The sequence below is a fragment of the Sinocyclocheilus grahami genome, unplaced genomic scaffold (genome assembly GCF_001515645.1).
Source record: "Sinocyclocheilus grahami isolate Dianchi unplaced genomic scaffold, SAMN03320097.WGS_v1.1 scaffold9.1, whole genome shotgun sequence".
NCBI lineage: Eukaryota > Metazoa > Chordata > Actinopteri > Cypriniformes > Cyprinidae > Sinocyclocheilus > Sinocyclocheilus grahami.
In genome coordinates, this window is record NW_015505188.1 from 3,166,176 (window position 1) to 3,231,251 (window position 65,076).

General features: G+C 38.1%; 2 protein-coding genes across 2 annotated transcripts in view; both read right to left on the bottom strand.

Moving 5' to 3' along the window:
- cspg5a (chondroitin sulfate proteoglycan 5a) overlaps window positions 1-9,936 on the bottom strand; it is an 11,156-nt gene extending 1,220 nt beyond the window's left edge. Inside the window, exon 1 of the mRNA XM_016281656.1 lies at window positions 9,422-9,936. Coding sequence (XP_016137142.1) covers window positions 9,422-9,518 — 97 coding nt within the window. The 5' untranslated portion in view covers window positions 9,519-9,936. The remainder of the gene's footprint in view (window positions 1-9,421) is intronic.
- Window positions 9,937-31,364: 21,428 nt separating this feature from the next.
- On the bottom strand, window positions 31,365-59,376 carry LOC107592245 (SWI/SNF complex subunit SMARCC1-like). The gene is given in 27 exon segments (XM_016281665.1): window positions 31,365-32,857; window positions 32,981-33,124; window positions 34,399-34,657; window positions 37,201-37,335; window positions 37,520-37,842; window positions 37,954-37,977; window positions 39,040-39,201; window positions 44,092-44,350; window positions 44,466-44,525; window positions 44,625-44,735; window positions 44,829-44,982; window positions 45,112-45,225; window positions 45,367-45,438; window positions 49,162-49,280; window positions 49,506-49,543; window positions 49,638-49,697; window positions 50,128-50,255; window positions 52,262-52,377; window positions 52,669-52,794; window positions 52,954-53,029; window positions 54,695-54,764; window positions 54,909-54,978; window positions 55,074-55,166; window positions 55,364-55,445; window positions 55,575-55,660; window positions 56,447-56,566; window positions 59,164-59,376. Coding segments are annotated over 27 exon segments (3,285 nt in total). The 5' UTR covers window positions 59,350-59,376; the 3' UTR covers window positions 31,365-32,759.
- Window positions 59,377-65,076: the final 5,700 nt, after the last annotated feature.

A 65,076-nucleotide genomic window follows, 5' to 3' on the forward strand; every position in this document is an offset into this window, starting at 1 on the left:
GTTCAACCAAAATTAAAAAATTCTGTCATTAATTACTCGCACGCATGTCGTTTCAAACCCGTTAGACCTTCGTTCATCTTCGGAACACAAATTAAGATATTTTTGATGCAATCTGAGAGCTGTCTGACCCTGCATGGACAGCAATACAACTGAAATGTTCCCAAGGGATTCAACCGTCATTTTACGAAGCTACAAGAATACTTTTTGTGCGTAAAAGAAAAAAACAATGACTTTATTCAACAATTTGAGAGCATACGCTCTTTACGTCCAGCTAAATATTCTCCAAAATGACGCTACAGGGTGATGCGGAGGAGACGCGCACAAAAAGTATTCTTGTAGCTTCGTAAAATTACGGTTGAACCCCTGATGTCACATGGATTATTTTACAGATCTCCTTGCTATGTTTCTGGACTTGGGAACATTTCAGTTGTATTGCTGTCTATGCAGGGTCAGACAGCTCTCAGATTCCATCAAAAATACCTTAATTTGTGTTCCGAAGATGAACGAAGGTCTTACGGGTTTGAAACGACATGAGGGTGAGTAATTAATGACAGAATTTTCATTTTTGGGTGAACTATCCCTTTAAAAGACACACACCATATCTGACCACCAGAAAAGCCCATAAATTCTTTTGTCATCTTATCAGGTCTAATCCAACAACATTGTAATTTCATTAAAGTAATTATAGTGTTCATTATTTTACAGCCATAATGTGAACAGAATATTCAATGAGGGAAAAAAAAGTAAGGAGTTACTTGATTTTATCCATCGAGTTGACTGTGAAAAACACTATATGGCAGGTGGTTGAAAAATAACAGGGCTTGCATGCTGACAATAAAAAAAAGTATGTTCAGAGATGAGAATAAAATGACATTTTGAAATGACATCACTGCACTTGTGTTCAAAATACAACCTATGCTTCTGAAGCAAATGTATCATATTTGAAAGATTTGTACATGTTGTTATTGGAAACAAGTAAAAAACTGTTTTCTAACAACTAAAGTAATTTTTGCAGTGGATAGTTTACAAAGGAAGTTTCTTTTTCCTTTGGAATAACATAAACGAATGAATCATTCACAATAGGTCCAAAAATACTGCTAAAAGCATGGATACTGCCAATGAAGTAATGGTCAGCTAAAAAGATCTTCTCTTTCCGAACTAATACAGTATGGAAGCAGGTCTTTTTCTCAATGACTAACAGTCCCATAGCTTCAAGTGCAATTCATTATTATTATTACGTTCATTTTCATGAATTCAGTACATGACATTTAGCCACTGGGAAATATTTCTATGAACAGAGATTCCATAGTTGTGGACTAAAAGCTCAAAAATATTTTGTGGCTTCCACTACACAGGAAATTGTGTGCATTTCTGGAATGGCAATAGCACATTTTGTGAACAAGTATATGGGTTCAGATAACAGTGTATTTTAAAACACAGTGGATCTGTGATCCTGCTGTTCTATTGCACAGAGTAACAATCCAAACAAACTTACATGATAGTTTATCTTTCTTGAAGACCCTTGTTTCCAAAGATGGCGGATTTGCATTGATTCTCCTTTGCCATTATCCGCTCTAACAATGAAAAGTTTATTTACTTCTGTATTGCCAGGACATTTTTGTTCCAAGAGCATCTGTGTTTTTTACTTAAATCCAGTGACTAATAAAGAAATACATTTAGTATAGTCGGAGATATAACATGTGACAGTATAGACTAAGGTCTTTGGCACAGAGATGCTCCCCAGAAAAAAATGTTCCCAAAAATGGCCAGATGTGCATGGTCTGGATTTTATTAGTTGAGCGTGAATCACTAATGCAGTATTTATGTGACAAATCTGACGGAGATTAATTTGATATAACTCCTTTGTGGTAGCATTTGTCTTTGCATTCGTACAAGATTAACACGCCTTTCAAACACAGATGTCAAATCAATACTGAGGCAAAAACACCAAACACAAAACAACAAAGAGGAAACATATTCAAGCTTTGTACGTTTAGAACAGAAAAGAAAGCACATGAAATTGGATATTTAGAAACCTTAGGTTGTAATTGTAAAAAAAATAGTAATTGCCAAATATTTTTACAATTTAAAAGAACTGTTTTCTACTTTATTGTATGTATTTTAAAATGTAATTTACTACTGTGATGGCAAGGCTGAATTTTTAGCTGCCATTACTCTGGTCTTCAGTGTCACATGATCCTTCAGAAATTTGATTTGAAAAATGATTTTGAAAAAATTGATTTGAAAAACTAAAGGTACAACCATGTAAACACTATGTAGACAAATATCTTTAGCTTAAGTGCACAGAGTAAAAAAAAGAATCCTATGTTCATTTTAATACAAAATATAATGACTAATACAGGAAGACATGATCAATCTAAATAGAAATCAGATGTGTAATTAAAATTCATGATCTCTGTACGTTTAAAGAAAGTGTTTTACACCATTAACACAGCCAATGCAAAGTAATACATCTCTCACTTGAGTAGCAAAATCATATTTGCAGTTTAGTGTATCTGCTAAATTGTATAATGGTGTTTTAGTGTGACTAATATAGAGCAGCCAGTGATTAAATTTGGGATAAAAGCAAACAAACTGTGGTGTGGAAGATCTGAATTTGATAAGCGAGAACAGTTAATGCACAGCATCCTTCAATCATTTGCAAATGTGTGTCATGGATACTTGACGGTAACCTAATCAGAAACAGGATTTTCACAAACGCTTTTAGGTATCTCCTTTTCCTCTAACAGAATATGCCGAGCTGGTCAAACAGTTAAGAATATTTGTTTTGTAGAAGTAAGAACATTTGACACCAGCTGGAATGCTGGTTTTGCAGATTTTGTGGGTTAAATAGCCAGATCTGGGTCAGATCTTTACAGCCACGGCTTTATCAAAGATCTCCTGCCGTACTATTTAATGCTGTATCTGCTAAATTGTATAATGGTGTTTTAATGTGACTCATGTATAGAGCAGCAAGTGATTAAATTCGGGATAAAAACCAAACTGTGGTGTGGAAGGTCTGAATTTGATAAGTGAGAACAGTTAATGCACAGTGTCCTTCAATCATTTGCAAACATATGTCATGGATACCTGACGGTAACCTAATTAGGAGCAGGATTTTCACATATGCTGTCACATACGCCGAGTTGGTCAGACAGACAAGACTATTTGTTTTGTAAGAATAAAAACATTTGACACCAGCTGGAATGCTGGTTTTGCAGATTTTGTGGGTTAAATAGCCAGATCTGGGTCAGATCTTTACAGCCACGGCTTTATCAAAGATCTCCTGCCGTACTATTTAATGCTTCTCCCAGACGGGACGCAGTACAGAAGCAAGGAAACAGTGGCCCCAGGCAAAGCGGACACAACAGGCCCTTGTGTTTCCCCTTTTCTCTTAGATGGTCAAATCTTGTTACATAATACTCAGTTACCCCTTTTCTCTCAGGCACCCCAATGCAGCCCAGAGGGGAGGAGGTAATTTGGGGTTTGCCGCTTGTTTGGTGGCCAGGCTGGGAGGAATGATGGCCACGGGATCTTAGTTGCATGACTTTGGGGAGACGCCAAGCTCTTTGTTTGTGCAGCTCTGCAGACACTGAAGGGTGGAAAGTGAGCTTGTCTGTACCTCAGATGGTTTTCTGATGGCAGGCTGCCCGAGCAAAAACTGTGGGAGGTACAACTCAGAAAAACCCAACAGTTAAATTAAGCTGTTGGACCCAACAGCTTCATTTAACCTTTTTCTGTAATCTTCTATCATAATCGTAACTTATAATAGGTCTGTTGTAACATTGCAGTTTCTTTAAAGTCAACTTATTTCTAATTTACAATTAATGTGAAAAAAACTAGTGCTGGACCATCAAGATCCATTTTATCCACTGATTAACTGGATCATGGAAAGTGGTGGTTAGCAGAGATGGAAACTCGAGTCTGTCACTTGGACTCGAGTTGCACTTAAAGGGGTCATATGATGCTATTTTAAAGATCATTATTTTGTGTATTTGGTGTAACAGAATATGTTGACATGCTTTAATGTTAAAAAAACACATTATTTTTCAAATACTGTACATTATTGTAGGTCCTCTATGCCCCGCCTCTCTCAAACACGTCGTTTTCAACAAAGCCCCCTCCTTTGACAAGCGCAGTCTGCTCTGATTGGCCAGCTGAACCAGTGCATTGTGATTGGCCGAACACCACAAGCATGCGTCGGAAATGTAATGCCCCTTACCATAATCGTGAGCTTCAAGCTTTCAAAGTAAATATCAAGACAGTTAATAATGTCATTAGTTTTACCATCAGTTCAAGCCCGAAAGGGCAACAGAGTCGCGTGACAGACACCGGGATGATACAGTACACAAGCCGCGATTAAGACAGCTGATGTGCTATGATTTCTGACAGGCAGTTCACTCTCCTGTTCCCCTCACACACACACACACACACACAACGCGTTACTCTGCACTGCGCAAAACTCCGCATTTGAACAGTCAATAGCAAATACTTAAACTAGTAACAAAACATACTTACAGTCGCTGATTCAGAAGTGCCAGATTGTCATAGCAAAGTCGGAATTGACCCTTTTTTTTTTTTTAGAAATAGCCTTTGTGCACAGCCAGCCTTGTACTCTTCTAGGTTCAAAAAACTGTCGTCCATAAAATGCGTTGCACAAATTCGAACATCTGGGTTCATAAATAAAGACTTGGGACTTGACTTGGACTCATAAACAGCTGACTCGAGACTTGACTTGGACTTTTGACTCATGAGACTCGTAAAAAACGCAAGTCATTTGGTATGGGACTGGGAGTTTATATGAATGCATCTCTGAGGGGAACTGGCAGTCTTTAGAAAATTTTACATGGTATTTTCTTTTTATCTTGCCTCTGTATAATGCATATTAAAGTAGTGTTCACAACCGCAGCGCTGCTTTGTTTACAGCGGAAACCAAGGAAATTATGTTTAATTGCTGTTCAAGCACCACCTGCTGGCAGAGAGTGAATCTGCATTCTAATTCAGCCTGTCTGCTGTTTTGTTTCATGCAGATGTTTTATATAGAATATTTTCACAAAATTAAAGTCAGAACATTTAGTTTTTGCTTTAAATTTTGAAATTATACAATCCAATGTAGATTAAAAACTGCTCATGCTGCATGTATGGCAGCCTCTTTGTTAGGATTGTGTTGTGTTTAAAATACTGTGGTTGCCTCTAATTTTAAATTGAAAAAGAGCACAGACATTAGTTTGATTATATGAGATTTATTTAATTTGTGTTAGTCATTTGATTGATTGGGGTTTGTTTTAAAATTTCAATTTAGTTTTGTTGTTTGACATATTTCAATTTTACAAAGAAATGTGCAGCATTTTGTCTGAAAATTAATAAATGGACACCTTTTGATTTCTAATTTGTTTTACATTTTGTTAAAAGTATTTTTTTGAGAAAATCATATCGTGAAATCAGTATTTCAAAACCAATTTAGCCTCAATAACTAGCTGAAAGGACTGTTGCTAATAAATAGAACAAAGACTTGAGACTTGACTTGGACTTGGACCTCAGAGACTTGTGAACATGTCTGGTGGTTAGGCATAAATATGATTTTTTTTTTCCGGAATAAAATGGAATTAACAATAACATTTGGTTATTAAGTTTATTAAAAACAAATATAATAGTATAAATATACATTACTGTTTAAAAGTTTGGAGGCGGTAGAATTTTTTTAATGATCTTGAAAGTAGGTTCTTATGCCAAAGCAAGTCTTCCATGTCACATGATCCTTCAGAAATCATTCTGATATTCAGATTTTGTGCTCAAGAGACATTTATTATTATAATCAATGTTTAAAACAGTTGTGCTGATTAATATTTTTGTCAAAACAAAAATATAAAATTTTCAGAATTATTTCATGAATAGAAAGTTCAAAAGAGCAGCATTTATTTGAAGTAGAAATCTTTTGTAACATTATAAATGTTATTACTGTAATTTTTGATTAATTTAATGCATCCTTTTTGAATAAAAGTATTAATTTCTTTTTTTTTTAAATTATGTTACTGACCCTAAACTTTTAAACGGAAGTGTATATGTGTGAAATGCATTATGTGTTAATGAGGAATACTGGCCTTAACCTCTATGTCTAGCAGTACATCCAGGAGCTGATGCCAAATGTGCTTTATTTTTTATATCACTGAATGAAGCGCCTTAATCACGGCATCCCTCCAGAACTTTGCAATGACAAAAAACTTATATATGCAAAAAATAAAGATGGATAGGGAGCAAATTCAAAAAAAGCAACTCATCAGTGTTGTCAACACAAAAATGCCTCTATTCAACAGGCTTTTAAGAAATTCCATAGTTTGTAAAAACACAGGATTCCATCCCTCCATGGAATATTTTACCTTGACTAATTATGCAGAGGTATTAACAGTAAGATCTTTTGACCTTGAGACATAATCAGACAGCTGCCACGTCTCTTCACCTCCCGTTGCATAAATCTTTTCATTTCTATACTCAACAGGTGGTTGGATGGAGGAGGGATGTGTTGCCATGGGAACCAGCTTGCCCTCACTGTGCAGAGTGAATGCAATGATTGAGCTCAAATGTGCTGTGTGAAAAACCATCATCAAATTTATAAGTCCACATCATACAAATTCAAGTAAAAAATCAAATAAACCTGTGCCAAGCCTTCGACAAAAAATGAAAAAAAAATATATACAGCTGCTTAATTTTCTAGTATTTCTATACTCAACAGGTGGTTGGATGGAGGAGGGATGTGTTGCCATGGGAACCAGCTTGCCCTCACTGTGCAGAGTGAATGCAATGATTGAGCTCAAATGTGCTGTGTGAAAAACCATCATCAAATTTATAAGTCCACATCATACAAATTCAAGTAAAAAATCAAATAAACCTGTGCCAAGCCTTCGACAAAAAATGGAAAAAAAAATATACAGCTGCTTAATTTTCTAGCATCAACACAATCACTGATTTTTATTTTATAGCCTGTCATTTTTCTACTTTGAAAGGTTAATTAAATATTTATTAAATTAGATAAATTAGGGGTGGGGTGATCAGTTTCTGATGAAACCAAATGGCAGCAGCCCACATCAACACAGCACATCTTTATAATTCACTCCCTTTCCTCTGGTTGCATTAAATTCATTAATTAAAAGGCAATGAAGACCCAGTAAACTCCTGCCTTCAAAATATTGCTAAAACAAACGAATCTGATCACCAATAATGCCATTTTTCCTCCCCTTGTTCTTACTCTGAAAACAGACGGCAGTGACTTTCTTTGGCAGCAAAAGATTGTGAATGAATGCAAATCTGATTAAGCTCACCTAAAACCATCCAAAACATGCACGTTGTTGTTTTCAACTAGATTGCTACAGATCCAGCTGAAAAGACACGGCCCCTTTGCCTACAAATCCACCCAATTCATAATACACAAATGTATCCACAAAACAACCATATCTCGTGACAAAAAATGCACTATTTGTCACAACAAGACTTAATACTAAACTGCAACCTGTAATTTAAGAAGCTATATAAATGACATCATATTCCTGGAACAAAGAACGGAGAGGTTTAATTGCTGGTACTCAGGACTGCATTGAAATTTTAACTAAAACTGCACATCTTGCTCATTTGGGAATTATAGCCTAGATTCAGAATGGTGGATTCCATTTGTAGGGACTGACAGCAAACATTACCTCGATCGAGTGAGGGTTTCAGTGTTAGAGGATAAAGCATCTGGATATCCTCCTCTAAATCTCAAGGGAATTGAGATCAGAATTCAGTGTTCAATGCTTTGGATTGATGCACAGTAACAGCTGGCACATACATATTGATAAAACTACTATATTAATCATGCATGGATCATTGAATAAATAAAAATTATTGAAATCAAATTTTCATTTGTTGACATCAAAGCAGTTACTTTACATAATAAAAGAACATGATACATACATGATACAGCCTAAGCATTATGGTTTGATTGGAAAGACGTGGCAGGCAACACCTTTTTTCTCTACCAGCAGCAGAATCTCTCTGCACAGAAAATGGCAAGTGTGTCCATTGGACTCTTGAGACAATAAAAAGGCGATTCAGCAAATACAGATCAGAGCATTGAAAGCGAATACATTATCAAACCAGTTACTGGGACAAATCTAATTTTCCTGCAGGCTACACCTTGCCAGTAATGACCTAATGGATCGGAAAAGGCCGTCTATGATGACCAGTGGCACACTTCATCTACTCAAATTACCATTTAGTCAACAAAGCAATATAACAATTTCTTTATAAATTCTAAAAACAAACAAAAAAAAAAACATACATTGCATTGAGAGGGAGGAAGTGAACCGATCTAAAATCAAAAGCAAGTTCATGCATGAAGCTAACAAAGCGCATGGCCACCGGTGACATCATTTTTACCTGAATGAGACCAAGATCACACTGGCCACCATAACAGCAGCTGGTGTATAGCTGATGTAGTGCCGCTTTGGGAATCAAGTAAAATATTTCATAAACCCTAATTGTCATCCATTTTCATATTCCTATTAGCAGATTCAAGAAGACACCATATTTTCCCAATCCTGTTGCTAGGCGAAACTGAGCATCCAACTAGGTGGACAATGGACCTTCTAACCACCCATGTAGAATTATACAATAGATTTGAAGTGATGTCAAATCTAATCTGAATAAACAATTTACATAACGACAAGGCGCGTCAATGAGATAATCTCTAATGCTCAGTGATCTATAGGAATTTTAAACACACCCCTGGTCAAGGAAACCGTTGCTCCCATTGGGTTGGTCCTCCATCCTTTGGCAGTCTTTTAGAAGGAGGAGAACGACACAATCTCTGGAATAACCCAAGTGGCTAACCGTTACAACTATAAAGACATTCTTAATGCGTGCGTAAAATCAAACTACACACATAAACTGTGTAATTTGCCGCGCGATAATGTCTGAGCATAAATTATTTCGCGTTTTAATCCTGTCTTTGTGAGCCTCCATCATTGCCATAGTGACAACAGCTGCTCTGTAGAGTAATCACCGCACAGTAACTCTACACTACCACTACTACTACTGCATAAAACAGCCATATGGAATGAGGAATTTGTACATTATTTAAGGTCATTAATATAAAAAAAATGGTTGCAAATTGCTTGCAGATGTTTTCTGTGGTGTCCCTTCCTTTTAATTAATGATGTGCATTTTGGACAAAGCCCCAAATTTCCCAGTTCGACATTTAACCTACATTTCCACGGCGCTGGTCCAGGCACATCATCAGCAGCAGCAGCAGCAGCAGCAGCCGGCGCGCAGTCATGACTTACGCACAGCAAAACCCAGCAGCGGCTGCACTACTGACCGACATTCTCATTTTGTAATGCTGTTCTGTCTTAACTATCAGCTGATTTAATATGCATGTGAAAAATCTTACCATGTGCAAACAGCGGTGTCAAGAAGACAAGCAGAAGGACAGAGAGCATCGGCACGCTCCAGCATCTCAAACACGACCTCATCTCTTTTCGGTTCATGCTTGCGTGTAACTAAGAAATCTAGCAGAAGAAAAATTCTATAACCCTTTGGGAAACAAAAAGTGTTCAAGTCGAGAAGTAAATCCTAGATGTGTTTTGTCCGATCTGTTATATCGTATCTCCTCTGCGCGTCTCCATGTCCACTTCTTTTGTGAGGTGTCTTCACTGGTTGTATTTGTTTGCTTCTATTTTTTTCAATGCGATGGAATTTGTTCCTTTATGGTCCCATTGCCACAGACAAAATGCAAGTCGGTGCTCTTGCTAAGAAGCGGGAGGACGGACACAGAGGCGCTGCGCGGACACGGCCGAATCAATCGGGTTCTGAAACCAAACCGACGCGCGTCCACTTGGAGAGAAGCGATTCTAAGCGTTCTCACAGTATGAGAGGGGAAATGATTTCGGCTCCCACTGTCTCCCCACCCCCTCTTCTCCCCAACCCCTCCCCAAGTTCTTACTCCTTTCAATAATGTTCAACTACTGACAGACACAAACACAGCCCTCCATTGTACAAGCGCGATTTAGCTTTGCTCATCCAATGGGTTTTAACTTGGATAGATGGAAACGATGTGGATTTTGCTGCTTGTCTTTCATATTCAAGGCTTATTCAAAGCTCAGTTTTTAATATTCAAATATTAGCATACAGTTTGAAAAAAAAATACACAATTGTATATTGTTATTATTATTATTTGTGTAATTTAGAAAATTATCCAAAATATATAATTATATATCCTTATTTTTATTATTATTACAGTTATTATTTAACTGTTTGAATTTGAAAAACTAATCCACTATAAAAAAAAATAGTTGGCAATTATGTGGATTTTGCTGCTTGTGATTTAGTCTTTCATATTCAAATATGAGCATATATGTTGAATATGAAAGAAGAAAATATAACTATATTTTGTATTATTTTGTAAAACTACATATAATAATAATAATAATGGGAGTAGTGTTTATTTGAATATGAAAGAAGAAAATAAAATGACATAGTTTGTATTATATTTTAATGACATTATTATAATAATAACAATAATAATAATAGCAGTATTTTCTGTTTTAAGCAAATGTTCAGATAAGAAAGACTAAGCCACTCAGCCACATATGATAGATAGATAGATAGATAGATAGATAGATAGATAGATAGATAGATAGATAGATAGATAGATAGATAGATAGATAGATAGATAGATAGATAGATAGATAGATAGATAGAATTAGATAGGTAGTAGGTAGGTAGGTGCAGATTTCAATAATGAATTGAATCCAATTAAAAGTAGATAAAAGGCCAGAGGAGATGCATGTGTTATCTAGGGCTGTGATTGTTTACGGGTTGATGGTTTAAGGCGAGGAGAATGGGACAATAAAGCAGAGGAGGGGCAGGAGGCATGAGATACACTCCTCTGGCTGTGGTGATGAATGCATGAGGGCTGGAGGTGTCGGTGGGGGTCGGCAGCATTCTTCCACTAGCACCATTGAGAAAAACAAGAGACCAGCAACAGTCGGCTTACCAGTGCCTTGGGTTTGAGGTTTATGTGTGTGTGTTAATAGAGCTCATTTTGCCCAAGGTTGAAATTTCTCTCTTCTGTTTGGAAAAATAACTAATGCTATCAGCAAAAAAGGAAGAAGAACACAAAATTCATTGTATCATCAAGAAGTGACTGTCCCTCAGTAACATAATGGAAAAAATTAACCATAATGCCATCACTTTACACTGAAAGTTTAATCCAAACAATTCAGCTATCGCAAGTTTGATAAAGCAGTAGTTGTTCGATATGTTTATGAAAAAATAGCTCCTCTGTATGTTTCTTCTTATTGTATAGTGAAAAATAGTTCTGTCGTTTTCATTAAAATGGACATAAACGCAATGCATTTCAGCATGCAACAATGCCAGATCGCATTTTTTGGTCAGTTATGTCACTCTTTTCAAGAAAAGTACTTTAAAATCAACAGAAAGTTTCACCGGGTGGCTTTTCTTTTTTCTTTTTGCACTTCCTGAATCTACAGGGGTCATATACTGTATTACTGCATTAATATTTCAAACAGGATATATGATTTTCCTCTGGTCACTGAACAGTTAGTACGGCATTATTGTAGTGAGTTTTTGCAATAGTAATATAGAGACAGCAACAAAAAAACATTATAAATATATCTAAAATAAATGCAAATACACAAAACACTGCATTATATGATAAATTATTTTTAACACAATCCTAAATGATAACAGTCCATAAAAAGTCTCAAAAAACTGATATTCTCCCACTACGGACTCATTAACCCTGTCCTTACGCCTCCTTCTCCCCCCTACTGGTTCCCACACTGCTCTCTGAGCGCAAGATTTGGGTTTAGTGCCAAAAGGCTCAGCTTCAAAGGGGCTGTGGAAGTGAAGAGCTGGTGTACTGTGGCCTCCAACCAGCACTCTGACAATAATACAAATATAGAAGAGTATACATTTCTCCTATAGGTGCTGGGAGAGAATGCACTTGTTTGAATGCACTTGACTGAATTTATGCTTAGATCTTAAAATCCTTTTGATATATAAGGCTTATGCTTAAAGGGACAAAAAAGAAAATTCTTCATCATCATTTCAACATTTACTCACTCTCATGTCGTTCCAGACCCATATGACTTTCTTCTGTGGAAGAAAAAAGGAGAAATTCTGATGAATGTTCTGGTCACACTCTTCCATACACCTGAAGTAGATATTGACTTACTTTTGAGCTTTAATAAACATGAGTACTTTTTTCTCTGTTGTAAATAGCACTACACTTCTGAAGTTAAATATATAAATTAATTTTAGATTATATAAACACATATGTGACCCTGGACCACAAAACCAGTCATAAGGGTCAATTTCTCGAAATTGAGGTTTATACATCACCTGAAAGCTGAATAAATAAGCTTTCCATTGATGTATGGTTTGTTAGGATAGGACAATATTTGGCCGAGATACAACTATTTGAATATCTGGAATCTGAGGGTGCATAAAAATCTAAATACTGAGAAAATCGCCTTTAAAGTTGTTCAAATTAAGTTCTTAGCAATGCATATTACAAATCCAAAATTAAGTTTTGATATATTTACGGTAGGAAATTTACAAAATATATTTATGGAACATGATCTTTACTTAATATCCTAATGATTTTTTGGCATAAAAGAAAATCGATAATTTTGACCCATACAATGTTTTTTTGGCTGTTGCTAAAAATATACCCAAGCGACTTAAAGGGGTCATATGATGCGATTTAAATTTTTCCTTCTCTTTGGAGTGTTACAAGCTCTTGGTGCATAAAGAAGATCTGTAAAGTTGCAAAGACTAAAGTCTCAAATCCAAAGAGATATTCTTTATAAAAGTTGAGTCAACCACGCCTACCTAAACGGCTCGTTCTAACACACCTCCACATGTCTACGTCACTGTGTGGGAAGATTTGCATAAGGCCGCCCAAATGTTCATGCAAAGAAAGAAGGCGTAACTTTTATTCTCGCTGTAGTATTGTTGCCGCCGCCGCCATGTCGTGAAGGCGCTGTGTGTGTTTGTGTTCTGTTTATGGAGGACTGTTTCCTGATCCTGGTAGAGTATACTACAATGCCGGCTGTTCTGACTTACAGTTTGTAAGTACGCTTTTTATATTTAAAGAGTTTGCCACTGATGATTCAAACACAAGTTTTTTGGGCAGTGTAGAGTAACACTTGTTGTTTGTAATTTCTCCGATCACAAATGCAGACATGGTTTTATGTTTACGCGACGCGATGTAACGCAACGCGTAAAAAGACAGTATAAGTCATTATAATCAATAATTATGTCCCCACTGGATTCAACAAATGCCTCGTTTATAATGGGTTTTCATGTTTTTGTCTCTTCGCTCCGGCCGGACAGGGCATCACAATATGGTAAGGGGTGTAACATTTCCGTCACACGCTTGAGGTATTCGGCCAATCACAATGCACTGGATAGCTGGCCAATCAGAGTACACCTCACTTTTCAGACCGATGAGCTTTGTAAAAATCGACACGTTTCAGAAAGGCGGGCATAGAGGAGAAGCAATAATGTGCAGTATGTGGAAAATAATGTGTTTTTTGAACCTTAAACCGCATAAACACATTTCATTACACCAAATACACCAAATAATGTTCTTTTTAGCAGCATCATATGACCCCTTTAAGACTGGTTTTGTGGTCCAGGGTCACATATACAGTACATACATACATTCACACATGCACACAGATATGATTATAGAATGTTTAGATTTTAAATGTATAAAAAATTTAAAAAAATTATATATAACAGTAAAAATACACAGTTAAGTAGGAGTTTTAATTGTTTTTGAAAGAAGTCTCAGTAACACTTTAGTATAGGGACCAATTCTCACTATTAACTAGTTGCTTGTAATCATATCTATTATTAACATATTGGCTGTGGCATATACTGCCATATATTCTGCATAACCATATCCTACATGCCTAATCCTACCCAATACCCTAAACTTAAAAACTACCTTACTAACTATTAATAAGCAGCAAATTAGGAGTTTGAAGCAAAAGTCATATGTTTTGTTAATAGCGTGAATTGGACCTTAAAATAAAGTGTGACTGAAGTCTCTTGTACTCATAAAGGATGCATTTATTTGGAATAAAAAAATACAGTAAAACCAGTAATATTGTGAAATATTATTACAATTTAAAATGTTTTCTATTTCAATATATTTTAAACTATAATTTATTCCTGTGTTGGCATCCCATGATACTTCAGAAATGTATATTTTAATATGAATTCATTTTAAATTAATATTTTGGTGGAAACATGCATACATTTTCCAGGATTCACTGATAATTCTAAAGATCAAAAGAAAAGCATTTATTTAAAACAGAAATCTTTTTTAACATTCTAAATGTCTTTCCTTTCTCTTTTGAACAATTTAAAACATTTTGAAAAGTATTAATTTCATCCCAGGAAAAAAAAAAAATCATAAAACAGCATCTGTTTTCCTGCTGAATATACACAGTTTTTTTTTTTTTTGACTTATGAGAAATTACAATTATTAATAAGGTTAGGTTTAAAAATAGAGTCACAGAGGGATTGCCTATTAAAAATGAATAATAGTGATTATACATCCGTGTGAAAGGTTAAAGTCAGTGCACTGATTAAGCTGAACACATGGTGAGATTTTCCTGTTAAACCTTATTCAATTCTAAAAAATGCTTTTTTTCAAGCATAGTGTTTGGAAAAATGGTAGGACTGTGTTCAGTTTTAATGTATAGGTGTAGATGTTTAATTTAGGATGACATTCTGAAAGCCTCCAACAGCCTATTTGTAATTGATGATCCATTATTGATTGGGCGAAGTGTAAAATCAGTAAAGAACAAGGCCCCTTGATGAGCACCGCTGGCACTACACCTTCAATCCCTTTTCTTCTTTCAAAGCTAAAACACCCCACTGGGAAAACACAACAAGACACAAACATATCAGATGGTTCACTTTGTCCTTGGACTTGTTGAAAGCTCTACAACTGCTAACCGCTACGCAAACAAGCTCAAAAAAATAGTAACCAGGTTTTTTTTACTATGCTTAACCCATAATGCATTTTAAAATTGCAGGTTAAAGCCACCTTTAACCCTGAGTTATGAAGCCCTGCTCTGTTATTGTGGTACCAAAGGTATACTTTGAAACAATGTGGTACTATGTGTATAAACCTAGTAACCTACAAAAATAACAACAACACAATAACGACTTGGGCAGACAACGAAAAATATTTAGGTTAAATATCTATCATAATCCTCTCATCTCTTCAGCTTGATAGTGTTGTTTTAATAGATGTAGCTCCGATTGGAACAAGACATGGAATATATTTCATCATAAAAATAACAGAAACAGTCACCCCAAGTACAATAATGTGCCCAGAACTGACGGGTTCACTTTAAAAAATTGTTCATATTAAAAAAACAAATGAATGATATAATGAAAGTTCACAGATAGAACACATTATTACTTCTCTCCTGGAAATGATCTTTTCAAGCTTCCTAAAAAAATAAAAATAAATTTACAATGACAATCAATCAATCAATCAATCAATCAATCAATTAATCAATCAATCAATCAATCAATCAATCAATCAATTAATCAATCAATCAATCAATCAATCAATCAATCAATCAATCAATCAATCAATCAATCAATCAACTTCAACTTCAACTCTGTGTGGGGGTATTTCCAATCACAAAAACTTAGCAAATGCATAACAACACTCTGGTTACCACCTAGCAATACCCTAGGAACCACCCATATATGCATAATGAGATAGCAAAAAACAAAACACTCAAAACACATAGCAACACCATGGTAACCACCTGACAATGCTCTAGCAATGTAATAACGACTACACCTAAGAGCACCTAAACATTCACATAGCAACACTCTGTTAACTACCCAGCTGTGCTCAGCAACAACAGAGCAATGCCCTAAAAGCCACACAGAACACCTTAGCAATGCAACACTCTGGTAATCGCCTAGCAATGTCCTGGCAACCATTCACAATACTTCGGCAACTGCAACACTCTGGTTACCACCTAGCAATTACCTGGCAAACACCTAGATATGCTTAGCAACCACATAGTAACAAGATAAAAGCCACTCAGGACACATAGCAAAACACTCCTAGTCATAACCATCCAGATGTGCCCAGCAACCGCATAGCAACAACCAAAAAGACACACAGAACACCTTAGCAACCACATAGCAATGTCCAGGCAACTACCCAGAACACCATAGCAACCACATTTGGTTAGCAATTCACCTTTTAGTGCTTAATCCTGTTCTGTACACACACCGTTCAAGCGTTTAATGGACTGACAACTGTATTCTACAACCGAACTAACTTCTGAAAAATTCAGGTATAGTGTTTACAGAAATTCTATGCAGTGTGTACAGAACTGAATTGAACAAATAGTTGTTAATGACACATTTAAATGAGTATCAGAGTTGTGGTGCAAGAAATTAGAGGGAAGAGGTACATCTTGATTCATTCGTGTTGCCAGATCTTGCTATAAAAAAGGCAAATAAAAGCAAGCCCATAATAAACTTAAATCCAAATGTGTTACCTTGGAAATAAGGCACATACCAAAATATTGTGTCCTGCAACTGTCTATATTAATAACTCTATAAACAGGATTGCTTTATGAACCAAGCTCAATCAACAATCCCAAAGACGTACACTTAATAAGAATCGCTTATAATAAGTGGACACGGCAACCCTTCAAGATCTCATTTTACAAACAGTGTTGCCAAGTCTGTGGTTTTCCCATGTAATTGGGCTACTTTTATACTGCTGCCGCGGGTTTTGTTTTTAGTCTGTGGGCAGTGTTGGGGGTAATGCATTACAAGTAACGCGAGTTACGTAATCAGATTACTTTTTTACAAGTAACTAGTAAAGTAACGCATTACTTTTTAATTTACAAGAGTAACTTTTAATTTTTTATGGAGTAACGCAATATTGTAATGCATTACTTTTAAAAGTAACTTTCCCCAACACTGTCTGTGGGTTGCTATGGTTACAATGGTGTCAGTCATCTCAGTTTAGAGAGTGAGTTCGGTTCCATACACACACAAAACTATAATTTATGGGATTCACACCTGTATTCAAATGCAGTTGTCTCTCAAAAAAAATTTGTTTCGGAAACAAGTAATTATTACCTTCAGTAAAACTGACATATGGAATGAAGTATAGGTTTTACTAAACCACATTTTTAAAGCAACATTAATCTTTGTTCAGGAGTCTTGTTATTGTTGCCAGGTGAAATCTCTCTCCTGATGTCTTTCTCTCTGATTTATGCTTGCATGTAAACTCACACACTACTAAGATGCAGTATATATGCGACTTAGTAGTGTGTGACTAGACAAACCAGACACTTATGTGAGGATTCTGTTCAATACAATCATCCCAGCACTCCTCCAGACCAAACTAACCCAGCTCTCTGTTCCTAGCTCTATCTGTCAATGGATCACCAGCTTTCTGACAGATAGGCAACAGCTTGTGAGACTGGGGAAATTCATGTCAAACAGCCACACCATCAGCACTGGTGCCCCCCAGGGATGTGTGCATTGTTGCCAGGTGAAATCTCTCTCCTGATGTCTTTCTCTCTGATTTATGCTTGCATGTAAACTCACACACTACTAAGATGCAGTATATATGCGACTTAGTAGTGTGTGACTAGACAAACCAGACACTTATGTGAGGATTCTGTTCAATACAATCATCCCAGCACTCCTCCAGACCAAACTAACCCAGCTCTCTGTTCCTAGCTCTATCTGTCAATGGATCACCAGCTTTCTGACAGATAGGCAACAGCTTGTGAGACTGGGGAAATTCATGTCAAACAGCCACACCATCAGCACTGGTGCCCCCCAGGGATGTGTGCTCTCCCCACTGCTCTTCTCCCTCTACATCAACGACTGCACCTCTACTTACCCCTCTGTCAAGCTCCTGAAGTTGCAGACAACATTACAGTCATCAGCCTCATCCAGGACAATGATGTGTCTGCATACAGAAGCGAGGTTGAGCAGCTGGCTGTCTGGCGCAGTCTTAACAACCTGGAGCTGAACACGCTCAGAACAGTGGAGATGATCGTGGACTTCAGGAGAAACCCCCCTGCACTCCCCCACACACAATCATGAACAGCATTGTGGCTGCAGTAGAGTCATTCAGGTTCCTGGGAACCACCATCTCTCTGAAACTGAAGTGGGTGTTCCACATAGACTCCACTGTCAAAAAGGCCCAACAGAGATTATACAGTACTTCCTTAGCTGAGTTCAACCTGCCACAGGAGCTGCTCACACAGTTCTACTCAACCTTCATTGAGTCCTGTGCACTTCAATAACTGTCTGGTTCAGCTCAGCTACAAAATCAGATATCAGAAGACTACAGAGGACAGTTCGGACTGCAGAAAGTATTATTGGTGCTACCCTGCCCACCCTTCAAGAACTGTATATATCCAGAGTGAAGAAAAAGGCTCAGAAAATCACTCTGGATCCCTCAAATCCAAGCCATCTCCTTTTTGTACAGAGCACCGAACACCAGGACAGCCAGCACAAGAAAAGTTTCTTCTCCCAGGCAATTTAGGGTCTGAATACTTAGGACCATGTGATATTTCAGTTTTTCTTTTTTAATAAATCTGCAAAAATGTCAACAATTCTGTGTTTTTCTGTCAATATGGGGTGCTGTGTGTACATTAATGAGGAAAAAAAATGTACTTCAATGATTTTAGCAAATGGCTGCAATATAACAATGAGTGAAAAATTTAAGGGGGTCTGAATACTTTCCGTACCCACTGTATATATACATACGTGCATTTTATTCACATATCTTTATTTCTTATTATCTGTGTGATGTTGTTGTTGTCTCTGTGTACTGGAAGCTTCTGTCACCAGAACAAATTCCTTGTATGTGCAAACATACTTGGCAATAAAGCACTTTCTGATATGCAAATATATTATAATCCAATTCCTCTGCCCATGTGGCCAGAGTTAAGCCCCTCCTCCTTTTTCTCATACACCTACTTCAGTGATTTAATTTGCCTTTATTCAAGTGCCATTAGCGCACTGCTGCTATTCCTGGCTCTGGACAGGCTGGAGCTTGGATCATACAGGCTTATGTGCTGCCAACCAGAGCAGAACTAAACTGTTTGTGCAGCCCCCCTCCCCAGCATTAGCTGCGGCCCATCCCCCCATCTGTGCTCCCTCAATGCTCTCTCCGCTCTGCTCCATTGCTATACAGCGGACATGCGGTGTTTTTTTCACTTGCACACTCATGTTGACTTGTGCGAGCGGTAACATATTAATGCCATATTAACAGATTACAGAAATATGATTACTGGTTCCTTGTATTTATTATTGCGCATGAATCACAGCAGCGTGGATTAGCATGATGATCAATAATATTGCTTCGTTACATTTATGTATCGATATGCAGAGAAGAAAAATGGTAACTATATTAACAAAGTGTTCCTGTGGTTCAAATGGTCATGCATAGCATTAGCAATAGTAAGGGCAGGAGTTAAATTCCCATGAAACAATATATATTTTGAGGGGATGAGATTTTTAATTGTTTTTGAAAGAAGTCTCTTATGCTTATCAAGGCTACATTTATCGTATTAAAAAACAGTTGTAAAATATTGTAACAATTAAAATAATTGTATTCTATATTTTTAAAAGTAATTTATTCCTGTGATGCAAGCTGAATTTTCATCAGCCATTACTCTAGTCTTCAGAGTCACACGATCCTTCAGAAATCATTGTAGAAGTAATTTCAAGAAACATTTCTTATTATCAATCCTGAAAAAAGTTGGACTGCTTAATATTTTTGTGGAATCTGATAAATTTTTTCAGCATTCCATAAATGAATAGAAAGTTTAAAAAAACAGCATTTATTTGATTTATTTATTTGATGTCGCTTTTGATTCATTTAATGTGTCCTGAATAAAAGTATTCATTTATTTCTTTAAAAATCGCATTGACCCCAAACTTTTGATCGATATTTTAAATATATAAATTCTACATAAAATAAGAATATATATTTTTCCCATTTATACACATGTATACAGTGGTTTGAAAAAGTGTTGGTCCCCTTCCTGATTTCTTATTTTTTATGCCGAGATCCAAAGAAATTCAGAAACAAATGAGAATGAAAGTAATTGAGATCTATCAGTCTGGAAAAGGTTATAAAGCCATTTCTAAAGCTTTGGGACTCCAGCGAACCACAGTGAGAGCCATTATTCACAAATGGCAAAAACATGGAGCAGTGGAGAACCTTTCCAGGAGTGGCCGGCCGACCAAAATTACCCCAAGAGCACAGCGACGACTCATCCAAGGGGTCACAAAAGACCCCACAACAACATCCAAAGAACTGCAGGCATCACTTGCCTCAGTTGAGGTCAGTGTTCATGACTGATGGTCTGCATGGCAGAGTTCCAAGACGAAAACCGCTGCTGAGCAAAAAGAACATAAAGGCTCGTCTCAGTTTTGCCAGAAAACATCTTGATAATCCCCAAGACTTTTGGGAAAATACTCTGTGGACTGACGAGACAAAAGTTGAACTTTTTGGAAGGTGTGTGTCCCATTACGTCTGGCGTAAAAGTAACACTGCATTTCAGAAAAAGAACATCATACCAACAGTAAAATATGGTGGTGGTAGTGTGATGGTCTGGGGCTATTTTGCTGCTTCAGGACCTGGAAGACCTGCTGTGATAAATGGAACCATGAATTCTGCTGTTTACCAAAAAATCCTGAAGGAGAATGTCCGGCCATCTGTTCGTGACCTCAAGCTGAAGCAAACTTGGGTTCTGCAGCAGGACAATGATCCAAAACATACCAGCAAGTCCACCTCTGAATGGCTGAAGAAAAACAAAATGAAGACTTTGGAGTGGCCTAGTCAAAGTCCTGACCTGAATCCTATTGAGATGCAGATTCATGCATTTGAATCTGAATGCTTATTTTGGATTAGTGTCTAGCCACATCCAAATGCATTAATTGTAACTCTTTTGTTCCTTATATCTTGAACTATAATACATTTGCTATGTATTCAATAGAGAAAAAGTGAATTTTTAAATGCAGTATATGCATGAACTTTTAAAATGTTATAATGCAACTGAGAGTTGCAGTAGTTGAGTAGTTCAGAATCACAGTGCAATGTCATAGACACGAAGAGAGGAAAAATGTTCCATATTTCCATACTGACAGCTACTCTCGGTTTTTGTGGAAAAAAAGCCTCTTGCCATCATGCTGACACTTTAGTCATTACTATGGCAACCAATGTAGATATATCAGATTTTGACTACACTGAACAAATGTTTTCAATGCCATCAACTGCAAAATGACATGCAGACATTCATATCTGCAAACCAAATCAAAGCTGGGCTCAATGTGAACAAAGCGTTTACACAAAAGCGTCAGCTAAATGCATAAATTAAACATAAATGACACAAATTGGACATTTTGTGAAGGTATAACACTTCAGTCAAATAAAAAAATCCTTCTGGGAATTGTTTAAAGAGAACAAAAGATGACAGACCAGCAATGACAACATATGGTTAATATGAATCATAACAACCTATCGGAGACCTGTCAGATCCAGATGTCAGACTCGACGGCAATGGGAACGGGCTGATACAGGCAGGCCAAGTGTGCTTTTGCTGTGGCACCAAACCAAAGATGCTGGCAGGAGAGGTGACAACTTGAATGGATATCAAATAGAAGAGAGACAGTGAGAGAAAGAGACAGTTATGATGCTCCTACCACAGACTTTAGAATAAATAAAGACACTTGAGTATGAATAGAACAAGGTACACACTGCAAGCTAATCGTGGCACATGGTACACAGACCATTTACTGGATAGACACTTGGCAGAACACTGGAGAGAATCTCAATAGTGGACTGACAGAATATCGCAACAGTGCTAGTATTAAGCAGTGCTACATTCTGTTACTAGTTGGCAAAATGTTGAGGAATACAGGAAGAGCAAAACGTGGCTAATTGCTGCAAAACGCCAACGGAATATGTACATTAAACCAAAAAATACACAGTTGCCTCTCTATTTACAAATACCACAAAACAAATTAAACAGATCTTTTCGTCCTGCATGGTGCAGTCCGGTTGCCAGCAGTGGCCCACGCAGCTAAATAGATGGCTATATTAACTGTTACCAAGTCACAAAATGAGTGAGAGCACAATGAAGTCCATTGCTATGTAACACACTCATGATTCTAATGAAGGGCTCAGATAAGTGGAAACAAAAGGAATGAAGGTAATGAGACAATCAAAGCACATGGGCATGTTTGTCATTTTTTTGTTTGGCTAAAGGGCATTCAGCCTTGTGATATGCAGGGTATAATAGTCAGAAAATGAGGATGGTCAAATAAGTTCACTTCATTACTGTTTTGGTCTGCTCTGAAAATAGAGTCTAGCTTTCTTTCCAATTAGAAAAGAAGTAAATCAATAACAAAACTTCCCTAACTGCACTTCCATACTCCATTAGGAAGCAAATGTAAATCAAAATGGCATCTTAGAGCTTTAAGCATGTTTCCCAGTGTTCACACTGTTGTAATAATGAGCTATTCAGATATATTATAAAATAGCATTAGTCAGATGAAAGAGATGACTGGTCTACAGAAAAGCGCACAAGCCTTAAACTCCAGCTTCATCATATTTCTTTTTACAGGGACAAATCCATTAAAGCCCTCAGTCAGGCTTTAAGTGTACTTTCATTTTAATCTACTGCCTTCCTGCTGTGTCTTAATCAAGCAGAATCTGCTAGAAAATGTTTCTTGGATAGAACGCAACTCACATGTTCCCTCTGGTCTGCAGGCTTTCCAAAGTTTTTCTAGTTAAACACGCACTAAATTGTTGTTTAAGTTCAAATGCGTTCTATGCAAAAACTACTTTTTAAAAACGCATCTCAAGACCTTGCACATTTTCACATTCCACTGCCATGCGTCTCGCATTTTTAAACACAAAAACAAGTTCTCTATAAACCGACCTTTACATTTACATTTTACATTGATGTATTCGGCAAAGAGACTTGTACTGGAATACATTTTAATCAGTTTCATCATGTATTCCGTGTGAATCAAATCCATTATGTTGGTGTTGCTAGCACCATGTTGTACTGCTCTATCACATTAGTCTCATGTTAACAACAACATTTACGTTTTGTAAATGTAAAATGCATATTTTAGATGTGTAAGTGTGTATGTTTAGATGTGTAAGATGTGTAAATGTAAGTGCATAGTTTTTAGTGGTAACTGACAGCATTTCATAGATGCTGTATTGAACCCAGAACATTAATTTAAGAAGACAGAAATGGTTATAAACTAAAAGGCAGCCTTATCTGGATGGAATAAAATTTGACTTTTGGCAGACCCAGAACTAAACTTAATTCCTCAGCTTCAGAAACTGGCTTCAATATTCAGATAACTTAAGGGCAGTAATAAATAATGCAGTGACAATTATTCCTGTTCTCCTGTTGTCTCAAAGCACATAAATAAAGTGTATTTCTTTATATATTTTTCTCTCAACAGTACAATTATGAGGCAAGGACTTACATGAGATGTTTCACTAGGAAATTGGGAATTGGGAAAATGCAGACACCAACTCTTCATGCAGAGAACGGACCAAGGGAAGACAGTGACATGGGATAGGCAAAGGAGAACTTGGAATGGCTTTCCTTTCTCTTATCCCATTGCCTCCACATCAGTAAACCGCTGGCCTACTTTCACAGCTTCCATTTTTAATGAGTTCCTCCAACACCCGCACTGGAGCTCACCAGTCAACAACCTGTCACATCCACAAGAAACCCATGTAAAAGGAACACAGAGTAACTGTAATAAATATTGAAAGAGTACTGGTTTAGTGGCCTTCAGACACGGCAACCACTGGTTCTTGGCTCTGGGTTCCTACGAAATTTATGCAGGTGACTCTTGGAGACGCTGTCAGAAAACAACGTGTATCTGCATAGGAATACAGTGTATTTTATTAAGGATTAAGTCTGACCTTTAGTGCTCAAGACATATGAAGTAATTAAAGTCAGTCCATCACTTTGTTTTCCTGATATTCCTACATGCAAGAGTCTCAAAAAAATAACCAAAAACAGATTTACACCAACATGCAACTGATAGCAACAGGGTTATTGAAGACGATGAGGTCATAAGAAACATGGTGAATTAACAGGCCGCACTAAAAAGAAAGACATCACACTTACCTTTACACATAAACACTCTGGCATGGGCTCAATCTCCCACTGGGAAGCATGGCATTGGATCTAATTTACTTTCTGCAGGCAGGCTGGAGGACACACCTGTGCTTCTCATGGGTCCAGCAACTTCAGGGCAAAGGAACCTCTCCAGGAAAATATTACAAAGTCCCAGAATCTTCTTTAGCTCAGAGAGTCATATTCCTGCTCTCACCCATCAGAAATGAAAAAAAAAATTAATAATTTCTGGGAGGAGCTTGACGTGTTCGCAGAGCATGACTCAGTTTAGTTGGGAAACTAAATTACACTGAGTCATAAACAAAAACAGACCATCAGAAGCTTATCAGTATCCGGTGTTTTAAACCAATGGATTTTTTTTTGCAAAACTACAATAGAAACACTTTAAACAATCTAAAACTAACTACCTTCTGGAAGATCTATGGTTATAATTACTGGCTGTGTGATTCAAGCAACTAAAATGGAATGGCTTCGGAAGGAAAAAAGGACAGAATTAATTTTTTTGGTGCACGAGACTTATCTATTGTAAAAAAGGTGGTAATAGGGTGTTGCAGGAATAGTCCTAAACCCCCCCCCCCTCGTGTTTTTTTTAAGCGGTTGCTAACAAGTGGCTAAATGGGACAACAGAGGTTGTTTGGGACATTTAAACATTGTCATGAGAAAAGGAAAACTCACCTACTCACTAGTCTGCATTCACAGCCTTGTTGTGTTTATACTAACTCTCTTGCAAACCATTCTAATTCAAACTGTCCAAATTGTACGTTTTAAATAAATATTGAAAGGATTTTCAGATGCGTAGTTGTGGTGATGTTATTGTCATGCAACTCAGTAGGCTCCAGTTATGTCAGTGGCCAAGAAAAACAATTTTAGACTACATAATGTGGCCACAATGTTAATACTGCATGACCAGTTATGTCTTGTCATTCAACCAACATTACCAAATGTGTTATTTTAACAAATTTTACCTCGAACTCCAACATTTTTTCCAATGACCGTCAACTTGTGTTGCATTCAGAAACACTAGGTGCTCCAGAACTAATGGGGGAAGCAGAGAGGCTAAAGGCTGATCTGATGTTTAGTAAGACAAATAAGAGGCAGCAAAACATAATTAATTAGTACAGCATCATGCAAGCTTTCATTGGCAGTTATGTCAGTGGCCAAGAAAAACAATTTTAGACTACATAATGTGGCCACAATGTTAATACTGCATGACCAGTTATGTCTTGTCATTCAACCAACATTACCAAATTTGTTATTTTAACAAATTTTACCTCGAACTCCAACATTTTTTCCAATGACCGTCAACTTGTGTTGCATTCAGAAACACTAGGTGCTCCAGAACTAATGGGGGAAGCAGAGAGGCTAAAGGCTGATCTGATGTTTAGTGAGACAAATAAGAGGCAGCAAAACACAATTAATTAGTACAGCATCATGCAAGCTTTCATTGATTCCCCGAGTTCTCTGTTAAACTTTTACTAAACATAATGATGGCTGGTAAAATGGCTTAAAAATAAAGGTGCTTCACGATGCCATAGAAGAACCTTTTTGTCTAAATGGTTCCATAAAGAACCTTTAACATCTGAAGAACCTTTCTGTTTCACAAAAGGTTCTTTGTGGCGAAAGAAGGTTCTTCAGATTACAAAAAGGTAAGAAAGAGATGGTTCTTTAAAGAACCTTTGACTGAATGGTTCTTTGTGGAACCACAAGTGTACCTCATGCCATTTACTTTACTAAAACATTTATATGAGCTGTCATGATAATGGTAAGTGAAAACCATTATCAGGATTCCAAGTTCTCTATCTATCTTTGCGGCAAGACATTACATTTGCACAAGTGGGATGCCAAATGCCCATGGCGCAAACACAGAGAGGGCCTAATTGAGAATTTGTTGACAGGCTGGTGGCACAATCCCAGTTTTGCTCCTTTCAAACTGGAGGTTTAAAGATCTATGCTTGATTCTCTGATTCAGCAAATAAACCCGCTCGAGTCTGTCAGAATGGAGGTAAAAACCATTCAGAATAGACTCGAATGAACTCGATGACCCTCAAGTTGCATATTTTAGGTCACACACGTGGAACTCAACACAACGAATGCTGATTAGGGGGGTAATTAATTTTGCTTTACAAACACAGTCATGGCTCTGTGCGACTGGAGAGGGCGGCTATCGTCTCAGACAGCAATTCTCCCGGCAATGGAGTCTCCTCCATTAAATTCACAGGAGCCTTTGCTTTAACATTCAATCTTTATAGCACAAAACAGTCCCTCCTCTCCGACTACTCTTCATGCAGAACCATGAGACCTGTTACCATGGAAACGTCCTTAGAGATAGTGCGGCTGCACAAACATGAAATGCTTAAATGCCTCCGTCAAGCACGTATCGAGCTGAAACGACGGTGCTTGGAATACAAGGGAAGTATCCTTTATATTCGATCGAGAACGCACAGGCAGCCCAAGAGCTCGAGCCATCTGCACATCACACACAGGCTGTCAATGTTTGTTGTTTTAATTCAAAGTCTTTACAATTGGGGCTTTTGCAGTTCCGCAGGGAGCAACGCAAAGCAATCAGTTTTAAACACAGAAGACGTTCAGGAACAAACCAAATATTTAGTCATCTGTACTAGCTGTAACTGTAAACCAGGCAGGTTTGATCCAAATCTGGAGATGCACTTGGCATTTATCAAGTGCATTCAAGGTATACAACATGCACAACATCCAGGAAATCAACCCTATAACCTTCCATATAATTAATAATTGACTAGCCGAATGGGCTTCGCCAAGCTGTCCTCGTTCCTTCCATGCAGCCACACAGCATGTGGCACTGAGCAGAGCACTCTCTTTTTTTATTCACACATCTATGGATCTGCCACCATGGTTACGGAGGTGAAGGATGAAGACTGATGGAAGAACACACAAGCAAGAAGGAGGTGAGGGACAGAGAAGGAGAGAGAGAGAAGAAAAGAACCAGGGCGGAAGGGGAAACCTGCTAAAAAACTTGGGAGGAAAATGGGTTGAAAATTGGGAGATGATGAGTGAGATATGATGTGACAAGTTCGCCTGAGCGGCTGTGGAGTGACCGCATTGTCTCATTGGCGATGGCAGAACTGCTGAAGCTCAAGGAAATAAGTGTTATAATTATGAAACATCTAAACGAGTGGATAACCAATATGGGTTATGATATGTAGACAGCAGAGGGGTTGATATACAGGGGTTGGACAAAATAATGTGAACACCTGGAAAATACACAATATTTCTTTTACCACCATTTGCCTTTAATACAGCTTCCAACCCTAGAATAGATTCATATAACTTCTGAATTGTTTCCAGTTGAATGTTGTCTATCAGAACATTCGCCAGTTGCTTCAGAGATGTTGGAGCAGATAATCTGCTTCTCACTCTTCTCTCCAAAACTGTCCACAGTGGTTTGTTAATATTCAGGTCATGTGATTTGTCTGACCAGGACAGATATGAAAGTGCACCTCGGTCCAAAATTGTCCAGGTTTTATGATCATGACACCGTCTTTCTTGCATTTTAGTACTGGTGTCTGTGATCAGTTTCAGCAAATCGCAGTTCTTTCTTGGTTGTTTTTTTGTGGAAACAAGGTCTTCAAGGTGAATACTGAGGTTTGCTGACACTTTGCTGCAGTAGTTCAGTGTTTCTTGGAAACAATCTTTCTTAGTGTTTGACAGTCCCTATCGGTTCTCGCCCACTATTCTTCTTCACTGATGAAGTCTTGCCATGCTTTGCGTACAAAGTCATATTTGTAGAGACTGTTGTTCTTAAAATACGAAACAATTGGGCTGTGAAGGCTACAAATGCTCCTGCTAAACATGATCCCATGATTTGTCCTTTTTGGAAATCTGAAAAGTCACCCATTTCACTGACCGCTTGTTACAGCCGCTGAACACAACTTACTCTACACCTAGATACAACCTAGAGAATACAAAGAACATTTGTATCACTGTAGCCTACATAAATTACATTAAACCCTATAATAAGAGTGCTCACATTATTTTGTCCAACCAAAATAATTGTCAATTGTTAAACCAGCATGAAATTTTACCTGATTTACTGCATGAATGGAAATTTATGGTCCAATTGTGTATACAATTATTATAAAGAAATATTTGTAATTATTTGTTAAAAATCCTCTAAAATGATTTGCCTTTTTTGTTGACTTCATAATTCCCTTTTAAATTCCAGTATGTAACAACCAGTTTACACAATCCAGTTTTTCCTGCGGAAACAAAAATGGTTGTGAACTGCATTTCTATTTCTATTTTACTGATATTAAACAAGGTTTACACTAAAAAACTGAATTCAAACAATTTCATATTTTTCACAAATATTGAAACATAAAATGTGCAATAGTTTGGATTTTTTTTTTTTTTTAAAGAAATTAATTATATTTACCAAGGACACATTAAATTGATCAAAAGCAACATTAAAGATGCTTAAAGTGTCACCAAAAAAAAAAAATCTAATAAATTCTGTTCTTTTAAACTTTCTATTCATAATTGAATCCTGAAAAAATGTATCATGGTTTCCACAAAAATATTACGCAGCACAACGGTTTTCAACATTTATAATAAAAATGTTTCTTGATCATCCAAATATTACAATGATTTCTGAACATTCATGTGACACTGAAGACTGGCGTAATGGCTGCTGAAAAATCAGCTTTGCCATTACAGAAATAAATTATATTTTAAAATGCATGAAAATAGAAAACAGTCATTTTAAACTGTAATGATATTTCAAAATATTATTACACCAAATAAATGTAGCCTTGGTGAGCACAAGAGATATTTTCTCAAAAAAAATCCTACCTCTATATATACACAAAGGTACGTAATGTGAAAAAAAACATGCACCGTCAAGGCTGTTTGTAATTCTCTGACATTAAGCAGAATGAGCATTTCTCTGTTATCATGCCAGCAGGCACAATTATTAGTCTAATACTAATCTGAACTAACACATTTAATAAGCTTTACCATTCTTTGAAAACACCATTTCCCACCCTTTATTCTCATTCAGACACCTACAGAAGAAAGAAACAAATGACAGTGAAATGAAAAGTGAAGGATCCAAACCTCGTTGCAACAATTCGAGAAATCTGCGCCTTGTGCTTAAACAAAAGCATAAGGGAGCAAGACCAGTCTGTGTCTGAGTAAAGGAGGCGTTTAATATCTCCCAAAATCACTGGCCGTTTAGGTATGCCTCAAGCACAATTTTATGACCTGGGCCTCATCTGGTATCATTACACCTAACGTAAATAACAGCTGTAAATGTTTCACACGGAGGCAGTGGGGTGCTCAAACACCAAGGTGACAAAATCATTCTTTGAAAACACCATTTCCCACCCTTTATTCTCATTCAGACACCTACAGAAGAAAGAAACAAATGACAGTGAAATGAAAAGTGAAGGATCCAAACCTCGTTGCAACAATTCGAGAAATCTGCGCCTTGTGCTTAAACAAAAGCATAAGGGAGCAAGACCACAGTCTGTGTCTGAGTAAAGGAGGCGTTTAATATCTCCCAAAATCACTGGCCGTTTAGGTATGCCTTCAAGCACAATTTTATGACCTGGGCCTCATCTGGTATCATTACACCTAACGTAAATAACAGCTGTAAATGTTTCACACGGAGGCAGTGGGGTGCTCAAACACCAAGGTGACAAAATCGAATCTATTTATGAGAAAACGGCTTAAATCACCATCATCTTATTTCGAAACTATATGAAGTCACATGAGAATAATCAGCCTCCCTTGAAATTAAAAAAAAAAAAATCCTGATTCTCATTTGAAATGGGTTAACTAATTAATGGCAAACTACTCTCCATGCATGTAGAACTAGTTGTTCCAAACTCAATATCCAAAATTCAAATAATCAATATCATTGCAGTTCTCAGCCCAAATGTTTAAAATGACTTTTTTCCAGACTAAGCGTAATGTACTAAAATATTAGAAATAACCACCACAATCAGATTCTCAGTCCTCATGTTAGAAGCGGCTGTATTAGATACAAGCCTGTGACAACACTTTCTGTATTATTGTGCTAACTTGCTTCGTATCAAACAGGCTAGTTAATACATTTTAGTAAATTTTAATGCAACTATTAAAGCAGTCTTTTGTTATTGCTAGTTTTACAAAAGTTACAAGACATTCAATGTTGTGCATTACAGTGTTTTTTCCCTCAGTTACAAAATTAAGGCATCAGGAATTTCCCTTTCCTGTGGGGTAAAACTACTAATGCATAGCCTCTAGTGGGTAATTATTTTAAAGTGCCAATCTTTGTGAAAAAAAAACAATACCCATAGCTTATCGGGCACAGTCTAACACGTTCCAGCCATCAACATGCCGGATTATCCGGGTTAGAGATTACATTACATGAGGTTGTTATAATTCCTGCACATTGTTTTCTCCTCACTGAGCAAGATTTATATTTGCCAAAGTGCATTTGGAGCAAATGATGCGCAATTGTAAAAAAAAAGAAAAGAAAAAAAAGCCAGAAACTCACTGCACCTTCAAAATCATCCAAACGAGGTGCGTAGACCAAACAAAATTTCCAAAAGGTAAAATACATGAAAAAAGTCCACACACACCACCAGAAATCATATGCAAAAAGTTGTTTCTGGTGGAATGTGTGGACTTTTTTCATGCATTTCACCAATTGTTAAATAATTTTTTTTTTTTCCCCTGAGACTTTTATTTCTCAGAATGGGAGTTTCTCACAATTCTGAGAACTGAGGGGGGGGAAAAAAAAACCTTTGGGAGATAAAATGTCCCTACTTCTACTACTACTATTATTATTATTATTTTTATTACTTGCAGAGTATTATAATAATGAGAATAAAAATAAATCCATCCTAAAAATATATGAAGAATTTTAGTTTCCTCTGATTTCAGAGATTCATACAATCTTAAAAGTCAAACTCACAGAAACCTAGGAATACATCAAAATAGGCAAATAAATCAGAGGAATCGCTAGAACTGAAACAGAAAGCAGTCTTACAAAAACAAAACCCACTTTATTTAGACAGTGTTCAGGTCTCAGTATCAGTGTGCCGGGGAAAATGAAAAGAGAAAGCTACAAACTTCCAAGAACAGCGATAACGGAGTCTACACAAACTTTATTTTCTTAAAAATACATCACCATAAAATAAAAAGCAATAAAAGATATATATGGAGATTGGGGAGGGCAAGGTTTCGCACCCTGTTTTTCGGTGATATACAGCCTGGAAAGTTTTGGAAGAGGAAATACGTGTGTATGTGCATGTAAGTGTGTGTGTGTGTGTGTGTGTGTGTAGTGGGGTGGGCCGTGTTGAAGTGAGGGCTTGGTTCACCTGAGGAGGAGGACGACGACAGCCTCCACACAGCAGTAATGCAGCAGTCACATGGGCACACACAAAGAAAAGATAGAGAGAACAGCCATAACAGGAAGAGAGAAGGAGAAAAGAGAGGTAGTAAAGTGAGAGAGGTAGAGCGAGGCGGGGCAGCTACTCTGTCAGCACCTAAGGGAGGAGCACAAAAGGCCAGCTACAGCTAAGATAAGCAAAGTTCCTCCATCACTTCAGTGTGATACCATATGCACCTCCGTTTGCATTCTCCGAGAGAACAAAACAGAGGTCTTTAAAGTGTGTTTGTGTGTATTTGTCAATCTGCACAGTATCTGAAGCAAACAAAGGTTAATGCGTGTGTGGGTACATCTCTAAAAACAGCAGTCTGGTGTGCTCTCGTTCGGGGATACAGTACTCGGGACGCATTTAGGACAGCGGAGCACTCGTGGCGGTGTGAGTTACAATCTCTCATTGATCTCTGGGTCACAGCGTGGCTGACCAAGTAGAGTACCATAAAGCAAATCTGCTTCACACACCATGCACAGATTGAATACAATTGCACCGGTGAGGTAGATTATCAGATAGATGTGCTCAAGGAAGGAAGCCACTGGGAACTCTGCTGAAATGGATACTGCACCACAAACACGTAAGGCAGTGGAAAGGTTCTCTGCGTGCCACAGGACTCCAGAGGAGACGTGACACTGTGGACCGGCTCGTAGCTACAGTGTGATTTCGATCTTAGAGCGATTAGCTTACGCGGATTAGCACAATATACACATATGATTCCTTCAGTCACATTACAGGGAAGAGCCGGATGCCTGCAGCAAGCTTTCTCTTCAAATGCAGGAGTCTGCGGAACGCTCTCGAAAACAAACACAGAGGAGAGAAACAGAACAGAAGCCAGTGCTATTACTAGCCAAGAGACCCAGGAAAGGCAGCACACTCTTGACTTTGTGCCCCGAGCGTGTGAATGTTTGTGGGTGAGGAGGTGAGTGCTCAGCTCAAACGAGAGGATTTAGAGATGACCCACCCATCAGCAAGGCGAAACTACAAAAGGCAACGACAGCAGGTCTGTGGGGGTCCCGGATTAATCTGGATTTATGTCAAATGTGCGTGTGTATGTGTACGTGTGTGCAGGGATGGGGTGAATAGTTTAGTTTTCAGCAGCACGAGGAGGGGGCGCAGATACAGGAGGTCCCACTGGGCCAGGGGGCATCCCATCAGGCTGTGCGGTTGGAGGTGGACCTGGGTCTATAAGGAGACAATGATGTCGTATTAAAAAAAGTAGCCCAAAAAAAAAAAGATAGAGCCCAGGACAAATGTGCAATGCAGAGGAACCAGAGGATGGGATCTAGTGATAGAACGGATACTCACACATGCCGTTGGGTGGTCCAGGGTGTCGAGGTCCCATCATGGGAGGCATGCCACCCTGTGGGGGTCCAACTGGGGGAGGTCCAGGCATCATTCGGCCTGGTATAGGCTGACCTGGCATGGGCTGGCCTGGTCCAACCAGTGGTCCTGAATTAAGTAACAAAAGACATATTGATGTGCTACAGAATATTCACTTTTGGAAAAGAATTAGCAGGGTTTCTGCAGGTTTTGTGAAGGTAAATTTTAGACTTAAGAACTTTAAGACCAAGTAAAGAAAATTTAAGGAATAAATGAGAAAGAAGAAAAATAGAGTACGATTAAAATAAGGGGGGGGGGGAAAGTCTGCCATTAGGGAAAAACTAGCTTTTTAAAAAGGAAAATAATTTTTTTTCTGATCCCACTGACAGGTATTTGTTCTTGTTTTAAGCATAAACTTACTTAATTTGTTAAATACATTCATTTCGCATCTCAAGTAAATATATCTTGATGTAAGGGTTTAGATATTTGAACTGAAAAACAAGACAAAAATAGATATCTGCAGTGCATGAAACATTTAATGCCATGACTTTATAAACAAGACTTTCTGCTCCAATTTAAGACATTTTAATTTGTGACCATGGACCACAAAACCAGTCTTAAGTTGCACGGGTATGTTGTAGCAATAGCCAAAAAATACATTGTATGGGTCAAAATTATCAATTTTTTCTTTTGTGTTAAAAGTCATTGGAATATTAAGTAAAGATCATGTTCCATGAAGATATTTTGTAAATTTCCTACCATAAATATATCAAAACTTCATATTTGATTAGTAATATGCATTGTTAAGGACTTCAAACGTGATTTTCTCAATATTTAAATTGTTTTGCACCCACAGATTCCAGATTTTCAAGTAGTTGTATCTCAGCCAAATATTGTCCTACCCTAACAAACCATTCATCAATGGAAAGCTTATTTACCGTATTATTCAGCTTTGAAAATTTGACACTTAAGACTCGTTTTGTGGTCCAGGGTCACATTTGTGGAATGGCAAATTAAGACTTACAACCTTTTTAAGACCCCTGATTAAGGATGTGCAATTAATCAACTTTCAGCTTCCAATGATTATAAAAAAACACAACAATCGAAATAAAATGATTTTTATGCCACATTCTAAACGCACAGTGCACTTGTGGTCCTCATTAAAAGCCCAAACTTAATGTTTAAATCAGCCAAGTCATGTAACACGACTGTCGTAAAACGCAGACTACTGTGGGACATGCTCGATATTAAAAAGAGCAGCGTTAAGCTCCGAAAGAGAGCTCAAGCTGTTCTCCAGGTGGCTTTCTGTGTGTGTGCTCTGAGAATGCAGGCCCTTGTTCAAGAAAGAGCAACCCAACAGAAGACCTCAAACACAAAACCAGAAGATCAGGGTGCATGCTGACCTGTCTGAGGGGCATGGTGGGGACCCATGGCATGGTGCATGGGGGGATATCCAGGGCCTGGGTGCCCGGGATGTCCTGGGTGTCCAGGGTGCATGCCTGGAGGGGGGCCGTGCGGAGATGGTCCGTGATGTCCTCCTGCATTCTGCTGCGCAGCTGCCTGCTGCTCAATCTGCTGACGAGCCTTCATCTCAGCGTACTTCAACTGCTCCATGTGGAATGCCTGTCGCTCTGTCAAAAGCTGCTGCCTCTGGAGCTCCAGCTTTAAAGAGAAAAACTCCTGTTAAATCAACTCATAGTCTGATGGGAAATAAGGGAAAGTTTAAATTGATTACTAAGAGGGCTGTTCACATGTCGTGCCTAAAAACGTGTGGAAAACGCTAGGCGCACCGCTTTCTGCTTTTTTCCCCCAAAGCGTTCGGGCGCTTGCGCTCCAGAGGCGTCTGCCATTGCTAAGCAACCATGACCTGTGCTCTCCATGAAGATGCGGAAGTTTCAGCAAAGGATAAATGGATTTGCAGCACTAAAAAAAAAATCGCTTGCAGTAGCTCTGCTACTAAATTTATATAAAAATGGCTATCCCTGTACAGCTATGATCAGCTGTTCCTTCATCTTGTCTGAGCTTTCAATGTTGTTACAGGAAAGGATGAAGCTGATTGGTTGGTTCTTGTCACATTACCCGCTGTGCGCTTGCCGCATTCTGAAAAGTTGAAATGTTTTTCATCTCGATGCTGCGCGAACGCACCTGGAAAAAAATTAGCACGTCGCGACCGCGTCGCTTCTATTATGTGCGTGCCTGCTGCGCGTCCACATCTGAAATAACGAACTTGAGCGCACAAAAGACGTGATATGTGAACTAAGGCTACACTCACACAGCACACAATTTTGATTTGCTTTTCAAATCAAATCATTAGAACGCAATGCCTGCACTTAATTTGCAAGCACTCTAATCGGATCTATTCATTTGGGCAGTGCAGTCAACATCTGGTCTATTTACAGCAGGTTGTTTGATATAAATTTGAGAAAAATGCCAAATAATAGTAGGAAGCTATCAGTGTAGAAATAGAAGAATGAAAACTGGAAATTTGCCAACTGGTTATGTCCAACATGGCATCTCATTGTGATGCTAATCACGAGGTGCGTAAAAAAAAGCTACAAAAAAATAAATAAATTACTGTTCAGAAAAAAATCCACTTAAATTACTGAATTTAGTTCATAAAAAAAAAAAAGTAACTTCAAACCATTTGAATGTTGTTCTGTCCACAAAAATAAATAAATAAAATAAAAAATGAATACAAAATTATTAATTTCTTTATTATTTAATAATAAAAATAGCAATAATGATAAATTATATATGTAATAATGATAAATTATATATGTAATTGTGTGGACTGGTTACACATGCCATCTTTATGCTGCAGCTTCGGAAGTTTAAGCAAAGGCCCACCAAACGTACGAGTCACAAAAATAACATGAACCCGATTCATGCTACTAAAATGGCACAAAAATGTTTCAGTGAGCAGAAAACACTACTGCAGTAACAAACCTTTTTTGTGTTTTTTAAAGAAAGTGTGTGTTGCTAACCTGTGCAGAAAGCGCCAACGTGCTTAACTAAAATCAAAGTTGCATTTAGTGAATTTATGAACACTAGAAGGAAATAAAGTACCGCTGGGCTATATAAAGACATCCTTCATGCACTATTTACAGCAGCTAAATTGGGTTACTATCTTCAGCTACATTTACTAAAACATTCTGCAGAGCCAGCTACATTTGCTAAAGCATTCTGCAGAGCCTTCCAAGTCTCTTGTGGACAGCGCCTCTGATGTGCAGACATAAGACTACATGATACAAAAGAACAAGGCACAGCACAATTCAGAGGATGAGTGAACTCTATAAGCACCAACACAGAAAGGAGTTTAAATTTCCACTGACAAACTTTAAAGTAAATCAGTAGTTGTTATTATAAAATAATAGTGTAAAAGCAGGTGTAAATCACAAATAAGAAGTAGCTTCTGTAACACTGCTTTACACGGAGCGAAAAAACACAAATCCATTGACTGTATTAAGCAAAGCAAATACTTTTTTTTTTTAAATAGATATTTATTATTGATATATTATTATCATTATTGATATTATAAAAGATAATTTTATAATACAATATAATTTACTACAGTGATTTTTTTTCAGGTGAATTTGGGATTAACTGTCACAAAAATGTCACAATGCAAAAAAAATAAAATAAATACAAATTGTTAAAAAAATAAAAACAATTTCATGATACAAAAGAACAAGGCACAGCACAATTCAGAGGATGAGTGAACTCTATAAGCACCAACACAGAAAGGAGTTTAAATTTCCACTGACAAACTTTAAAGTAAATCAGTAGTTGTTATTATAAAATAATAGTGTAAAAGCAGGTGTAAATCACAACCTCACATTACAAATAAGAAGTAGCTTCTGTAACACTGCTTTACACGGAGCGAAAAAACACAAATCCATTGACTGTATTAAGCAAAGCAAATACTTTTTTTTTTTAAATAGATATTTATTATTGATATATTATTATCATTATTGATATTATAAAAGATAATTTTATAATACAATATAATTTACTACAGTGATTTTTTTTCAGGTGAATTTGGGATTAACTGTCACAAAAATGTCACAATGCAAAAAAAATAAAATAAATACAAATTGTTAAAAAAATAAAAACAATTTATATATCATATAAAGTATAAAATATATTGTTTCTGGGTGACATGTTCTTGACAGCCAGATTCACCAAAGACAATCAGCAATACTTACGGCTTCCTTCTCACGGTCCATGATGGTCTCCAGCTCTTCAAAGTGTCTGAGTTTGAGCTCCAGCTTCTTCATCTGAGTCTCTACCAGCAGAGCCACAAGAGATTTGATCTTCCTCTCTTCCACTGCAGCCAGGTGCTGAGACACAGAAAAACAACAGCGCATGAAATCAAGTTAGCCGCCAAGGTGATAAAAAGACTTTGACTGGAGACAGCTGCACAAAGCACACAGTTTCTGTTAGTGCCAATAAAGGAAGTTAAAGAATTGGTAAACATTAAACCCAGTCCCTGCTGCAGCCTGAGCCGTATCTGGGATGCATTACCTTTGCCTTAGTGGCAGCAGAGGCCAGGGCAGCAGCGGCGGCAGTGGCGATGTTGCCCTCTCTGATATCCAACTCAAGCTTTTTCTTTCCTTCTTCCTTCTCTTCCTCGCCCTCCTTCCCTTCCTCTGTGGTCTCCATGTCCTCATCTTTGTCTTTCTCTGGAACAAGGTAACAAAAATGTACAGACTCAGTCAATTTAGAGCATAATTAAATATATATAAACACTTTATATAGAACATAGGGCTGTGCAATTAATCGCATGTGATTGTCATGTGCATCTCGTCAGTAAAGCCGGTTACGTGGTAGTAAATCGCCATCACCTGCTTTCAGATGGAGAGGCCTTTATTACACAGAGCCATAGTTCACTGACAAGCTAGGCAATATCGCATTCAAAATCAAATGCGATTCATCTGTGATTATGAACGCAATATTGCCTAATTTGTCAGTGAACTACGGCTCTGTGTAGTAAATGCCGCTCCATCTAAAAGCAGGTGATGGCGATTTACTACCAATCACGGAACCGGCTTTACTGATGAGATGCGCATGACAATCGCATGCAATTAATTGCACAGACCTAATAGAACATGTATTTTCATGGTATTTGCAGGCAGGAGAACAAAAATAAAAATCATTACTTTGTTTATAGATTTTCTGCAAAACAGGGTCTAAAGGCATTTATTAAGGGTGGGAAAGAAAAAAAATTCACATGTTTTTGCATGGACTCACATGGACATTTACAAAGTTTTAAATTTCTCGGTGGACAGTACACTCGAGTTCACATTTCAAAGGTCAACATGCACTTACAGTGAAATGTAGCAGTTCTTGTTTGTTTTAATAGCACATCGTATCTAAATCTAGCAGCTTGTTTTATTTTATGTATTTGATTTTGCTGAAAAGATAATATGCAAAGCATTTATTACCACTATTTATTTTATTTACCAGTTTTATCTAAGTTTTTATTTTTGTATTAAAAGGACAGTTCACCAAAAAAATTTAAAATTCTGTCATCATTTACTCACCCTCAAGTTCCAAAAAATGTTTCTCCCTTCTGAACACAAAAGATGACATTTTGAACAATGTGGGTAACCAAACAGTTGTCCCTAATGGCATCTATAGTATTTTCCCCCCATACTACCTACATTCTTCAAAATATCTTATGTTGTGTTCAGCAGAAGAAACAAACTCATACAGATTTGAAAAAGTAAATGGCAGAATTTTAATTTATGGGTGAACAAAATCCTTCGAAATGGTCCCTTTTGGGGAAAAAAAACACCTTTGATAGCATGCAAAGCCAAGTTCAACATGTTGAAAGGAGAAAGGGGTGTAGCAACTGGACTCAAACATGCATCACAGACAAGCATCATGTCTCAATTTAACAGGGATAAAGCAGATTTCAGCTTGGGTCAGACTTTAGGCAAGCCCATGACCATTTGTTGCAACTGAGTCTGTACCTGCTAGATGGAAAACCCGCCCATCAGAGCTGATGTTGAGTTTCATAATTTCACCATAATCAAAATTACCGGTTTTCTCTGGTTCCTCAGGAGCTGTGCCAGCAATGCCACTGCTCTCCAGGCCGAACGCAGGGTCTACTTTTCCTGTGCTGCGCGCAGCCTCCTGTACCTTCTTCACATGAGCCTCCACCAGCTCCATGGGAACCTCCTCACGCACACGCGAGAACTCCTCTAAAAAAAAAAAATGGACAGAAATACCATCTTAAAATCAGGGTCTCTGCAGGATTTTTAAGCGCAAATTTAAGACTTTAAGACCTTTTTTTAAGAACTGCACAAATAAAATTAATACCATATGACCGGGGTAGGGCAATGTCTATAGTACCATATTAAACTGTAAAATGACTTTAAAAAGCATAATTTACAGTTCATCTACAAGTTTTCACAAAAACAATTTTATAAAATGATAAACTACATTTCAGCCTTTAAACCATTTTTAAGAAAATGGAGTCGAAAGTATTAATCATTATATTAATTTAAACAATTATTATCAGTAAATTATTATATAAATTAAATAAATTAGGGGTTTGCGATAGACAAAAAAATCTCAAGATTTTCTGGGATTTTATCGATAACGATAATTAGACGATATTTTGCTAAGTGTGTTATTGTGCTGATATCTTAAGGACTACAGTGGACAGCTGACTCCTGAATTTTTTTTTTTTTTTATATTCTGTGTGGTCAGTTCACAGCAGTGATAGAAATTAATCTTTTTCAATAGGTTTTATGGGCATTTTTATCTTTAATCCATTTTTCTCTAAAAGTGTGCAACAACTTTTGAGTCAAATTCTTGCATTTGGGCTGTCACCAAGCAAATTAAATCAGTCTCAACAAAATTTATCTTTTAGAGGAAACATAGAAGCTGCATTAGAATTTGCATTTAGATGCATTTACACACTGTTTAATGCAGCTCAGAGGGACATGGAATACTTTAACCCGCAGTTACAAATGCATGAATAATGTTTTGACATTTTAAAGGGGTCATATGATGTTGGTAAAAAGAACATTATTTTGTGTATTTGGTGTAAAGAAATGTGTTTATGCGGTTTAAGGTTCAAAAAACACATTATTTTCCACATACTGTACATTATTGTTTCTCCTCTATGCCCGCCTTTCTGAAACGCGTCGATTTTTACCAAGCTCATCAGTCTGAAAAGCAAGGTGTGCTGTGATTGACCAGCTATCCGGTGTGCTGTGATTGGCCAGCTATCCAGGCCGAATACCTCAAGCGTGTGATGGAAATGTTACTCCCCTTACCATATTGTGATGATGCCCTGTCAGGCTGGAGCGATGATTCAAAAGCATGAAAACCCATTATAAACGAGGCATTCGTTGCATCCAGTGGGGACATAATTACTGATTATAATGACTTATACTGTCTTTTTACACATTGCATCGCGCCTCGTAAACATAAAACCATGTCTGCATTTGTGATCGGAGAAATGACAAACAACAAGCCCTACTCTACACTGCCCAAAAAACTCGCTTTAAATATAAAAAATATAAAATATAAAAAAAACGTACTTGCAGTCCATGAGTCAGAACAGCCTGCATTGTAGTCTACTCTACCAGGATCAGGAAACAGTCCTCCATAAAATGTGCTGCACACATCTGAATATTTGGGTTGAAGTGTTCTGGAACAGTGTTGTAAATACAACTTAACCACTGATTTCTAGTCATGTCCATTTTTGGAAGACCAAACAAAGGAGTTTCGCTTTCACAACGAAACACAGCGTCACCGGGCTGGACTCCACTTCGTCCACGGTGAAATCCGATCCAGCGATCCTGAGCACAAAGCTGTTGGAATTTCCTCAGCAACCAGCAAGGATCAGCTCCAGGCATGACAAAGCTCATTCTCTGCCAGCAGGTGGCGCGTTTGGTAGAAATATCACTGTTTCCCCAGTAACGCCAGAACACAAAGCAATGCAGCATGGAATTTGAACATGCAGCGCTCATGTTTATTTAATGAAATCGTAGCCTTTTTTTGAAGTTAAATCGTCACATTCAGCCATATCGCAACTCTGGTATTTCTATTCCCATATTTAAGACCTCTTGAAATCATAATTAAGACTTTATTGTACAATTTAAGACTTTAAGACTCCGCAGAAACCCTGTAAAATACTCAAAATGTTGTTCGTTATGAGCACCATAACCACCCTATTTTGCAATGCAGAAGCTATTTTCTCTGAATGTGTGAGACTTCCAATTCATTAGATACTGTAGAATAACTAGAAGAATAACTGGTATTGTGCTACAAACCAGTGTGTTTATGATTACAATAAATTAAAGTTATAAAATAACTAGGTGCTGTCGATTACACGGGTTAATTTGGTGCAAATAATTATGGAAAAAGAAAATAAAATTTTTCCCAAATATCTGCACTATTGCAAATATGAAATAGATTTTACACAACAGTTCAGTAAACAAATTAACATTGTGTTACATTTAGAATCCATTCATTCATAGCATTATATATGCAATTAATTCATGCCACCTAAACCTAAATGCCACTTCAGAAGCAGCTTCGGAAAAGATTGTTAAGGTCACACTTTAGCTTTAAAAGTTTGTGTAATAAATTGTTAATCAAAACATGTCTAAAACTACTTTTTTATCATGTCTATTAATTGCTTTTCTCATTTAAAACAATGATGGCTTAATCTTTTGGGGGTAATTTCTTAATTTTATTCAAAATTTGATTTGCCATTAATGACACCGAAAGCCTAGCACATTAAAGTTACAAATGGTCACACTCACTCATATATCTAAAATAAGGTTGATACATCAAAACTTGACAACATACCCAAAGCTGCTTTGGCAGCAGCCGCCGCCACACGCGGGTCGACCACAGAGGCAAGAAATGCAACAGTGCTCATGACAGGATTTCCTGATTGGCTGAAGGGGATCGGCTGGTAAGCCAGAGGGCCTAGCGAGGCTTCGGAGCTCTCCAGGGATTGATCCTCTATGGGCAGCCGCCGGAAGTGCAAGATGCACTCATCTTGTGTACGGCTGCCCACGTGCTCTGAAACCTTATTCCAGTCATCCTTATACATCTCCAGAGCCTGGAATTATTAGTTTAAATAATATTATTAAAAACAAAACAGTGTGAAAAGAGAATCGTATGGTGCAGAAGAGTTTATGATGCCCACTGATTTATTTTAATGATTCAGATCTCACCTCCAACAGAAGCAACGTTTCTTGCTCAGTCCATTCTCTCCCAGCAGCAGCCCCTTTGCCCTGTAAGGCAAATTATCACATCAAGAAACTATGAAAGATAAAAGAAAAGAAAAAGCAGTGACAAATTCCAAGTATTAGGCCTAGTATTAGATGACTTGCCTTGGGATTCTTCTTTGAGTAAATATCTGTACGGAGGCCAAAGTTCTGCAGGTCAGTTGGCTTGTCTTTGCCCTTTTCTGGGAAGTTCAGCATCTGCTGAGCAGGGGGAACCTGGAATGAAAAGCAGAGACTTTATTGCAACTTTTTCCACAAGAAAACTTGTGCCTTCTGTCAATTAAAAAAAAAGAGTCACCCCAGTCTCACCTGTGGAGGGCGGTGTTGCAGTGGCACTAACCCAGAGGGAGTATCAGTCAGAACGTTGAAATGTGGCGTTGGTGGAGGGCCCATGGGGAGGGGTCTGCTCTCAGCGTCAACCTGGTAGTTCACCAGCCCCCACTGCTCCAAAAAGGCATGCACTCTGGGGGAAAAAAGACAACACTGAAGGTAAATATACAATAACAACTAAAATAAATAATCCTGTTTAACTTTATGCAAGGCTCTCTGCATAATGTTCTAATGAATTAGGAAGGTAAATGAAAATTCTGACCTCATGACTGCACACACATCTCCAGTGAGGTTTCTCCTGCAGGAGGTGGAGGTCAAGTACTCCTGAGGATTCAGCCGGTATGTGTCAATCATGAAGTTACGATAAGCCAGATAGCTAAGAAAGAGGTAATAAAACAGAGTATGGAAGCTGGGTCAGAAAAACAAACATGCATTGTAAAAGAACCACAAAGAAACATGGGAGCATAATGATGTAAAATCGAAGATATTTTAATGTGAATTTTAAAGCGGATAAGCCAGATAGCTAAGAAAGAGGTAATAAAACAGAGTATGGAAGCTGGGTCAGAAAACAAACATGCATTGTAAAAGAACCACAAAGAAACATGGGAGCATAATGATGTAAAATCGAAGATATTTTAATGTGAATTTTAAAGCACAAACTTACATCTCTGGAGTCTTCGTAGCCTTTTTTTGAAGTTAAATCGTCACATTCAGCCATATCGCAACTCTGGTATTTCTATTCCCATATTTAAGACCTCTTGAAATCATAATTAAGACTTTATTGTACAATTTAAGACTTTAAGACTCCGCGGAAACCCTGTAAAATACTCAAAATGTTGTTCGTTATGAGCACCATAACCACCCTATTTTGCAATGCAGAAGCTATTTTCTCTGAATGTGTGAGACTTCCAATTCATTAGATACTGTAGAATAACTAGAAGAATAACTGGTATTGTGCTACAAACCAGTGTGTTTATGATTACAATAAATTAAAGTTATAAAATAACTAGGTGCTGTCGATTACACGGGTTAATTTGGTGCAAATAATTATGGAAAAAGAAAATAAAATTTTTCCCAAATATCTGCACTATTGCAAATATGAAATAGATTTTACACAACAGTTCAGTAAACAAATTAACATTGTGTTACATTTAGAATCCATTCATTCATAGCATTATATATGCAATTAATTCATGCCACCTAAACCTAAATGCCACTTCAGAAGCAGCTTCGGAAAAGATTGTTAAGGTCACACTTTAGCTTTAAAAGTTTGTGTAATAAATTGTTAATCAAAACATGTCTAAAACTACTTTTTTATCATGTCTATTAATTGCTTTTCTCATTTAAAACAATGATGGCTTAATCTTTTGGGGGTAATTTCTTAATTTTATTCAAAATTTGATTTGCCATTAATGACACCGAAAGCCTAGCACATTAAAGTTACAAATGGTCACACTCACTCATATATCTAAAATAAGGTTGATACATCAAAACTTGACAACATACCCAAAGCTGCTTTGGCAGCAGCCGCCGCCACACGCGGGTCGACCACAGAGGCAAGAAATGCAACAGTGCTCATGACAGGATTTCCTGATTGGCTGAAGGGGATCGGCTGGTAAGCCAGAGGGCCTAGCGAGGCTTCGGAGCTCTCCAGGTATTGATCCTCTATGGGCAGCCGCAGGAAGTGCAAGATGCACTCATCTTGTGTACGGCTGCCCACGTGCTCTGAAACCTTATTCCAGTCATCCTTATACATCTCCAGAGCCTGGAATTATTAGTTTAAATAATATTATTAAAAACAAAACAGTGTGAAAAGAGAATCGTATGGTGCAGAAGAGTTTATGATGCCCACTGATTTATTTTAATGATTCAGATCTCACCTCCAACAGAAGCAACGTTTCTTGCTCAGTCCATTCTCTCCCAGCAGCAGCCCCTTTGCCCTGTAAGGCAAATTATCACATCAAGAAACTATGAAAGATAAAAGAAAAGAAAAAGCAGTGACAAATTCCAAGTATTAGGCCTAGTATTAGATGACTTGCCTTGGGATTCTTCTTTGAGTAAATATCTGTACGGAGGCCAAAGTTCTGCAGGTCAGTTGGCTTGTCTTTGCCCTTTTCTGGGAAGTTCAGCATCTGCTGAGCAGGGGGAACCTGGAATGAAAAGCAGAGACTTTATTGCAACTTTTTCCACAAGAAAACTTGTGCCTTCTGTCAATTAAAAAAAAAGAGTCACCCCAGTCTCACCTGTGGAGGGCGGTGTTGCAGTGGCACTAACCCAGAGGGAGTATCAGTCAGAACGTTGAAATGTGGCGTTGGTGGAGGGCCCATGGGGAGGGGTCTGCTCTCAGCGTCAACCTGGTAGTTCACCAGCCCCCACTGCTCCAAAAAGGCATGCACTCTGGGGGAAAAAAGACAACACTGAAGGTAAATATACAATAACAACTAAAATAAATAATCCTGTTTAACTTTATGCAAGGCTCTCTGCATAATGTTCTAATGAATTAGGAAGGTAAATGAAAATTCTGACCTCATGACTGCACACACATCTCCAGTGAGGTTTCTCCTGCAGGAGGTGGAGGTCAAGTACTCCTGAGGATTCAGCCGGTATGTGTCAATCATGAAGTTACGATAAGCCAGATAGCTAAGAAAGAGGTAATAAAACAGAGTATGGAAGCTGGGTCAGAAAACAAACATGCATTGTAAAAGAACCACAAAGAAACATGGGAGCATAATGATGTAAAATCGAAGATATTTTAATGTGAATTTTAAAGCGCAAACTTACATCTCTGGAGTCTTAGATTTGTTTTTGCCATTGAAGAACTCTGGCAGGGCACGCCTCTCAATTTCATGTATACTGGGGAAAAAAATAAATTACATTCACAACTAAGAAAAAAAAGTTTAATGGGCTTTTTCGGGATTGAACTGAGAAAAAAAAAAAGAGGCAAATATTATACATGATATTTTTGGTTAAGCTGGAACATAATTTTTATTTTTTTTAAAAGGTATTTTTACTTTTAAAGGGGTCATATGATGCGATGTGTAAAACGGCTCGTTCTAACACGGCCCCACATATCTAGGTCACTATGTGGAAATATTAGCATAATGCCACCCAAATGTGCACACAAAGAAAGAAGGCGTGGTTTCAGGAACAGCAGTCGTGTTGATGCAGCCATGTCAGGGAGACACTGTTTCAGTGCGAAAGCAAAAGCACTTTATTTGGCCTTCCGGAAGTAGATGCAATTAGGAATCATTAGTTAAGATTTATTTACAACAGAACAGCACAACCCAGATGTTCGAATTTGTGCAACGCATTTTTTTAACCTAGAAGAGTACAAAGCTGGCTGTGAACAAAAGGCAATTAACCCAAGCAAACAAAAATATTTCTTAATCAGTGGAAACCGATACAGTGTTTTCTATCGGAATAAGCGCTTGCGTTCAGTCAATAAAAATCGAATAGTTCTTAATTTGTTTGAGAACTGAGAACGACCATACCATATAGTCGTGGCCACATGACCACCTCCGGGAGTGCATTATTTCTCTAATAATTTTAACGGCCTGGAGTCCCAACCACACATCAAGACATTGTTCAGATAATTTGTTTCAAGACATTTGACATGTTTCCGTCCTGAAATCTCGTGTGGGTTGAACTAATTTTTTTTATGCACTTCATCCCAAACCTTCCGTTGCAAATTCCAAAACGTCATTTTAGAGCTGATAACAGAGGCTTGAGCCATTGATATGCAGGCTAACGCAGTTATTAATGCAGTCTAACGCAGTTATTAGAGAGAGAGCGAGCAAAAGAGAGAGAGATTAAGTGCGTGTGAATATTTGCGTCTGTGCGTCTCAGTATTCAGCAGCAGCGTCAACTAACAGCGAATCTTTGAACAGCTTCAAGAACCTCGTTACTGAGAAATGTCTTGTAGCTTTTCAGCTGCAAAACTCTTTTATTGATAAATTCGTGGGACAGCCGCAGCGCTGATGACAAGTTTCTGTCCGCGTCTCCGCGCGAGTACGTGTCTATGTGTGTGTGTGTGTGTGTGTGAGAGAGAGAGAACGGGAGAAAGAAAGCGTGATTTCCGTACATAAAAAAGGTTTAAGACATGGAAATAGGTTGTCAATTTTACCCTATTGTTTGTTATATTTATTTGCTCAATGTCTTCTGGGGTTTTGGTTCTTTTACTGCTGTAGATATCCCATAGTATACAAAAATATGATAACATCTCTTCATTGTGTTTGGGCCCCCCTGGACGAGCAAGCATAGGCACGTGCCTAGAATGTCTATGCATAAATCCGGCCCTGTACACGCATGTAAATAAAGCGCATATATTGTATTAGAACGGCATCTCACATAATTATTTAATTAAATCGTAGCATTTGTGAATTTACAATTATGCTTAATTATGGTCTAATATATCATGCAGCCTTGGAAAACAGACTAATAATGTGTTTTATACATTCTTGTCTGTGAAATGCGCCACTTCCGGTATTTTGCCGGTTAGTCGACACAAGCAAGTCGAGGATTTTCAAAAATCGACAAATCACGACTGCCCTAGTTGAGAACCACAGGTCTATAACATTATTTCTCTCCAAGCAAGCTCTCAGGACATTGCTACAGCACCTGGTGGAAGGGATTTGATACCTGTTGTAGTCGAACCAGGCAGCATAGCTGGGTATAATGATGTGATGGGTTTGTTCAGTCACGTTGTCCTCAGAGTCGATCAGACGATTGACCTCTGTTTTGCCCTGTTCATCCTCTTCCTGTCAATTACGATTAGTAAACAAAAAAGCACGTGGGCAATCTTTCAGAACAATTTGATTCAGAATAAATAGCTTGGGCATTAAAGTCATATATTGATAGACTACTTAAAGAATGTATGGGTAAAGTGCAAGAGCTGTTATCAACAAAATGCTGTGCATCTGTTATAATAATGGAGAGAAAATTTCCAAAAGCATAACTGGATTACAGTATGAAGATACACTACCTTGCCTCCAGATGCTAGTGAATCATCTTCCTGGTCATCTAAGAGGGCAAACAAAATTAATGTGATCATTTACATTTCCTTTGAGAAGATATCATATTCATACCCAAAACAAATATGAAGCAAAATACTCACCCAAATCAGCAACCGTTCCGCCTTTCACTGGTGTGTTCTCACTGTCCTTTTTCTGATTGACTGCAAGCAGAAAGTCAGAGGACATTAAGCAAAGCAGCTGAAGACGATGCATCAGAGAGACAATTCAATAACAATAACATTTAAAAGCTTTCAGTGTAAAGTGGAACAACGAAAGTAGGGTGCAGCATGTAATAGCAGAATGTCTATTTTAGCCATGCACTGAATTTCCATGCATCCAGAGGGGCTTTTTAAAAAATGGTGCTATGAACTATGAAATGAAAAGCTCAGTAAAGACAGCTCAGCCATCTAAGTCATGCAAGTGGTTGTCAACCAGACGTTTTTATCCAAAGTCACTTACTAAGCATACTACTGATAACAGAAAAAGGCTACTTTATGTAACCCAGGGTTACGATCAAGTGTACAATGGCAGTAGCTCTCTGATTAACCCTTGCACTGTTCAAATAAGGGACTATTAATCAAGAAGACTGACAATTTTTTGGCAATGTAACTTCCTCCATTCCTGGCACAGGGGAGGGATCTTCCAGGTCCTTTGTGAGGTCTTCATCCTGCTCGTCATCATTTTGATGTCCACGGCGCCTCCCCTGTGATCCAGGATTCCTGTTTGAGGTAAATGAATGAATGAGACTGTTACATTTAAAATGATCATGACTAATTACACTTTATACAAGAAATGTTTATTGTATGAAAAGCAGCAAATCAGCATATTAGAATGATTTCTGAAGGATCACGTGACACTGAAGACTGGAGTAATCATTTTATCACAAAAAAATAAATTACATTTTAAAACACATTGAAATAGAATACAATTATTTTAAATTGTAATTGTGTGTGTGTGTGTGTGTGTGAGAGAGAGAGAACGGGAGAAAGAAAGCGTGATTTCCGTACATAAAAAAGGTTTAAGACATGGAAATAGGTTGTCAATTTTACCCTATTGTTTGTTATATTTATTTGCTCAATGTCTTCTGGGGTTTTGGTTCTTTTACTGCTGTAGATATCCCATAGTATAACAAAAATATTATACATCTCTTCATTGTGTTTGGGCCCCCCTGGACGAGCAAGCATAGGCACGTGCCTAGAATGTCTATGCATAAATCCGGCCCTGTACACGCATGTAAATAAAGCGCATATATTGTATTAGAACGGCATCTCACATAATTATTTAATTAAATCGTAGCATTTGTGAATTTACAATTATGCTTAATTATGGTCTAATATATCATGCAGCCTTGGAAAACAGACTAATAATGTGTTTTATACATTCTTGTCTGTGAAATGCGCCACTTCCGGTATTTTGCCGGTTAGTCGACACAAGCAAGTCGAGGATTTTCAAAAATCGACAAATCACGACTGCCCTAGTTGAGAACCACAGGTCTATAACATTATTTCTCTCCAAGCAAGCTCTCAGGACATTGCTACAGCACCTGGTGGAAGGGATTTGATACCTGTTGTAGTCGAACCAGGCAGCATAGCTGGGTATAATGATGTGATGGGTTTGTTCAGTCACGTTGTCCTCAGAGTCGATCAGACGATTGACCTCTGTTTTGCCCTGTTCATCCTCTTCCTGTCAATTACGATTAGTAAACAAAAAAAGCACGTGGGCAATCTTTCAGAACAATTTGATTCAGAATAAATAGCTTGGGCATTAAAGTCATACATTGATAGACTACTTAAAGAATGTATGGGTAAAGTGCAAGAGCTGTTATCAACAAAATGCTGTGCATCTGTTATAATAATGGAGAGAAAATTTCCAAAAGCATAACTGGATTACAGTATGAAGATACACTACCTTGCCTCCAGATGCTAGTGAATCATCTTCCTGGTCATCTAAGAGGGCAAACAAAATTAATGTGATCATTTACATTTCCTTTGAGAAGATATCATATTCATACCCAAAACAAATATGAAGCAAAATACTCACCCAAATCAGCAACCGTTCCGCCTTTCACTGGTGTGTTCTCACTGTCCTTTTTCTGATTGACTGCAAGCAGAAAGTCAGAGGACATTAAGCAAAGCAGCTGAAGACGATGCATCAGAGAGACAATTCAATAACAATAACATTTAAAAGCTTTCAGTGTAAAGTGGAACAACGAAAGTAGGGTGCAGCATGTAATAGCAGAATGTCTATTTTAGCCATGCACTGAATTTCCATGCATCCAGAGGGGCTTTTTAAAAAATGGTGCTATGAACTATGAAATGAAAAGCTCAGTAAAGACAGCTCAGCCATCTAAGTCATGCAAGTGGTTGTCAACCAGACGTTTTTATCCAAAGTCACTTACTAAGCATACTACTGATAACAGAAAAAGGCTACTTTATGTAACCCAGGGTTACGATCAAGTGTACAATGGCAGTAGCTCTCTGATTAACCCTTGCACTGTTCAAATAAGGGACTATTAATCAAGAAGACTGACAATTTTTTGGCAATGTAACTTCCTCCATTCCTGGCACAGGGGAGGGATCTTCCAGGTCCTTTGTGAGGTCTTCATCCTGCTCGTCATCATTTTGATGTCCACGGCGCCTCCCCTGTGATCCAGGATTCCTGTTTGAGGTAAATGAATGAATGAGACTGTTACATTTAAAATGATCATGACTAATTACACTTTATACAAGAAATGTTTATTGTATGAAAAGCAGCAAATCAGCATATTAGAATGATTTCTGAAGGATCACGTGACACTGAAGACTGGAGTAATCATTTTATCACAAAAAAATAAATTACATTTTAAAACACATTGAAATAGAATACAATTATTTTAAATTGTAATAATATTCCTGTCTTTACTGTATTTTTAGCAAATAAAAGCAGCCTTGGCGAGCATAAGAGACTTCTTTCAAAAGACTTAAAAAAATAAAAATAAATAAAATCTTACAGACTCCAAACATTTGAACTAGGGATGGGAAGATTCACTGATTCGCTCGGAGCATTGGCGAAAAAAAGTTAACGATGCGATGCATCGGTTTAAAAAGTGCGCATCGGACACAAGTTGGCATTTGTATCGCGATGCATCGTTTTTAACATATTTGCATAGGTAAAAACTGATTTATTTATATATAATTACTAGAGGATGCCTACACTTTTATTGTTTAGAAAGTGACCAATATTTTATTTGTAGATTGATTTCTCCTCTCGAAACTGTTTCTCAAGCGCATTCGCTCATCACCGCTGCGTGTGAATATGACGTATCACAACAACACTACAGAGACCCGAGGAAAAGTGGGGATTAAAGTCCAAAATCTGACTTGAAATAACCCAACAAATCAATCGGGGCTAAAGCAGTTCCATAAATGACAATGTAAGTTCACACAATCTCACTAATTTGTGGACGCTTAATCTTAAGCAGCCCTTAATGTCGATCATGGATCAAATCGATCCACCATGGCAAACAGTGAATATATTTGTGCTGTTTAATGCATTTGAGACGTTGTGTTTTCCTCAGTGCATAACTAACATGTCACAAGTATATTTTTCCTCTGTAAATGTTACAAAGTCATGCAAATATATCCATTTTGCTTGCTGTCAGGAGTGGGCGAGGCATACGCGAGTGAACGAGCGCTGCGGCGCACATGCACGCTAAACAGACGGATCAAATATGCATTTTGCTAAAATATTCGTTGTTAGACATTAAATGTGCCTTTTGTAGAATTTTAAACCTACATATAGGTGTATTCTTATGATAGCAGTAACTGTAAAGGGACTATTGTAATGGGTAAATTAAATGTAAGCTAATACAGTCCTAATTACTAAGCTTACTAATTAATTACAACTTAATGTGTGTTTCTTATTGCAGTTAAAATGTAGTTTTAATTTTGTTATTTTAATGCTTTAAAGAGGAATGTTAAGATTGTAAAGTTCTACTGGTATCTGTTCCAACTATAAAAGGTACAGCTGTCATAAAACCAGAGAAAAAGGCTGCATGGCTATTAAGGCAGTTATGGAGAAGCACATCCCTAATTTGAACTGTAGTGCATATTTTTTATTTATTCATCATGCTCCAACAAGATAGTCACCCTTTCTTGCCCTTTTTGCGGGACTCCACAGGGGTGCTGGGTGGGGATGGAGAGCGTCTCCTCTTCTTGCCGGCAACCAGGGACTTGCGGTCCTTGCACGCTAAACAGACGGATCAAATATGCATTTTGCTAAAATATTCGTTGTTAGACATTAAATGTGCCTTTTGTAGAATTTTAAACCTACATATAGGTGTATTCTTATGATAGCAGTAACTGTAAAGGGACTATTGTAATGGGTAAATAAAATGTAAGCTAATACAGTCCTAATTACTAAGCTTACTAATTAATTACAACTTAATGTGTGTTTCTTATTGCAGTTAAAATGTAGTTTTAATTTTGTTATTTTAATGCTTTAAAGAGGAATGTTAAGATTGTAAAGTTCTACTGGTATCTGTTCCAACTATAAAAGGTACAGCTGTCATAAAACCAGAGAAAAAGGCTGCATGGCTATTAAGGCAGTTATGGAGAAGCACATCCCTAATTTGAACTGTAGTGCATATTTTTTATTTATTCATCATGCTCCAACAAGATAGTCACCCTTTCTTGCCCTTTTTGCGGGACTCCACAGGGGTGCTGGGTGGGGATGGAGAGCGTCTCCTCTTCTTGCCGGCAACCAGGGACTTGCGGTCCTTACGATCAGGTGTACGGGAAGACTGATCAGAACCATGGAGGGGTGAAGGATGAGAGAAAGAGCGAGAGAATGAGAGAATGGAACGGTCTTACACACAAGGGGGAGGGGGGTGCTGAGGGGATATTTGGGTGGGTGGGTGAGGTACGTGAGGGTGAGGTAGCGAGGAAGAGCTTTAGAGGATGATTGACAGACACATAGACAGTGACAGAACAAACCCTGCCAAGACCTCAAAGGGTCTGGCTTAGCAACACAACGGAAATCTGAACATGCACCATATCCATTTCATTAGTGCTCATGTCTTTCGGTCTCTTACCACTTCCTCCCCTGGAAGGATCCGTTGGCGGAAACTCACAGGTTTCTTGCTCTCATCCACTTCGTAATCTTCCTCATTCATCCACTCGTTGAAAGCATCTGTGTCGATGACCCATTTTGCATGCACCTGAGGGGATCATAGAGCGTACTGAGAAAACACTGCCAAATTGAATCTGGCTGCATCACTTACAATATGATTATGCTTCATAATGCAAGGCGTTTGAAATGTGTTTATTTTAAAACTGTGAATTAGGAAACATATCAAAATATTTACAGATCCCCTTACCCTCCATGGTTTCTCAGAACTTGGTGCATCCTCAACATCTCCATCCACATCATTTGTTGATACCCATGTGTCATAACTGAATAGGTAAACAAGCATACATTTATTAAAAGAACTGATAGATAGACGACATTAGGCTTGCTGCGATATTCGGTGTTGACAGTGTTAAGCCGCGACACCGATTACGTCACTTGCCCACCGCGGCACCGACCCCCACAGTCTTTTAGATTTTTTTTATAGTAATAAAAATAATTTAGTTTGGTTAGAGAACAGACACTACAATTAAAAACTGAACGCGGTTGCTTAATGCAGTGTGCCGAACGACAGTCGCATCACAGATTTAATTTATCACGTCAGGAGAGTGAGTCGAGCTGACTGACAAGAGTGAGGTGAGAAAGACAAGACGATGGCGGAAGATGTACCTTTGAAACGAAATGCAAAAGCGCCTGTTTGGCAATATTTTGGATGTTGAAAAGCCTGTTGACTTTTGCCATTTTTTTCTACGGTGATTTTGTAAGGTTTTTTTTTGTTGTTACATTCATTTATTTATTTGGTTCCACAGTGTTTGCTGATTTTTACGTTATTTAAACTGTGTAAGTTATTCATTTTATTTTACATCAAGTTGTATGCCATGCCCCCAAGCTTTCTTATTTGTTTTGCTAGTAAACGTTCTACGTTCCTTATTTATTTGGTTTCACAGTGTTTGCTGATTTTCAGCATTTTTTTTTTATATTTAAATTTTGTGTAAGTTATTTATTTTATATTAGACGTATAGCATGGTATATTTTTTATTTGATTTGTTAATAAATGTTCTATGTTTAATATAACCGAGTTTGTCATTGTACGTGCATTTACAAGCTAGTTAAAAGCGAAGGAAAAGAGGGAAAACTCCAACGAACCCCACCCCCCGGTGATACCGGTGTTGTCATACGTCGATTAACCGGTGGGAAAATTTCCTCACCGTCACAACCCTAGACAACATATAATAAAATATAAGATCGTAGTTAAATGATGTTCAGTTTCTCACACACAAAAAATGATATATTTACACACATATCCTACACATTTTAAATAAATTTAGAATTCATCTTTTTTTTCTCACAAACACACAGTATGTGTGTGTGTGTGTGTGTGTGTGTGTGTGTGTGTGTATGCATGCTACCAACCTGTCAGGATAATTGCCCCAGTGAACCAAAACTTGCTTGTCTTTGCGCATGACGGGACGTAGCCATTCCTCTGAAAGGCAGAAGCAGAATTCAAAAGTTAAGTTCAAGAAAACACTGAATATAATGTCCTATTAAAAGAAATGACTTAAGAAGGAAGATAGGACAATACTTCTGTTCATCCAGAAGTCTTTTGTTATAAAAATCAAACACCAACCTTCTTCCACCTGGGCTGGGGAGGGGTAAATAATATGAGTGGCCTTTGACTTTTCTTCAGTGATGGTTCCCTAGTAGTGTGAGTGAAACAAAAGAGGGAAAACTCCAACGAACCCCACCCCCCGGTGATACCGGTGTTGTCATACGTCGATTAACCGGTGGGAAAATTTCCTCACCGTCACAACCCTAGACAACATATAATAAAATATAAGATCGTAGTTAAATGATGTTCAGTTTCTCACACACAAAAAATGATATATTTACACACATATCCTACACATTTTAAATAAATTTAGAATTCATCTTTTTTTTCTCACAAACACACAGTATGTGTGTGTGTGTGTGTGTGTATGCATGCTACCAACCTGTCAGGATAATTGCCCCAGTGAACCAAAACTTGCTTGTCTTTGCGCATGACGGGACGTAGCCATTCCTCTGAAAGGCAGAAGCAGAATTCAAAAGTTAAGTTCAAGAAAACACTGAATATAATGTCCTATTAAAAGAAATGACTTAAGAAGGAAGATAGGACAATACTTCTGTTCATCCAGAAGTCTTTTGTTATAAAAATCAAACACCAACCTTCTTCCACCTGGGCTGGGGAGGGGTAAATAATATGAGTGGCCTTTGACTTTTCTTCAGTGATGGTTCCCTAGTAGTGTGAGTGAAACAAAAACAGATAAGTGCGCAAAAAAAAAAAAAAAAATTGGAATTTTAGAAACAACCTAATCGATCATAGTTTTTTACCTGATGTCTCTTAATGATGTCTTTCAGCTTATTGGCTTGCTTTTGCTCCATGTCAGACACAATGTACACAATTGGTCGGGTCAAAGAGTTGTTCTGCAGGGAAGAATGAGATATGCATTATCGCATACAGAGAACATTCAATGTAACCACATACGTATTCAGGACTGGGAGAACCAAGTGTGACAAAAATCAACAAAGTACATTTACCATGAGTCCTATTATATACTATATTCAGACTATATATTTAGATCTATATTTAGACTCATGGACCTCATCACAAGGATCGCTACCTGAACAAGAGTCTTCTCAATAGTCATGAACATCTCCACGTTTCTATCCATTCTGGATGGGTTCTGCAGATCAAACCTCCTCCTGAAGAAATTCAGGCACATCAATATCAATTATATTAGTATTATCTTTTAAAAATGAATACTTTGAGGGTGTTGTCATTACAGGTATTATGCCAACTCTCTTTTTCACACTTCCTGAGATTCTACTCACCAGCCTTGCTCACTTTTGAACTTGTATGCAGAACCCAGAATGTGGCAAAGGGCTCCTCCAGGTTTGAAATCCAGAAAGCTCTTTGCCTAGAACGACAGAATGACTTCAAATTTCCCATTGGTTTAAAATTATGTAAAAATGTACACATTTCTGCAGAATTGTACCATAAGAACATGGCACTGTACTTGAAATGTGTCACATGTCAAGTAATACGTTATAGTATAGAGGGGCATGATCAAGAGCACTTTTAAGGGATAATTCACCTGAAAATGACAATTCTGTCAGTTACTCAACCTCATGTCGTTCCAAATCCGTAAGACATCTTCGAAACACAAATGAAAATATTAAACTTCAAAAATTTCACAAAGAGTGTAAAAGGAATCCAAATGAATCGAGTGGTTTAATTCAAGCTTTCTGAAGAGACAATCACTTTATATGATTTTACATGATGATTTAATTTTGGCTTTAATTTACACATAAACATTGATTGACACACATACATAGAGCCCATCAAAATATGATCAACAGCAGCTCAGTGCACAATCAAAAAAACCTTATTGGTTCTTGTGTGTCAAATAAGTATGTTTGAGCTTCTGTTTACTAAATTTGATGTGCTCTATTTATGTGCATTGATCAGTGCTTATATGTGAATAAAAGCCTGATTGAAATCGGTTCATCTTAAAAAGCTATTTTGTCTTCATAGGAGACTTGGATTGAACTACTCAGTTCCTATGGATTACATTTACTTCTGTTTTATGAACTTTGGATGAATGGACTTTCAATGGGGAGATTATCTTCAGTGTTTTGAAGATGAGTCTTATTAGATTTGGAGTGTGAAGAAGAAGGTGTAAACACTGCAAATCGAAACTTACAGGTAGTTTGGTAAGAGCAGGATTGCTGACTCGACGCCCAAATGCATCCTCCTGAAACTGCAGCAACTGCACCACCAGCGCAGCCAAAGTTTTGTTTGTAGGAGAGTCGGTTTGGACATACTGCAGAAAAATGAAAAGCCACAATAAACACCAGAAAATCAATCAGCAACCTCTAAGTATTGGATCTTTATGTTGGTGTTTTCAGAAATAATACAAAAATCCCCTCAAGTTCTCCTTCTAGCAATCATTCATAATCTTATTTGAAGAAATAATTCTGGACGTGTATAATAAATGAACTTCATTCACAAAAGTGCATTACAGGAGACTAAATAATATTGGACAATACAGGGCAAGGGTGAATTATCCCGTGCCAACAAATATCTGCCAAAGAAAAACAATCACACTTGATTTAAACAACATAAACGCATGTGTTTTAGCTTTGGGGCATATATCACACTAAAAAAGTTCCATGGTTTAAATGGACACAGTATCGTTATAAATACTATGGTATTCTTGACATACCTTACAGTACCATATACATACCTTGATGGGTGACAATGATAATTATTCAGTATTACATGCACCTAATATTATACCATCACTGAATCATGGTACCACCAGAACTTCTCATGAATAAACATTAGCGAATCAGTAAACAAACTTCAGCATAAACAACCGAAGCTTTGTGGCGAGAACCACCAAGTGTCCCCTGATGTTTAAAGCAGTGGGCTTTAAAATAAACAAACAAACAAAAAACGGAGCAAGTCCCAAAATGTTAAAATGTTGAAAATAAAGACAGTAATTTGGCATATTTTAAGACAGCCATCACGATGGCAGATCACGCATTTCAGTCACTATCGTTAGCGCGCCAGCTAACTTAACAGCCCACAACACTTCTGCTTAAAACAACACAAGAGCTAAACTCGCTGGCTAAAATGCCAGCCTGGAACCTAAGCAACATCTGCACCACTGCTCTGATTCGACTCTTTCGAATAATCGATTATAACAGCAAATAAACAATAAGCAAGCGGCGTGCCGCTTCTTGTTGCTATTGTGTGATGCGCGCGCGCCCCCATTCAACGGGCGCCTCACGAGCCGCAGACCTTCTTATAATGTTTCCCAGTCCACAGCCGAACTGTCTCCAACTGCGACACCGTTTCCGAGCTCTCCCAAAATTTGGAAGAAGGCCCTACAAAACACTGTACTTGTACTGTGTCACATGTGAAACAATACATTTCAGTATACAGGGGCATGAACGAAAGAGCAGATTTAAGGGATAATTCACCTAAAAATGAAAACTCTGTCAGTTACTCAACCTCACGTCGTTCCACATCCATAAGACTTTCATTCATCTTCGAAACACAAATGAAGATAGTAATGTTCAAACATTTCACAGAGGTTATAAAAGGAATCCATATTATTGGAGTGGTTTAAATCTGTTCACCTTAAAGTGATTTTGTCTTCATATGAACTACTCCGTTCACATGATTATGTTTACTTATGTTTTATGAACTTTGGATGAATGTACTTTCAATGAGGAGACTATCTTCAGTTATGTTTAGAGGAGTAAAAGTGCTATAGAGTGGGAACGTGAAGAACAAGAAGTGTAAACACTGCAAATCCAGACTTACGGGTAGTTTGGTAAGGGCAGGATTGCTGACTCTACGCCCAAACGCATCCTCCTGAAACTGCAGCAACTGCACCACCAGCGCAGCCAAAGTTTTGCATGTAGGAGAGTCGGTTTGGACATACTGCAGAAAAATGAAGAGCCACAATAAATACCAGAAAATCAATTAGAACTCCAAGTATTGGATCTTTATATTGGTGTTTTCAGTAATCACACAAAAACTAAAATACCCTCAAGCTCTGCTTCTAGCAATCATTACAATCTAATCTGAAGAAATAATTCTGAACATGCATAATACATAAAGTTCATTCACAAAAGTGCATTACCGGAGACTATAACTGGACAATACAGAGTAAGGGTGAAATCATCCAGTGCCAACAAACATCTGCCAAAGAAAAACCCTCACACTTGATTTTAAACAACATATACACGTTTTTATCTCTGCCACAAAGCTAAAACACTAACAAAAGTTTCATGGTTTAAATTGACACCGTACCGTTGTAAATACCATGGTATTCTTGACATACCTTTGGCTACCATGTAAACACAATGATGGGTCACAGTGTTAATCATTCAGTACCATATGTATGCACCTAATATTATACCATTACTGAATCATGGTACCACCAGAACATCTAATGAATCAACATTAGAGAATCCGTAAACAAACTTCAGCACAAACAACCGAAGCATTGTGGCGAGAACCACCAAGAGTCATCTGACATTAAATGCAGTGGAGCTTATTAAAAAGAGAGCATAGCCCAAAAATGTTGCAAATGAAGACAGTAATTTGGCATATTTTAAGACAGCCATCACGATGGCAGATCACGCATTTCAGTCACTATCGTTAGCGCGCCAGCTAACTTAACAGCCCACAACACTTCTGCTTAAAACAACACAAGAGCTAAACTCGCTGGCTAAAATGCCAGCCTGGAACCTAAGCAACATCTGCACCACTGCTCTGATTCGACTCTTTCGAATAATCGATTATAACAGCAAATAAACAATAAGCAAGCGGCGTGCCGCTTCTTGTTGCTATTGTGTGATGCGCGCGCGCCCCCATTCAACGGGCGCCTCACGAGCCGCAGACCTTCTTATAATGTTTCCCAGTCCACAGCCGAACTGTCTCCAACTGCGACACCGTTTCCGAGCTCTCCCAAAATTTGGAAGAAGGCCCTCCGTCTTTTTTCCGTCCAATCGAGGAACCGGCGCCCGCCTGGCCGGCCGATGGTCCTCCGGAGCCCGTTCCGCCCGCTGCAGTTGCCGCTGTCGCCATTGTTTCTTTATTAGCGATAGAGGCTAGTCCGTGGAAAATGTTTTAAAACAACACTGCGCCTGCGCAACGGTCAACGCAAGAGTCGTTGGTTGAGGAACTCTCGCGAGATGTCATGTCAGACCAACACATATAAATAAATAAATTATATATATATTTATATATATATAATTTTTTTTTTGTCAGAACATACAGAGGATATATATACAATTATTCACTTAAATAATATATTCAAATTTTCTTCTCAAAATTACATACAATCCATAATATTTAGATTAAAATTTTATTTGGCAGAACTCGTACTCCTAATAATGAATGAATGAATGAATGAATGAGTTTTTATTGCCAGGTATGTTTACACATACGAGGAATTTGTTTTCATGACAGAAGCTCCACAGTGTAACAGAATGACAGTGACAGAACAAAAACACAGATAATAAAAAATAGAAAAATAGAACAAGTAACTAAGGAATAAAAATATACAAATCGAATAGAATAGAATAGAATAGAATTCTGATACATAACATTCTAAATCGATGCAAATTAAATGATAATTTAAACTAAATTTATTGCACATTATGCAAGGGAAGTTAGAGACAGAAATCATTTTGAAATGTCTAATTCAGGGGAAATTGTGCCATCTAGTGATAACAATATGTGGTAACCGTTCCCTTTACTTCCTCTATATGAATATTTCACATCCTATGTTTTATCTATACATCACCACTTCCACCCACAATATTGTTCTATTAATTTCTCTTTTATCTTGATTTATAGCCTACTTCTCTTGTACTCAGATTGGCTAAAGACATACTGTACCATATAATGACCATAACCAACAGAAACCTTGAGATGATTGATGGAGCTCAAGAAAATGATTACAGCAACCCACTGTATGTTAAATGAACTTAAACACACATATACTTTTAAAAATGTCTACAGCTATTAACAAACTACATCCCAAACACTGTTAACTGGACGTTATTAATAACCAGATGTGATCAAGCAAAACAACCTATAATTACTAAACATGTCTATTCAAGCTTGTTCGCTATTCCATCAGACGTGTTATTAGGCATAACATCTATGGCACGCCGTTTTAACATTTAATCTATAAACTGCGCTAGTATCTAATATAACATCTTTTATTCTTTTCCCAAATATGACACAAGGCAACAGGCAGCATTCTGTTATATTTGAACTAATCATATTGACTTGACAGAGCCCTTATATTATGTCATTATTTTATTTCAACTAAATTTCTCCGAATATTTATGCTTTATTACTCAACTTTTAAAAGATTCCCAACATTTCAGGTCATCGTAGATTGTAAAGTCTTGTAGAAGTTAATCAGAGACATCAGGATCGTTTATTCATACAGCATTCAACAGCAACCACAAACACTTCTCACAATATTTCTACTCTCCTAATATGAGCATAATCAAGTCAAACCCATCTATCACAGGCCATGTTATATGAAAGAGACCAATTTTCAGTTATTCATTCAACTCATTTTTGACAAAATGTGTAATTACTTTAATCTGCCTATCAGTGGCGGTTCTAGCTTGTATGGCACCCCTTCTGCCACCCCTAGATAACTTTTGCATATACAGGGTTCCAGACTGCGACCAATTCATTTAAGGGTTTGTAAAATCTTTTGAGAGAAGTTCAAACACTTTTCAATGGCTTTCAAGTATTTGGCACAACAATTTACAACCCTTTAAAGCCCTAAAAATTATCCAATTTAAATTGAATTTTTAATGGCATGACCAAAATGTACTTTGTGGTAAACAAACACTTATTCAAATTCAAAAAAGACACCACATTACCACTGTAACCAGTAGATGGCAGCAGAGAAGCTTTAATTGGCTTATTAGTCATTCATTTCCACTTTTTTACTTTATATTTTAAGATTATAAAATCACTATTAAAATATCAAATTATCAAGAAATCAAATTGTCAAAATTGTGAATTTTTTTGTGTATGCAGAAAGAAAAACGTGCCTTGAAAAACAAACTTTTCTTCAATTTGTGACCTTTTTTAATCACTCAAGTTGTTGGTCAGTTCAGTATAATACTATAGAAGAATAATGATACATTTCATAAGAGTAGTATATATAAATTTTCATATAAAAATTTGATTTAGCATTTTACTGGGTTTTTTTAAAGGCAGTATAAAAACAAAAGAAATACACCAAAGCAAAGACAAACATAGAATGTTTAGTGCAACAATACTTCCCAGCCTTCCAATACATGTTACAAGAAAAGTTTTGTAATAATAACAATAGTAATAATAATAATAATAATACACAGTTGTAATATACAATATATACAGATGTATGTACCAATTACTATTAATGATAATAAAATTATATATATATAAATCATTTGAATATATGTAAAAATTCAAAGTATAGTGAATAAGTATTGTTTTTGTTACCATTCCTGTCACCATTGCCATCCTGAGAATACGGCTTATACTATATAATATATATATATTGTACATATACAATATATATATATATTCTTTTTATTTAGTGCTTCACTGTCAAATGTGTATTACCAAGAAATAAACGTGTTTTATTACATAAATATTATTAGTAATTGAAGTAGTCATTTATATTGTGAGAAAGAATCAAAACCTTTGTAGAATTATGTTCTGCTGAGGAGGGTGTGTGTCTCCCTTTAGGCCTGTGGGAATGTTTATCTACCTCCAGCCAGGTACAACCCTGGAGCACGGGAACCTAAAAGACCAAAAGGTCTTTTGTTTTTACAACCGATTTAAATATTTCTTTGTTCTGGTAGTATTTAAGGGAATGTTGCAAATCAGTCTTGGCGATTCTGTAGCCAGAAGGCCCGTAGTGTGAAGGTGTCCACACAATTCACAATGTATTTTTCTAAAAGTCAGGTATGCATCTTACTCTTAGATTTGTCTTTGAGAATTTGATGTCTTGTATTGATTTTATATCTTTGAATTGTCTATGTAATTGGCATAATACATATTTACCTGACTGATAATAAATTGTTATATTTGATTTATTCTGAACTCTACTGAAATCATTATGACTAGTAAACTGTGAGGCTTTTGTTACCACAAATCTATGGCCAGGATAGGTCAAACTGAAGGCTTGTGAATGATAGGAGCAGTCGGCACATCATCGGAGACCTTGTGGTTTCTGTCTAATCGCCGATGTTAGCAAGTTGTACGGGAAAGGACTAAGTGAATTACACTTAGTCATAAGCAAGCAGTAGGCGGCAGGCAAAATAGGTATTAGTCTACCTACACCCTCTGACTAGCGAGTTTGTGATCGTAAGATCCACGTAAGGCCAGCGTGAGACTTGAAAGAGACATTAGGTCCCCAGTGAACAGATAAGTGGAAGTATAGCGAGTCAGGAATAATCGAATATCTAAATTAATATTTGTGATCATTAAAGTTATGCAACATTTCAAAGCAATATTTCTAATTAAAAACTGATCACGTGAAATTGGAGTCAGATTGAACACGGAGCTAGACAAAATTTAAACCAAGTTCTGAAATTCAGAAGCGCAAGTAAAAGACCGGATATGCATTAAACCTTCGACCAGGCCGCTGGATTCCGCTTTTTGGGCTGGCGGGGGGATCCTTACACACTTATTGCAAAACAATAGTAATTTTGTCAGGGTTCCGGGTAGAGGACGGAGCAAGGACTCAGTACTGCAGAGAAAAAAGGGCTTTTATTGACAATAAAAATAAACAAAACCGCAACAAAAACTACCCCGTGGGGGGAAAACAGACTGGCAAGGCAAGAGCCGGACACGACACATCCAGGGAGAGATGAAGACGAACTGACGCAGGACTGCAAACACAAGGAGAATAAATGGAGCAAATGAGGGTAACGAGGGACCAGATGTGGGGCAAATTAATCAATCATCAGGTAACAAGATGGGAGGGGTCAAGACAATTGACATGAGCACACCGAATCAAAAGACAAAAAAAAAAGCCATGTGCTAGAACAAAAGACACGAATACGCAGCTAATGAGAAAACTCATAAGCCGTGTGTTCACACAAGACAACAAGAAAAGCACGCGGCTGAACACAAACCGCGTGCTACACAACACGTGGACAGAAGAGCGCACGGCCCCCCTCAAAAGGGATGCCACCTGGCGTCCCTAACGAGGCACAACAAAACAAGACAGGAACATGACAACACAAGACAGCTACATAACAGGCAACACAAGACAATCTAAACACTGGGACAAAGAGGGGAGGGAGGGAGGGAGGGGAGCCAAGCCAGTGCCAGCAGTACAGCCCAGAAAGTCATTACAGGAACCAGGGAGGGGCGGGAGGGTTGAGCCAGGGAGGCTCAGGCAGACCAGGAATCCCGGGGAGCCAGGGTGGGACCGGAGGAACAGACCAGGGAGGCTCCGGCTTAACAAGAACCCCAGTAGGCCACCAGGGCGGAGCCGGAGGGACGGACCAGGGAGGCTCCGGCTTAACAAGACCCCCGGCGGACCACTCAGAACTGCAGAGAATGGGGCTTTTATTAATAATAAAAATAAATAAAACCGCAACAAAAACTACCCCGTGGGGGGAAAACAGACTGGCAAGGCAAGAGCCGGACACGACACATCCAGGGAGAGATGAAGACGAACTGACGCAGGACTGCAAACACAAGGAGAATAAATGGAGCAAATGAGGGTAACGAGGGACCAGATGTGGGGCAAATTAATCAATCATCAGGTAACAAGATGGGAGGGGTCAAGACAATTGACATGAGCACACCGAATCAAAAGACAAAAAAAAAGCCATGTGCTAGAACAAAAGACACGAATACGCAGCTAATGAGAAAACTCATAAGCCGTGTGTTCACACAAGACAACAAGAAAAGCACGCGGCTGAACACAAACCGCGTGCTACACAACACGTGGACAGAAGAGCGCACGGCCCCCCTCAAAAGGGATGCCACCTGGCGTCCCTAACGAGGCACAACAAAACAAGACAGGAACATGACAACACAAGACAGCTACATAACAGGCAACACAAGACAATCTAAACACTGGGACAAAGAGGGGAGGGAGGGAGGGGAGCCAAGCCAGTGCCAGCAGTACAGCCCAGAAAGTCATTACAGGAACCAGGGAGGGGCGGGAGGGTTGAGCCAGGGAAGCTCAGGCAGACCAGGAATCCCGGGGAGCCAGGGCGGGACCGGGGGAACAGACCAGGGAGGCTCCGGCTTAACAAGAACCCCAGTAGGCCACCAGGGCGGAGCCGGAGGGACGGACCAGGGAGGCTCCGGCTTAACAAGACCCCCGGCGGACCACCAGGGCGGAGCCGGAGGGAGCTTGGCAGGCAGGAAGGGTGGAGCCCGTATCAAGGAGGGAGCCGGCATCAGGGCAAGGTGCTTGGGCGGGGCCAGCAGGGCAAGGAGCTTGGGCTCCTGGATGGCCTCCAGGCCATGTGGGAGGGAGGAAGCCCTTCTCCTCCATCTCCGAGAGCGGGGCACTGCCACTTCGTCGGCCATCACTGGGGGCGCTGCAGCCTCTCCGGCCGTCACTGGGGGCGCTGCAGCCTCTCCGGCCGTCACTGGGGGCGCTGCAGCCTCATCAGCCACCCTCGGGGGCACTGCGGCCTCCACACGGGGAGCTGCAGCCTCATCGGCCACCTCTAGGGGCACAGCAGCCTCTCCAGCTGCCTCTAGGGGTGGTGAGGCGTACCCATTCCTCCTCCGTCTCCGAGAGCGGGGCACTGCCAC